Source organism: Rhinoderma darwinii, chromosome 3, assembly GCF_050947455.1.
Source record: "Rhinoderma darwinii isolate aRhiDar2 chromosome 3, aRhiDar2.hap1, whole genome shotgun sequence".
NCBI classification, from domain to species: Eukaryota; Metazoa; Chordata; class Amphibia; order Anura; family Rhinodermatidae; genus Rhinoderma; species Rhinoderma darwinii.
Genome location: NC_134689.1, coordinates 384,073,269 through 384,145,357, shown reverse-complemented (window position 1 = coordinate 384,145,357; position 72,089 = coordinate 384,073,269). Strand labels below are relative to the sequence as shown.

General features: G+C 43.7%; 2 protein-coding genes across 4 annotated transcripts in view; both read right to left on the bottom strand.

The window, feature by feature from the left end:
- PDLIM2 (PDZ and LIM domain 2) overlaps positions 1–4,892 on the bottom strand; it is a 6,948-nt gene extending 2,056 nt beyond the window's left edge. The window contains exons 1-3 of the mRNA XM_075855419.1: positions 4,717–4,892; positions 4,244–4,401; positions 2,048–2,177 (exon numbers count right to left, since the gene is read on the bottom strand). Of these exons, the coding sequence (XP_075711534.1) occupies positions 2,048–2,177; positions 4,244–4,370 (257 nt within the window). The 5' untranslated portion in view covers positions 4,371–4,401; positions 4,717–4,892. The remainder of the gene's footprint in view (positions 1–2,047; positions 2,178–4,243; positions 4,402–4,716) is intronic.
- Positions 4,893–28,625: 23,733 nt separating this feature from the next.
- Positions 28,626–66,105, bottom strand: SORBS3 (sorbin and SH3 domain containing 3). 3 transcript variants are annotated; one of them, XM_075855416.1, is made up of 16 exons: positions 65,735–66,105; positions 65,542–65,658; positions 64,065–64,223; positions 62,352–62,412; positions 60,086–60,170; positions 57,732–58,275; positions 56,359–56,457; positions 47,956–47,989; positions 45,232–45,293; positions 44,900–44,958; positions 43,336–43,450; positions 41,855–41,959; positions 31,704–31,883; positions 29,853–29,938; positions 29,280–29,386; positions 28,626–29,198 (listed from the first exon to the last, which is right to left on the bottom strand). In XM_075855416.1, the coding sequence occupies exons 1-16, from the start codon at positions 65,741–65,743 to the stop codon at positions 29,128–29,130; spliced, it is 1,893 nt and encodes a 630-aa protein (XP_075711531.1). In that variant the 5' UTR covers positions 65,744–66,105; the 3' UTR covers positions 28,626–29,127. The 3 variants fall into 3 exon arrangements, with proteins under 3 accessions (XP_075711531.1, XP_075711532.1, XP_075711533.1); XM_075855417.1 differs by having other exon boundaries at positions 45,232–45,290; XM_075855418.1 differs by lacking the exon at positions 31,704–31,883.
- Between the last annotated feature and the right edge of the window lie 5,984 nt (positions 66,106–72,089).

Sequence of the window (72,089 nt, the reverse complement as noted above, 5' to 3'; positions counted from 1 at the left end):
TCCGTGTGCACTCCTTTTCCATTTTACACGGACGTTGTGCTTCTGTTTGGCTTCCGTTTTTCCGTTTAAAAAACGGAAGGTAAACTACATTTGAACTTGTCACATGTCCCAGGAAACACCCATAGAAAGGTTGCAAGAAGTTTTTGGTGCTGTTTTCTGTAGCTTTCAGAGCATAGAGAACAGTTTGAGATTACTCTGCTTGGCTTGCTTTTGTTTTTTTGGTGTTTTGGAGTGAAATGTGTGCAGTTACTTACTTATTTTGTGACGCTGGGCACTAGTTCCCTGCTGTCATCTGTGCGTCAAAAGCTCCTTGGCAAGTTCCTCCCACACGGCGTCCTTTTTATAGCGGTCGTGGTAGCATTCTGCCCGCGTATCCCACAGTTCTGGGTGATCATGCACCAATGCTATGAGTCTCTCCACATCCATCTTCAGGAATGAATATGTACTGTAGTCTGTGAGTCTGTGAACTTTGGCTCACCAAGCCGTTGCTATGGCAACGGATCCATCAAAAAACTGACAGCACACGGAAGCCTTTTTGACTGACCCATTGACCTCTATGGGCCACACGGTCACTGAATCACTGACCAAAGTAGGCTTCATGCCCACTTCAGTCTTTTCCTTCAGGGCGCTTTCACTGATAGCACCCTGAACCCATTCATTTCAATGGGCCCATGCACACTTCAGTTATTTAAACGGATCCGTTGTTCCGTTCCGTAAAAAGTAGAGCATGTCCTACTTTGGTCAGTGATTCAGTGACCGTGTGGCCCATAAAGAGTCAATGGGTCAGTCAAAAAAACGGATGGCACACGGAAGGCTTCCGTGTGCCGTCAGTTTTTGATGGATCCGTTGCCATAGCAATGGCTGGGTGAGCCAAAGTTCACAGACTACAGTACATATTCATTCCTGAAGATGGATGTGGAGAGACTCATAGCATTGGTGCATGATCACCCAGAACTGTGGGATACGCGGGCAGAATGCTACCACGACCGCTATAAAAAGGACGCCGTGTGGGAGGAACTTGCCAAGGAGCTTTTGATGCACAGATGGCAGCAGGGAACTAGTGCCCAGCGTCACAAAATAAGTAAGTAAGTGCACACATTTCACTCCAAAAATCCAAAAAAAACAAAGCAAGCCAAGCAGAGTCATCTCAAACTGTTCTCTATGCTCTGAAAGCTACAGAAAACAGCACCAAAAACTTCTTGTAACCTTTCTATGGGTGTTTCCTGGGACATGTGACAAGTTCAAATGTAGTTTACCTTCCGTTTTTTAAACGGAAAAACGGAAGCACAACGTCCGTGTAAAGAGGAAACACGGAATGGAAACGGAGTGCACATGGAAACCACACGGAAACAAAAACGGACACACGGATGCGTCAAAAACGGTCGATAAAACGATGATGGAAATGTGCATGAGGCCTAAAAGTAGTGGTAGGAAATGTTGGTGCAGATGCATTCCCATCCACCGGTCAATGTAAGGCTGAGGGCATCATAAATATACTGTACATTTCACCATCAGCCCATACTACCATAATAAGAGGAATACAGATCAGTCATAGGTACGGCTTGTGGAATGCTATTAATGGTGACACATGCTACAGGTACACAGAGTACGGCGAGCCTGTCATTATGACCCATTATGGTATTAAATTCTCAGAGAAAAATGGGAGTGCCGTGCACAAGTGACATATGACGTACCCTCACGGTATGTATTGACCTTGCACACCCAAAACAGGTCAAAGTAATTCCTATACATTATCACTTTCACTGCAGTTATCTGGCACACTGTTACCTCTATTGTACACTGTTGTAAAAGTAAAGCCTGCCTTTTATGGCCATCAATTATCTCCCTGATCCCTCTGTAAATATTCATGTTCAGCTTAAAATTACTGCTAGACATCTCTGGTGCCACCTATCATGGGGGGAAACCAAAAAAAAATGTGGCCAAAAATATGGCTAATCCATTTCATCCCCAAAAAGTGAAAGCCCAATGGGGTCTGACATTCCCCCATTAGACCAGATATATAGATAGTATAGTTTTTCTCACTTACTGGATGCTTTTGTTGCACTTTTCGCACAACCGCAGTGGAGAAGTCACAGTATTACTAATAGGTTTCTGGATGCTGCTGACAGGTTTCTGAACATTAGGTGACAATCTGCTGGGCAGAGCTGTGGAAATACCTGTAAGAACAAAAAACATCTGAGTCCATGGCTAATTCTATGGATAATGTGTAGAGATAAGAAAATGTATTCATTGAATTTAAAGGGATTTTATGAGATAAGAAAAAAGGCTCTACATGTTTTCCAGAAACAGCGCCACTCTTGTCATGGACTATATCTAGTATTTCTGCTCAGACTCATTCACTTCAATGAGTCTGAGCTGCAATACTAGACACAACCCATAAACATGAATTACGTTGTTTCTGGTGAAACATGTAGACTTTTTTTTTACTTTTACAACTTAATTGGCTCTGTCTCCTGCAGTTTGCTTTTGGCAAAACAATTGGCATATAGATTTTCCCATTTTATTCTATATGTTGGCAAATCAAGCAGATCAATTTGCTGTAATCATACAACACTGCAGGTCAATCTGATAGAAAGGTTGTCGTTCTTCTACATGACGCTGGTTTGGAGCTAGGAACCCTGTTATTTTTAGGTTGGTCAACCAGTTCCAGCACGTGTCCGCACTAAATGCCTGTGTCTTATGTGTCAATGATAGTTAATCATAGTGTGACATCACAACCCAAAAATGAACTGGATTAACAGGGAAGCCCCAGGAGTGCGGTTGTGGATTTACTGCCTTGTATGTCTATTTTCATTCAACCCTGATCTAGAAATATCTCAGCAATTGTTCCAGTCCCAATATTAACATTGCCAATGCCAAGCTGTGTCTCCTGTCTGACCCCGAGCTGTCGGAGTCTGCAAATATGCAGCGATCCCAATGATTGAAGAGCACATGTGGTGATTTTACTAATACCAGCATGCTGTCCTACTTGCCGTCGGTGTCAATAACAGTATATCAACCACTGCCATGTATGGTTTTTGCGTCTGTGCCCAAATCAGAATTGGAAGACGCAGCTGATAATTGTGTCTAGGAGGAATTTTGGCGTAACATTGATCTGTTAACTCAGTGATCTCTTGACGTTAGTGTCTTTGCCAGTGGTTGTTCATTTAATGCCAGCGTTTAGGTTGGCTGGTGCCCTGTGCATTACCTTCTATTGACGTCCAAATAGTGCCCAAATAATACAATCATACATTGCATAAATAACTGCCTAATCAGCAAACTAGGGAATGTAGCTGAATCTTGTGCAGGTAACAAGGATACAAGCCCCAGGTGCCCAGACCATCAGAGCCAACTGGTGCCCCTTTCAGTAATGACAGGTGATGCGCCCATGGCGTATGCACATTTCACACACCCCAAAGGTTGGCCCTGTGTCTCTTCATGTCTTTTAACAGTCCTAGTGTTGGGGAGGATAGCTTGAGGAAATCTATATAGTGTCTACTGGCATCAGTTAATAGCAGTGCCACCCAAAACCCTAATAATGCAGTGTCTGTTGGAACCAAGGTCAGTGACTATTGGAATAATGATCATGTAGGAAGAAGTGTCTCTATAAGATGTGGCAGTGCCTGCTGGCATCTGTGTCAGGTGGTTGGCTATGTGGTGGCAGTGTCTGAGTAGCTTTTACGTAGCAAGCCTTGTGGTTATAGAGTCTCTATCGCTTACAGGTGGCATTGCCGGTCATGCTACATCTAGTGGTAGCAGTGCCAGTTAGTTAGAAATATTATTTAGCAGACCTAGTGGCGGCAGTGTCTGTCAGTATCAGTTACGTGTCTGTCTTTGTGGTGGTAGTGCCCAGAAGTATCAGTTGCATGGCTAGTTTTGTCGTGATTGTAGGTAGCAATTACGTGATTAGATGTGGTGGCGTTCTCTGCCAGTGGCTCTAGTGACTACGTTGCCTGGTACTAGCAGTTACATGATGGTTGGTTTTATAGGAGTAAATATGTGGTAGGACTAGTGGTGTTACTGGCTGTATCATTGTTAGTGATAGTCCAAGTAGTGGTGGAAATATCTGTAACATAGCTGACTGGTAGCAGTAGCTGGCATCAATGTCCGTTCAAGAAGAAAATGGGCGTCAATGTCAGAAATAGTCTGAGAAGTTAATATCTGGTCCTAGTAGCGTCAGCATCTAGATCTATAGTTTTCATGTCACAGTCCAGTCCATGTCACAGTCCAGTCCTAGAGGTACCATCAGGGTTGCTCTCCAGGGCCTCCTGCAGTAGTTTGAAGCTGCTGGATTGTCTTGGGGATGTCCTGGTCTCCTGGTTTCCATGCAGCATCTTGTAGACTTCGGAGTCTTCTTGTAGCCAGCTCATCTTGTACAACTTGTCTCTTTTCCTTCTTGTGCTAGAACAAGAGAAGCATTCAGAACTTTAGAGACACAAGACACAATTCTTCCTCTCTCTCTTCTTCGTCTGTTTCAGCATGTGCTTCCTCTTAGTCTATATGAGCCCTGGGTGCATGTTTCCGCGTGGTGCCTGGCTCACTCTTGTTCTTCTTGATCTGCACTTTATCTCTGCAGCTGCATCTATATATTCTCACCCGTCCCTCCACCCTCTGCACTTTATTTCGGTATTCTCTGTCTATCCCTTTTTTTCCCTCCTCTGTGCTGCTATGTCCCTCTCCCTGCCCTTAGGCTGTCTATATCAGAGACAGACTCACATGTTAACCAGACGTCTCTTCTGCCAGTGATGCCCCTTCCGTCTCTGCCAGTCCTCTTCTCTGCTGCTTCCTCTCTTGGCTCTTTGCCCTCAGGTCACCAAAACGCGTCTGCACCTCACGATTGTGGCTTCTTTTAGTCTTCTGTCACTTCTATCTGTTCTTCCTGACTTTAGGACACACCTGTCTCTCTGTCCCGCCTGTGTCTCTCTCCTCCTCTTATCACAGACACACCTCTGTCTCTTGACACTCACCCTTCCCCACCCCTCACTTTTTCACAGCACTCTCTTCTCTTCTTCCCTTTTTCTTTCTCACACTTTGTCTCTCTCCAGGCAATGAGGCACTCTGGAGACGGGTTACTGCCCCAACACCCACCTCTCCGTTTCTTGGTCCCCACATAGGAGCCTCTCACATCTGCTTTTGGTTAAATTACTAAGAACGTACAGGAGTCAGTCTGAACGACAGCCAGTATGAGATACTGAGACTACCAGGGAGGAGAAAGAGAGCTGCTAGGAGAATTTACCCAGAAAGGAAGACACTGGGGGGGTCATGTATGATCTAAGAGGACGGTGCAGGAGGTCCACACATGTTCTGGTCATGTCGAACATGGGAATATGCAGACGTCTTCTCCCTATGGGGATGGAAATAATTGTATATGGAGATTGAGCAAATTTTGGGTGGACCTGGGCTGTAAATGCTTAAATGGGGGCAAGGGCGGCTTTATGAATTATGCTCCCAATTTGCAAAAAAATTTACTTTATATATAAATCGGATCAGGACACTGCACATACTAAAACAACAGGGTGCTGGCAGGCTTATAGCCAAGAAGAAGAATTTGCTTGTGGGTACTTTAATTTTGATAAAATGTTTAGCAAGTTCCTTCCTCTGTTCAGTCTGTATGAACATGGCAATCATGAGTTTTCTGTTGCAGCCTCTGTGATCTGGACATAGCTCTGATCATCCTGAGCTTCCTGGTGCATGTGTACAATGCTACAATTACTGTGACACTAACAAGGTATGGGAGAGGGAGAACGGAGGGAGCGCCTCAGGCATGTTTATATTTACTTCATATTGAGATGCTCCTCGTGACTTTACTACAGAACCTTCATCTGGTGACAGGATTATTAATGTACTAATGTAAGGTATATACATATAATATAGAATGTACAAAGGTGTAAGGTTATATAGCCACCGGTCATAGATTTATGTAGCTAGGGATATAAGCCAGGCTAAATCAAAATTTGTTTTGGGGAAATGAAGAAAAACAGGAAAAAGTAATGATGGATGGATAGATAGATAGATAGATAGATAGATAGATAGATAGATAGATAGATAGATAGATAGATAGATAGATAGATAGATAGATAGATAGACATTAGTATATATATATATATATATATATATATATATTCCAGTACATACAGTGTGAGAGAGTATACATGTGCCCCTGGGATTAGCCACGCTGCTGCACAATATAATAGCTGTCACTGTGTGACTTTTCTGGCATCGACTGCTCCACAAACTATTCCTTACATTATCTTAGAAAAATGTGCAGAAACTTTGGCTAATATGTCAGCGTTCCCTCCCAAACCAAGCTCATAAGCCTCAGTCTTCAACCTATAAGCATTTCTTATGTTATGCCAGCCAGATATGTGCAGACGTTCCAGATATTTAGCATGAATGAAAAAAACTAAGTAGCATACTACTTACTTTTGAGGTTTCCACACAGCATAAGGCTTGATTCACACGACACGAGCGTGTGCGTTTTGCGCGCGCAAAAACCGCAGCGCTTTGCGTGCGCAAAAGGTCCATAACAGCTCCGTGTGTCAGCAGCATATAATGCGTTGCTGCATGATTTTCGCGCAGCCGCCATCATTATGACACTCTGTTTGTATGTTTGTAAACAGAAAAGCACGTGGTGTTTTTCTGTTTTCATTCATAGTTTTGACTACTGTATCGCGCATCGCTCGCGGCACACTGAAGTGCTTCCATGTGCCGTGCGCGGTTTTCACGCACCCATTGACTTCAATGGGTGCGTGATGCACGAAAAACGGGCAAATATAGGACATGGCGTGAGCTTTATGCAGCGGACATACGCTGCGTGAAAATCACGGACAGTCTGAATGGCCCCATTGACTAACATAGGTTCGTGCGAGGCGCGTGAAAATCATGCGCGTTGCACGGACGTATTATACGTTTGTCTGAATAAGCCCTTAAACTTATTTTAGCTGAGTCTTCACGGAATCCCTCCAATCACATTAGTCCCATTAAAGGGGGCCAATCCGAGTGTGGATCTGCGGCACTGCATACTGCACATCTACGGCATAAATCTGAATGTTAGCCTTGTATTACTGACGCGGATCCTCTAGTAAATACATGACGGATTTGCCATAGGGAAATCCAACACGTTTGAACATACCCTAATGGTTCCAAATTGAGCTGTATGGATCACACAGCCCTAATTAAAAAGTTATCAGAAACTCTGATGTGCAAAATTGAATAGAGGGTCAATCAGAGAAGACGTCACCTGTGAGTCACTGAATGTCATTGTCATTCTGCCTCTGACTGTGTCTGACCAGTGCTGTGTACACTTGTAAGGCCTGCACGTGTGTTAAACAGATATCTGACCAGTGCATGGTCTCTGTATAGCGAATTTATTCAGCTACAGTATGGTGGTAATATTTGGTCATAATATGATACTGTACGGTGGTATTATCGGTCGTGATATTGTGGTATTATTCAGTAGTAACTCTTCGGGAATATTATTCAGTTTCTAAATGGTGGTAATATTGGTCATGAAACGTAGCAGACACTGCCCCACAACTGACAAAACTATGTCTGTCACCTGACCATTGCTTTACCAGCATTTTAACCCATTTTTTAGTCTCATTGAGGATTCTGGTTTATCTGTCAGTGAAAACACATCTGGGACATATTACTAGGGCTTTATTTACATATCCTAAGGAATAATTTGCAAAGTTGCCGTGGGGAGGTGCTCCGCTAAGGGCTAAGGCAGGGTGCGGTATGAGGGACCGTTCAGATGCATCTCTGTTTTTTCTCTTTACTCTATGAGGCATCTGTATTGAGAAGGGTCGTCTAGCTGAAACCACGAATATTACTGTCAAAACTGAACATGTGATGTTATATGGCAGCATCCTTTGTAGATCCGATATATGCGATCTCTGGTACTGTGAAGTTATTTGGTTGTGTTCCCCGAAGACCCAACTTACGCTACCTCTGTTGAGTTAAACCAGGTCCACCCTCTGGTAGTATGTACAATCGATTAGTGCCTTCCTACTTATCCCGGTGATATGTTGTATCATTCACTGGGATTACCGGCATGTTTAATTTTATTTGATGGAGGTAAAAGTTATATTTTAATAGGATTTCCTTCAATAATTATTAGTCATGAAATGTTGGTATTAATATGTCAATATATAATAGTATTATTGGTCATGATATGGTAGTATTCTTTTGAGACAGTATTCTGGTATTATTCAGCCATCATATGTATTAAAAGGGGTTATGCGGGGACCAAAAATTATTAGCAGTATTTGAGTACACTCGCTAATATACATTCCGGTCCCCCGTCGTGCCGATTATGAGATTTTCATCGATTTTTATATCGCTGCTGGGGACCGGAAGTCTAGTTGCACAGTCCTCTTTGATGACGATACGACTCTTTGTCATGTGACCGAGCCCGCTGTATTCCATGTACTCGCTGTATTACTGCTACTGCTTGTACATGGAGTACAGCGGGGCCGGTCACATGATAAAGAGTCGTATCGTCATCAAAGAAGACTGTGCAACTAGACTTCCGGTCCCCCAGCGGCGCTATAAAAATCGATGAAAATCTCAGAGTTAGGCTTCATGCACATGACCGTGCCCGTAATTATGACCCGTAATTACGGGCACGGCCGGCCGGCCATTTTTACGAGCCATGCTCCCATTATAAAGTATATGAGCACGGTCTGTAAAATGAAAAAATAGGACATGTCCTATTTTTTTGGGCAGGTTTCTACGGCACGAACACCCTCCCGTAGACATAAGGTGTCCGTCGGCCATAGAAATGAATGGACACGTAAGGACAGGCGATTTTACGGCCGTATGCATCGGGCCTTAGCGTGTCGGGGACCGGAATGTATATTAGCGCGTGTACTCATATACTGCAGTGAGTACACTACTAATACTTTTTGGTCCCTGCATAATCTCTTTAATTAGCGTTATACTATTATATGTAGATTAGTGCTGGTGATTGTCTAATTATTTGTTGTTGGGCTAATGCGAGGGAAACATCACTGGATACAAATTCCCCAATACAGAACACAACCTTAACGGAATACAGTCCACTTTACTGAACACCAAAACTCACCAGACCTTGTTCTCCGCCACTCTTCCAAGATGAAAAGCGAAGGAGACTGTTTAGAATATCTTTTTGTTTAGTGTGAAAATTTTCGCTTGAGTCAGCAAAAGTGGCGTATGAAAGCTTTTTTTAAATGTAGTTACAAAACCTAGAGTATCTGCACTGATAAATTACCTCTTTTATCTAAATTGGGGTGTGTTTAGTGTCAATGCCTAGGGCAGCATGAGCGACATATACAGCCCTGCCTAGTGTATAGTGCGGAATTCGTTCTTTCACCTGTTGTGTGTTACAGGTCACAGCCGCCTGTTTGTGGACATTGTTGCTGTACAGAGTCCAGCTATGTTACTACCAATCAAACAAACACTTTATAAGTGCATTACTTGTCATAAACCAGGACTTTGAGACATTCCAGTATTTATATGCACCAGATTTTCCTCAGATAAGCTGAAGTTTATATTTAGACGTGACCAATCCTATTGATGGCCACCGTTACAAGTTTTCCCTAGAAATCCTCCTTGTGATACTGACCATATGTAAAGCTCGGTTTCTATTAGTCTGTTTCTAAAGCCTTTCACCCCTTCCCCCGCAGCCTTTTTTCGGTTTTTCTTTTTCGCTTTTTCCTCCCTACCTTCCAAAGGCCATAACTTTTTTTATTTTTCTGTCAATATAGCCATATGAGGGCTTGTTTTTTGCAGGATGGGTTGTAGTTTTTCATGGGACCATTTACTGTACCATATAATGTAGTGGGAAACAGGTAAAAAATTCTTTGTGGAGTGGAATGGTAAAAAAAAAAACAGATTTCTCCATTGTTTTTTGGGTTTTGTTTTTTTTTTGGTGGTAAAAAGGACGTTAACTTTATTGTGCGGGTCAATACGATTACGGTGATACCAAATTTATATATTTTTATTATATTTTACAAGGAAAAAACTAATTATCAAAATTGTTGGGGTAGACTTGACTGGAGGGATTCTAGACTCCTCAATCTTCCGTTATGGGAGCGCCTGAGATGGCCGAGTGCAGTGTTCGGCTATTTCCGGCGCTGCCATAGAGAATGAATGTAGCGGCAGTGCGCGTAAACGACCTGCCGCTCGGTTCAAACGAGGTGTTCGGGGTCCCCGTTCTCGTAAACGGTGGGGGTCCGAGACGGACACACCGATCAGCAAGTTACCCCTTACCCTATGCATAGGGGGTAACTTGTTGTAACCGGAATACCCCTTTAACTAAGATAGACAAGACCACTTGAGAATATTTTGTTCCCAATAAGGGCTTGTCCACACAGAATGGAATTGCTGCAGAAAATTACTGAAGCAATTCAGTTGAAAATAGCAGACATCGCTGCGGCAAAAACTCACCATTTCCTGCGGTTTTTACAGCAGAAAATGCTGAGTATTTGGGCTTATTCAGACGAACGTATAATATGTCCGCTGCGTAAAACTCACGACATGTTCTACATTTGCCCGTTTTTCGCGCATCACGCACCCATTGAAGTCAATGGGTGCGTGAAAACCGCGCACGGCACACGGACGCACTTCCGTGTGCCGCGCGTGATGCGCGCTACAGTAGTCAAAACTATGAATGAAAACAGAAAAGCACCACGTGCTTTTCGGTTTACAAACATAAAAACAATGTCATAATTATGGCGGCAGCGCGAAAATCACACAGCAACGGATCATATGCTGCTGACACACGGAGCGGTTATGGACCTTTTTACGGAATTTTCAGCCTGCAAAAAACTCTGTGTGAACATACCCTAAGGGCGAATTAACACGAACGTGTGTGTTTTGCGCGCGTAAAAAACGCAGCATTTTGCGTGCGCAAAAGGCACTTAACAGCTCCGTGTGTCATCACCATATGATGCGCGGCTGCGTGATTTCGCGCAGCCGCCATCATTATGACACTCTGTTTGTATGTTTGTAAACAGAAAAGCAGGTGGTGCTTTTCTGTTTTCAATCATACTTTTTACTGCTGTTGCGCGAATCACGCACCTCCCACGGAAGTGACTTGAATGGGTGCGTGATGTGCGAGAAACGCGTAAAAATCACGGACTGTCTGCACGGCCCCATAGACTAATATAGGTCCGTGCGAGGCGCGTGAAAATCATACGCGTGGCACGGACGTATATCACATTTGTGTAAATCCGCCCAAACACTCACTTCACTGATAATATCACATATAACGCCCACCATGCGGACACGTGTCAAGACCTTTTCTTGACCCTTTGCTTTATTGAACAGACCTGTTGCTGACCCCTCTATTCTGCACACACTTAAATAATAATAATAATAATCTTTATTTATATAGCGCCAACATATTACGCAGCACTTTACAATTTAGAGGGAACATGAAACAAACAATATCAGACATTACATAGTGACAAAGTTCATTTACAATTCAAACCTGGGGAGTAAGGACCCTGCTCGCAAGAGCTTACAATCTATGAGGACATAAGAGAGACACAAAGTGTAATAGTGTTTGTTCTGTACAATGGTCCGGCCATTTTTATACACATGCGGTGGTAACATAAAGCTGCATGAGCCGGTCACCAGCCAGTATCCGTGTATGACGGACATGAAGAGAAGGAGTGTGAGGGAATCTTATTCTGATGACTAATCTAAATGGAGGGCCATGGAAAGGAGTCAGATTAGGGAATGTTATAGGCCTGTCTAAATAGATGTGTTTTCAGGGCACGTTTAAAACTGTGAATATTGGGAATTAATCGGATTGTCTGGGGTAGTGCATTCCAGAGGACTGGTGCCGCACGAGAAAAATCTTGGAGACGGAAGTGGGAGGTTCGGATTATGGAGGATTTTAATCTAAGGTCGTTGGCAGAACGTAGAGCCCGAGTAGGGTGGTGGACAGATGAGGCAGGAGATGTAAGGAGGTGCAGCACTGTGGAGAGCTTTGTGGGTGAGAGTAATAAGTTTGAATTTTATTCTGAAGGGGATGGGCAACCAGTGCAGTGACTGGCACAGGGTAGAGGCGTTGGTGTAGCGGTTGGTCATAAATATGAGCCTGGCTGCTGCATTGAGGATGGATTGGAGAGGGGAGAGTTTGGTGAGGGGAAGACCGACTAGTAATGAGTTACAGTAGTCAAGACGAGAGTGAATCAGAGCAACAATGAGAGTTTTGGCGGTTTCCTCCGTAAGAAAAGGGCGGATTCTGGAGATGTTTTTGAGGTGAAAATGACAGGAGCGTGAAAGTGATTGAATGTGAGGAGTAAAGGAAAGATCTGAGTCAAAAATAACCCTGAGACAGCGGGCGTGCTGCTTAGGAATTATGATAGTGCCACACACAGAGATGGAGACATCAGGTTTAGGGAGGTTAGTAGACGGTAGGAACACAAGGAGCTCAGTTTTAGAAAGATTCCGTTTCAGATAGAGAGAGGACATGATGTTAGAGACAATGGACTGACAATCACTGGTGTTTTGTATTAGAGCAGGGGTGATGTCACGGGAAGAGGCATATAATTGGGTGTCATCAGCGTAGAGATGGTACTAGAAGTCAAATCTGCTGATGGTTTGTCCAATAGGGGCTGAGGACAAGAAGTAGAACCAGCAAATGACACACTGAACGAGCGGTCAGAGAAATAGGAGGAAAACCAAGAGAGAGCCGTGTCCTTGAGGCCAATAGAGTGGTGCATGTTAAGTAGGAGTTGGTGGTCTACAGTGTCAAAGGCTGTAGAGAGATCCAGAAGAATCAGGAGAGAGGATTTACCGTCCGATTTAGCCGCCAAGAGATCAGTTGAGACTTGTGGAACGTTGAGTGCGGAAACCAGATTGTAAGGGGTCTAGAATGGAGTTAGCCGAGAGATAGCAGATAAGGCAAGAGTAGACCAAGCGTTCCAGGAGTTTGGAGATGAAGGGGAGATTAGAGACTGGTCGGTAGTTAGCAGCGCTGGATGGGTCAAGAGTTGTTTTTTTCAGTAATGGGTTTATAATGGCATGTTTAAAAGAGGAGGGAAAGATACCAGAGGAAAGAGGGAGGTTAAATATTTTAGTCAGCTGACTAGTGACAGCTGGGGAGAGGGACTGGAGGAGGTGTGAGGGGATAGGGTCACTAGGGCAGGTAGTAGGACGAAAAGAAGAGAGGAGGCTCGAGACTTCTTCTGTTATTGGGTCAAATGCTGAAAGTGAAGAAGAAGAGGAGGAGCCTGGAGACTTCTTCTTCTGTTATTGGGTCAAATGCTGAAAGTGAAGAAGAGGGAGTGCGGGAGGGAAGGGGATTGATGTTACTAGGGGACTGGGAGACAATATCATGGCGGATGTTGTAAATTTTAACTTTAAAATAAGTGGCCAGGTCTTCAGCACTGAGATCTGTGATTGGCATCTGCACATTAGGACTATAGAATTTATGTTAATAATTTTTTTTTACATTGTATTTGGGGAAAAATGAATAAAGGTTTTTTTAACTTTGAATATTTCTTTTTTTATACATTAAATTTTTTTCTTTTACTTGAACCAGTCATCATTAGATCGGTTGCATGACATCGTGTAATGTAATGTATTGGAGTATATCGTGATTTTGACTGGCTCCTGCTTCTGCCTCTTTTATTCCTGCTCACTCAAATGCCATGGACCTCTATGTGTCAGGGGGTTATCCATCCAATAACAGTCCATGCTAACTCATTAGACGTCATACATAAAAACTGTTCTTAAAAAAAAAAAGTTTCAGTGTTGCTTATAACAACCAATCACATTTTAAAAAGTGGAGTATTCCTTTCAATTTTGAGGACACATAACTCGTACTACAGTGAAGATTATTCTAAGAAGTTATCACACCCCATACGTTCTAAATAACATTACAGATTAGAAGTGTATTTGCAGATCCTGATCAATAATTGCTATTCTATTTTTTTCTACAGCACCCCTGTAGGTGAAAAACAGTATAACAGCTCACCGGAGGCTGAAAAGTTCACCAATGCAGAACTAAAATGTTGTAAATTATATATACATACTATAGGGGAAAATGAAGATAACAGAATGAGCAAATTATTTTTTTTAATAACACTTTTTTTTCCCAAGGAATTAATATTATTCTTTTTGGTATATAATAAAGGGTTCAAGTTGTTTTTCACATTGCACAGCCCCTTGTCATAGCTCAAGTCCCCTTGCGACTAGCTGATTGGCTATGCTGAGACATGGACATCTGGTGAAGTTTCCGATCTTGATTTTGATGTCTGGTCCTCCCTCCACAGCAGCGGTCTCCAACCTGTTGCTTTCCAGCTGCTGCAAAACTATTACAGGCCAGCATGTCAGAACATGCTGGGAGTTGTAGTTTCAAAACTGCTGCAGTGACATAAATTGGAGACCACTGCTCCACAATACAGTACAGAAACCTTGGCACCCTTGTTCGAACTGGCACACGAGGGTGGCCTGAACTTTAGGGGTGTGGTGAGGTGGAGATGGTGTGCAGCGTTTATGCTACTGTGTGACAAACTAGACTAATGTTCTTCTCCTGTTGCAATCCATCAAACCACAATCACAGTTGTAATATTATTTCACCCAGGGACAGCACCTTTCAATGTATTTTTTCATTATCACATTTATGAGGATCCTTTGACTGGCATTGTTATGAGGGTCCCCTGGCTGGCACTGTATTTGAGGAGTCCTCTTACTGTCACCGTTACGGCAGTCCTATTGCTATCACTCTTATGGGAATCCTTTGGTTGACACTGTGATGGGGTCAAGTGGCGATCATTGTTATGGGGGTCCTGTGGTGCTTCATGTTTTCATTTTTTGTTCATATTTAGTCGATGTGGAGACAGACAATCATAGTATATCACTGTAAGATCATAGAAAAGTTGTGATGCAATTTTTGCAAATAGTGATTTACTTAAATTTACCGTCGTCGTGCAGTCTCAGCCTTATTGGTACCTTGGCAGTGAAGAAAATTTTCTAGAGAAATAGCATACTCTCAGATATACAGAAGCAGACAAGTCTTACTTACCTGCGCTAAGAGTTTAGATACTTATCATTGCAACCTGTTATATAAAAATGTTCAGCTATTAATTTTAGTGCAGCAGGTTGATCCGGTGACTGCCTCGTCCAGATATCTGAGAGAACCTGATCCATATTGTGTGGATGTGGAATGTCAGCCGGCATCTTCATAACTGCCACCTCGCCCTGCAACTTTGCCTAAGGCAATGGGCACAGTGACAGGTAGAGGTAGGGCAGTTACGTAAGGGATTTAAAGGAAGCCACACCCAGGGTGGGCAGATCTCAGCAATACAGAGACAATATGACAATATATAAGACGTGCAAGCGACAGGGATGTGAGAAGAGAATGGGAACTAAAGGTCCTTTTACACAAGCCAATGATCGGGCAAACGAGTGTTCAAATGTAGACAGGGCAACGATCAGCCGATGAACGGGGAAACGATCATTCACCGGCTGATCGCCATTTCATCGTTGTTGACAGCAATCGCTTGTCCCCATACAAAACCAATCATTGTCAGCAGCGATCGCTGATCCCCATACATAACCAATAATTTCTCCTTGTGAGAGGAGAAAACAAGCACCAATCAACGAGCTGTCTCATTGATCGGCGCTCGTTTTCAGATAAATTATTGGCCGGTATGAAAGGACCTTGAGAGGTGTATGATGCAGACACAGGAAAATAAAGCAAAAGGCGGAATATTCCAGAATGTCAACATTGGTGAAAATAGAAAAGGATATTACAGTTCAATTGGCTGTCAGCATAACTCCGAGACAAAGGAATCGTAGATTCAAGGAATCAAGGGATTGCATGAGATTAGTAAAATATGGCTGCTTTCATCCAGAAACAGTGCCACTCTTGTCAACGACTGTGAACTGGTATCGCAACTTAGATACAGTGACTCGAGGTCTGATACATTTTCTGATTTCCATTGGTCTAAGTCTAACATTATAGGCATAATGATAATTGTAAACATCTCTGTTATCAGTCATATCCGTTAAAAATTATGTATTGGTCATAAACAGGCGTGGATTATGGGAAGGCGACATGCGTCACGTGCCTTGAGCCACCATTCACTCTCACCATCCACCATGGTGGCCATATAGTTATCCTATCCTGCTCAGAGGAGGTAAGGAGGTGGCCATGCACATTTGTGGCTCTCTCTTATAGTCTAAGTGAGTCGATGGCTCAACTGTCTCCATAACTACTATACTTCAGTGGAGAAGGCCACGCTCATGTGCACCCATCTCTCCTATATTTGGCTGATATAGAGGGTTAGGTGGGGTGGTTGCTCTAGAGGTCCCACATAGCCAGTCAAACATAGCATCAGACATATCCAGGAAAGAGTCAATGAATATAAGCTGGAGTGGTGAGTCTTGGTGCCTGGGACTTTTTCTTGTCCAGTTGGGCACTAGATTGTACTCCAAGGGGAACAACGGGACTAGATGTAGGCTTTATGGAAGCACAATAACTTATTATGCCTAGTGCACAATTGGAAAAAAAAGATCTCCCTGTCAAACAGAAAACCTGCACCGGCTCGGAGATGTTCCGTTGTGGTGATTAGCCAAATTGGATATTGGCCCGGAAATCCAGGACCATAAAAAAAAACTTGGGTCTCTACCTGAATGCTGAATTGACACTAACCTGAATGGAGAGAAGGAACAAGACTTTTCTAAAAGTAAATGTGGGTGGACTCGCAAAATAATTATAATCCCTTTGGAGCCAAGGATTGCACCAATCTAGTTGGTCACCTGGTTACAGTGTGGGTAGCATCTACCATCAAGTATCTTCCCCAGTATTGAATGAAGAACATGGAGTAACAGAAGAGCTGGTCCCTCATTGTGCTCTGTTTTTGTGACCTTATCGCAGCCTACTTGTAGCTTGAAGTGAAGGGATAAAAGCATCCACATATAGGCTCTTCAGAATTTGAAATTACCCCCCCCCCCCCCATATTTCTTTGACAAATACTCAACTAGAGATCATTGTTCCATAATGTGAGAAGGATATACACGAAACATGGACATCAGAAAGAATGGGGAGAAGGAAAGAAATGTTCCATTTTATCTTAATTTTTACCTGACATTTTTGGTCAGCAGTACCGATGTGCTTAGTGACTGGGTGTATGCCATTCCATGACACAGGACATCGTGACATTAAATTCTTAGTATATTATATTGTATTCTGCGACGAATATGATGGCTTCGTCAACCCAAAATAATGGACAAGCCAACCCACTAATGTTACACAAGTTGCTGAAAATGATGCCACTGGATCTGTAGACAAATTTACATATTGCATTGAAATGGAGATATAGATCTCAGAAATGCATACTTAAAGTAAATGCCCCCTCCTTTTATTTTAAATCTAAAAAGGTTCAAAATTCTGAACTGATAAATTTCTTAACATATTATAGCAGTCAGAGCTCCAAATCCCCTGTATAGTCAAAGAGTTAAATTATACAATTCAGGCTACCTGCAGTCACCACTAGAGGGAGCTTACTTCATGTGACTTGTACATTGAACTCCATAAAACGGTATGCAGTAGGCTCTCCCTAGTGGTGGCAGTAGTCAGACCGAATGGTGTCAAATAACTTTCTGGCTCTGCAGGAGATTTGGAGCTCTGTATTAGAAAAATAGAGCCCTGACCCCTATAAACTCAATCTGCACAGGATTGGGGAATGTTAGGTATAAAAACAATATGGCGTTAAATGGTGGACATATTACTTTGGGGGGGTTGTAAGGGTGCCTAGCTGTGGCCAAACACTAAATTTCATATTTTACTGTGGTTTCCTTTTGAAAACCCATAGGTATGACTGACAGCACCCCCTGTGGACAAACCTAATAACAATGTACATTTGTTGAAGAATTTACTAATAATGGCATTTCTATGACCTGTACACCTATGCCCCGGTCAGTAGCCCATTTCATCTACAGGTCACATAAAACAAATCATACACGCACCTTCCTAGTTCTTCATCCACATCAATTAACCATTTAACTATCATATTCCTAAGACACATTTTCTCTGTGATTCTCATCTATCCTGGCTACTAAACCTAGTTCTTGCTGCGGTCGGTCGATTTCTATTACTTTGCCAGAAGTTTGAGAAGATACAGGGCTGTGACTTATGTCTGGTGCAAATTCCTCATCTGCTACAAAATTTTTCTCCTAACCTCCTGAGCCCTAGATTTCCTTCTCATGTCAAATGTCTATATTTATGCTGCACACCCCACCGAAGTCCGATTCCTTTCCTCCAAAACAGCACCAGGAGTATTGATATTTTACAGAATAGCAGCCATACACTGCAAAATTAACTCTACATTCCGGTGGAACCTATTGAGCCTCCGTCTATAATGATATAAACATATACACATGTGATATAGTACGGAGGTCCTCAACCTTTTATAGGTCACGAGCCACTTTCATATACGACAGATGCGGTTGAGCCACATTGAATATTAAAAGGGAAACCCCTATTAAAGATATGACCAATTGAAATGAATTTTGCCCTAGTGTTATCTACTGGCAATATGGTTTGACCCTAGTACCAAGTTCTAGTAATGCTGTGATATCACTGGTACCGCTTGTGCACAACATATATTGCATCTGCTATCAGCTGGAGGAGCCACGTGCAAGAAGTCAGAGCGCCATACGTGGCTGCCGAGCCACTGATATAATAATACACATGTAAATTATTTGCATTATATAAGAATATATACACATTTATACCCCCCCCCCCCCCATTGCATTTAATGAAAGCATAGGGGCTAGAGATACACGGCAACTTTTACCCCAAATCTGGAACTATCAAATGGAGTAGGTGTCGCAGCAAACTCAGTCCAAGGTCACCTCAGAAATATAAAGAAGAACCCAGGAGCTTCATCACGTGCCCTACAGACCGCTGAAACGCACATACAATGTTTAGGTTCATAACAATACAGATAGAAGAAGACTGACAAGCATGGCTTTCATGACGGGTGGCCACGAAAAATCACCTTCTCTCCAAAAATAACATGGCAGCATGACTTAGATTTGTAAAATTACATCTGAACCAAATCGCAAAAGTTCTGGAACAATATCCTGTGGACTGATGAAATCTTGCAGTCATTGAGACAACGCTGAACTCTACTTTGTATTGGAATATTTTTGAGACAAATGCGAGGCCTAAAATGTATCTCTCTAGCAGTTTAAGCTGGGCCAAATTTGGGTCATGCAACAAGACAATGACTTCTAGTACACCAACAAAAAAAATCGACATCTGAATGGCTAAAGAAGAAAAAATAAATAAATCAAGGTGTTGGAATGGCCAAGTCCAGGTCTCAAGCCCATTGAGATGCTGCGGTGGGATCTTGAGAGCGGAGCGTAAACAAATACCCTAAAAAAAAATCAATGAATGGGAGCAAAGATTGTTGTTAAAGGTAGTTCCGCATGATACTGAACTATGGGGTGTACCGATCTTCTTTCCCAACTGGTTTCTAAATACTATTTGGAAAAAAGCTTGAAATCTGTTCTTAGTTATCACCAGGGGTGATTTGTTTGCTTATAGAAGTTAGTGAGAGCACACAATTGTTATTTAGGCCACGATAAATAAAAACATCAAATAAACGACATCCCCTTTAATGTCCCATGACTGTCTTTACGTTAAAATGAATTTTTGCCTAGTTCCAGCACCTTCTGACTGTGGGTCTGGAGGTCTCACAACTGGGAGCTCTATGATATTCGGTCATGTGGCAGGTATATGGTGGTTCTGGTACTACAAGGTAAATAAAGCAGTTCAGGTCGATTATTACTGCTGCGGGCAGAAGTCAGTGGATACGGCTCTTGGCTTTAGCTTAATAGCGGGAGCTCATGATTGAAGGGCCACACCGTTAAAACTTTTAGATTTGTTGCTACAAAGATAAATCGGCAAGTGGCACTTAAAGGGGTTATGTGGGGAGTGAAAATTATTAGCAGTGTGCTCCCTGCAGTACGTGAGTGCACTCGCTAATATACATTCCAGTCCCCATCACGCTGATTGAGATTTTGATAGATTTTTATAGTGCTGGGGGGCGACCGGAAGTCTAGCTGCACAGTTTTCCTTCATGATGACACGACTCTTCATCATGTGACCAACCCCGCTGTACTCTATGTACTAGCAGTAGTGCAGCGAGTAAATGAAGTACAGCGGGGCCGGTCACATGGCGAAGAGTCATGTCATCATCAAGGAAGACTGTGCAACTAGACTTCCGGTCACCCTCCAGCGCTATAAAAGTCTTAGGGTATGTTCACACAACAGCACAAAATACGTCTGAAATTACAGAGCTGTTTTCAGGCGAAAACAGCCCCTGAATTTCAGGCGTAATTGCTCGTACTCGTGTTTTTCGCGGCATGCATTACGGACATAATTGGAGCGGTTTTTCAATGGAGTCAATGAAAAATGGCTCCAATTATGTCCCAAGAAGTGTCCTGCACTTCTTTTGACGAGCCGTCTTTTTTACGCGCCGTCTTTTGACAGGGACGCGTAAAATGACAGGTCGTCGGCACAGTACATCGTAAAACCCATTGAAAGTAATGGGCAGAGGTTTGTCGGCGTAATGGAGCATTTTTTTCAGGCGTAATTCGGGGCGTAAAACGCCCGAATTACGTCTGAAACTTGGTCATGTGAACATACCCTTATAATCAGCGCGACGGATGTATAGTAGTGAGTGTACTCTATGTTCACACTGAGTTTTTTGCAGGCGGAATTTCTGCCTCAAAATTCAGTTTGGAAGTATGAGGCAGATTTTCGCAGCTTTTTTCGCCGGCGACCATTGAGAGCCGCGGGCATAAAACGCCGCAAAATACGCTTTTTCTGCCTCCCATTGAAATCAATGGGAGGCATTTTCGGGCCATTTTTGACGAGTTTTTCGGCACAGTTTCCGCATCAAAAAAGATTACTTACCGGTAATCGGTTTTTCAAGAACCTATGACAGCACCCCTGGAGAGACATCCCATCCGCTGGATATAAAAATGAACACACCTCTCCACACACCCAGTCTTTAGGAGGAACTCAGGATGAGAAGTAGTTTATATGTTTTGTTTTTTTTATTTTTTTTGGGTGAAATTCCCTCACACCTTTAAAGATATATACAATATTTACAGAAATGCTTAAATTTAAGGTTAGCGATCCAACTTATGAGGATCATTTGCTAGAACCATGGGAGGGTAACAGCGGGGTGCTGTCATAGGTTCTTGAAAAACCGATTACCGTAAGTAATCAATCTTTTACCCTTTCACCTATGACAGCACCCCTGGAGATGTAAAATAGAAATCAGTATTTTTAGGGTGGGACCACAGCTTGTAGCACCTTTCTACCAAAGGCCAAGTCAGAGGCTGTATGCAGTTGTAATAGGTAGTGTTTAAAGAAGGTGTGAGGAGAACTCCATGTGGCAGCCTTACATATTTGGTCTAGGGATGCTTCTGCTCTCTCTGCCCATGAAGAGGATACGGCCCTGGTGGAGTGAGCTCCGAAAAAATCTGGGGGCTTGAGCTTCTGATTTATGTAAGCTAATTGTATGGCCTGCTTGATCCACCTCGCTATAGTGGCTTTACCGGCTGCCGAACCTTTGTTGTGACCCTGAAACTGGACAAACAAGTTTTCTGAGGATGTCAGATCCTGGGTAATCTTTAGGTACTGGACTAGGCATCTTCTTACATCTAGGCAGTTAAACTGTTGTTCCCTCTGATTTTTTGGAGAATCACAAAAAGAGGGAAGGACAATATCTTGGTCTAAGTGAAAAGGAGAGACCACTTTAGGAAGGAATTCTGGTAAGGTTTTTAGGAGGACTCCATCATCTAGCAGTAGGGTATGTGGAGGGAAGGCAGAGAGGGCCTGAATCTCACTCACTCTACGGGCTGATGTAATGGCTAACAAAAATGTCATTTTGAGTGTCAGCATTTTGAAGATGATCGAGTCTATTGGTTCAAAAGGTGGATTTATCATAGCCTGGAGAACAAGGTTTAAGTCCCAGGGAGGAACTGGGGATCTTAATCTCGAGTTTAAAGAGGCTCTGTCACCAGATTTTGCAACCCCTATCTCGTATTGCAGCAGATCGGCGCTGCAATGTAGATTACAGTAACGTTTTTGTTTTTTTTTAAAAACGAGCATTTTTGGCCAAGTTATGACCATTTTTATATTTATGCAAATGAGGCTTTCTAAAGTACAACTGGGCGTGTTTAAAGTGAAGTACAAGTGGGCGTGTATTATGTGTTTTACATCTGGGCGTTTTTACTTCTTTTACTAGCTGGGCGTTGTGAATAGAAGTATCATCCACTTCTCTTCACAACGCCCAGCTTCTGGCAGTGCACAGACACAGCGTGTTCTCGAGAGATCACGCTGTGACGTCACTCACTTCCTGCCCCAGGTCCTGCATCGTGTCGGACGAGCGAGGACACATCGGCACCAGAGGCTACAGTTGATTCTGCAGCAGCATCGGCGTTTGCAGGTAAGTCGATGTAGCTACTTACCTGCAAACGCTGATGCTGCTGCAGAATCAACTGTAGCCTCTGGTGCCGATGTGTCCTCGCTCGTCCGACACGATGCAGGACCTGGGGAAGTGACGTCACAGCGTGATCTCTCGTGAACACGCTGTGTGTCTGTGCACTGCCAGAAGCTGGGTGTTAACGAAGAGAAGTGGATGATGCTGATTCGTCAGCATCATTCACTTCTAGTCACAACGCCCAGCTAGTAAAAGAAGTAAAAACGCCCAGATGTACGCACATAATACACGCCCACTTGTACATAACTTTAAACACGCCCAGTTGTACTTTAGAAAGCCTCATTTGCATAAATATAAAAATGGTCATAACTTGGCCAAAAATGCTCGTTTTAAAAAAAACAAAAAAACGTTACTCTTATCTACATTGCAGCGCCGATCTGCTGCAATAGGAGATAGGGGTTGCAAAATCTGGTGACAGAGCCTCTAAGTCTGCAGGCGGCAGTTAGGAATCTCTTGATCCAGGGGTGTTCTGCTAATTTGAAATTAAAGAAGGAACTTAAAGCAGAAATCTGAACCTTTAACATAGTAGGCCTAAGGTTTTTATTTAATCCTGCCTGGAGGAAATCCAATATTAAGGGAATATCTGGTTCGGTTAAAGGATTAATATCCCTGCCTGCAAAATTCAAGAATGCCTTCCATGACCTCAGATATATTTTTGAGGTAATCGGTTTTCTACTGGCTAGTAGGGTGGAAATTACAGATTCTGAGAATCCTCTTTGCCTAAGGATTATCCTTTCAGTTTCAAGGCTGTCAGATGGAGTTTCTGAATGTCGGGGTGTATTACTGGGCCCTGATATAGAAGGTCTGACATGTTTGGTAGAACCCATGGTTGGTGTGAAGACATTTTTCTTAACCACGTGAACCATGGTCTCTTTGGCCAGAAGGGGGCTATTAGTATCACACTGGCCCTGTCTTCTCTGACCTTTTTTATTACTCTTGGGAGTAGATTCAGGGGGGGGGGGGGAAAGAGGCGTATCCTCTCTCTTGACTCCAACACTGGGAGAATGCGTCTATTGCTGTTGGGTGGTCTGAAGGGTTTAGGGAGAAGAATCTCTGGGTTTTTCTGTTTTCCTTGGATGCAAATAGGTCTATTGATGGGGTTCCCCATTTGAGGATGATTCCCTGAAATACTGTTGTATTCAGGCACCACTCTGATTGGTGAAGCCTTTCTCGTCTTAGGAAGTCTGCCACCTGGTTGTCCTTTCCCTTCAGAGGAACAGCTGATGGAGTCAATAGGTGTTGTTCTGCCAGAGAAAATATCTGTGAGGATAAGTCCATCAGCGAGGCCGATCTCGTACCCTCCTGCCGATTTATATAAGATACTGTGGTCGTGTTGTCTGAATATATTTTCAAGTGCTGACCTGAGATTGCATGTATGGATCTCTTTAAGGCCTGAAGAAGCTTTGCCAGTTCCCTGAAGTTAGAGGATCTTTGAGCGGTCTGCTGATCCCACTGACCCTGAAGAAGAGAGGAGTTGTAATGAGCTCCACACCCCCAAGGACTCGCATCTGTGGTCATGTTGAGAGTAGGGGTTAACTTCCATGGAATACCCCTCATGAGGTTCTCCCTGTTCAACCACCATCTGAGGGACAGCCTTGCTGCGGAAGAGATGTGTAAGGGCTGGTCCAAGGAGAGACTGCTCCTGTCCCATTGATTTAAAATGTCCCACTGTAGTGGCCTGGATCTGAAGTGAGCCCATAGTACGGCTGGGATGCATGAGGGCATGAGGTCATGAGGCCCAGGACTGACATAGCTTCCCTGAAAGATGTCGTGTGGCTCAGGTAGATCTCTGATATCCTGCTTCTCAGGGGACCGATTTTTTCTTCTGGAACGAAGGACATCTGCTTGGAGGAGTCCAGCAGGGTTCCTAAGAATACACATCTTTTTGATGGGTTTAAATTAGATTTTTTAAAATTTATGTTCCATCCTAATTTTGTTAATATATCTCGGACTATTTGTACCTGTAGGGTCAAGGTTTGAGATGTTTCTGCAACCAACAGGAAATCGTCCAGATATGGTATCAGGAGAATGTCGTTCATGCTGATGTAAGAGGTCAGTTCCACTATCAGTTTTGAAAATACCCTTGGGGCTTGTGAGATGCCAAAGGGGAGGGCTCTGTATTGTAGGTGAAATACAGACCCGTTGAGTGTCACTGCTACCCTTAGATATCTTTGATGATGAAGACATATGGTTACGTCATAGTAAGCATCCTCTAGGTCTATTGAGGCCATCACACAATCCCTGGAGAGGAGATTTATAGTTGATGAAATGCTCTCCATGCGGAATTTTTTGTAGGTCAGATAAAGGTTTAATTTTATTAGATTTATAAGAACCCTGTGTTTGTCTCCTGGTTTGTTCACAAGAAGAGAGGGGAATAAAAGCCCTGACCTGTCTCTATGCTTGGAACTTGGATTAGGACTACTTTTTTTTTTATGAGTGACAGAACTTCTATTTCTAGGATCTTTTGTTGGTCCGGGCTCCTTAGAGCCCTTGTGGGAAAAAAATCTGTCTGGGGGAAGAGATCTGAACTCTAGTACGTACCCAGTTTTTATAATTCCTAGAATCCAAGGATTTGCTGATATCTTTTGCCAATCCTTGAAAAATAGGGAAAGATGACCCCCCCCACTGTAGGTCCTGTGGCGTCATTGTTGGTCCCTATTTTTAGGGTCCTGCTGGGGAATGAAGAGAAAGGACTTATTCTTCCTAGTAAATCTTGAAGGTCTAAAGTCCAGTCCCCTAGGGTTAGGTCTTTTGTTATTAGGCCCTTTGGGACGAAAGGAATCTCTTGTTGGCCTCGTTTTGTGCAGGGAACCCTTTCTTACTATCTGATGCTTTTTCCAGCAGGTCATCAAGTGGGGGCCCAAAAAGGTAATCTCCTGAGCAGGGAATAGCACACAGCTTCCCTTTGGATCCGGTGTCCCCTTTCCAGGTTTTTAGCCAGATAGCTCGTCTAGCAGAATTTGACAGGGCCGCTGATCTGGCGGAAAGGCGTACAGCATCTACTGAGGCGTCTGCCAAGAAATCTGCGGCTTTGGAAAGTGTTGGAAGGGAGGCTAGGATCTGATCCCGAGGGGTCTTGTCTTTTAAATGTAAATCCAATTGTGCAAGCCAGATTTTCAGGGATCTAGCCACACAAGTGGCTGCAATGCCTGGTTTCAAAAGCCCCCGTAGAGGCTTCCCAGGTCTTTTTAAAGGTAGAAGTCGACCTTCCTATCCATAGGGTCAGACAAGGAGCCTAGATCTTCAAAGGGAAGGGAGTGTTTCCTTGATATCTTGGCTACTGGAGCGTCAAGTCTAGGGATGTTGTCCCAGTCCTTGCATGCCTCGTCCTCAAAAGGATACTTCCTTTTGAGAAATTTGGGAATACTTGTTTTCCTATCAGGATTTTTCCATTCTTTTTTAATGAGGTTAGATAGGTTTCTATGGATAGGAAAGGTTCTATTCTTCTTAGGTCCTAGGCCTTGAAACATTATGTCCTGGACGGACCGAGGTTCTTTAGGATCATCTATATTCATAGTCGCCCTAACAGTCTTTAGGAGTAGGTCTATGTCCTTAGTTGGGAACAGATTCCTTTCTTCCTCATCCTCACCCGAGGAATCAAAGGAGCTGTACTCCCCTTCTTCACCTAGTTGAGGATCCTCTTCAGCTGAGGAATCAGAATCCATCCGGCTAGAAGAGGCAAACAGAGGATCTCTTTTCCGCTTAAGGGACTTTAGTGAGTTCCTAACTTCAGCCCTTACAATATCCTTGATACTTGTGGCTAATGTTGTAGACTCTTCTGAGATGATGTCTAAACATTTCTGACAGAGCCTTTTGTTATAGGATGATGCGAGTTTATTTTTACATATCACACATTCCTTGTTATGAGCCTTATCCTGTTTTTTCCTAGGACAATCCCTGGCCTAAAACATATGTACAAGAGAAAGGGAACAGTATTAGGTAAGGAAGAGGGTTTTTTATCTTACCCCATATTCCTGGCGTCCTCAAGTACCGGACTGGAGGACTTGGCATCCGAGCGGTCAGTGCGTCCTGTCGCTTCTCCTGGCGTTTCCATAATGGAGGAAGAAGACTGGAGACCGAAGCTCCTGCTGTTTCTGGCCTAAATAGGCCATGGATTGGCTGGGGGGCCCTCGGCTCTGGACGCTGGAGCCCCTCCTCCCCACGTGGGTCACCGGAACACCGCCCCCTGGAGTGTTGGACGCATCACCGCCCGGAAGTGACGCGTCGCGGCCACCGGAAGTGCCAGTGAGAGCGCCGGAAAGCCGCCAACACTGGGCATGGTCCGGCAGAGCCGAACGGGACCCCGGGAATCCGCTCCCCGCCAGAGGAAGGCCCACAGTGTGGGCCTTAAACCACCTCCTTTTGCTGCAGCAGGAGGGAGGCGATGGACCGGGAGAGGAGGGAGTACCTGTACTAGACTCAAGGTTGCTCCCTCCAAAGGAGACTTATACCTTCCAGAGCACCTCTAGTGGAATAAGGTGAGACCTTGCTAGGGGGTCTGCAACCCCGGGAGAAGTGCTTTTCCTCAGGACAATCCTTGCATCCGGAGGACAGGATACCTGACTGGGTGTGTGGAGAGGTGTGTCCATTTTTATATAATCAGGTTTCCGGTCTAGCGGATGGGATGTCTCTCTAGGGGTGCTGTCATAGCTGAAAGGGTAAAACTCTGAGTGAAAATTAGGGTATGTTCACACACTGAACAAAAAACATCTGAAAATACGGGGCAGATTTCAGAGAAAACAGCCTCTGATTTTCAGGCGTTTTGGTATCTGAAAATGAAATTTGGAGCTTCTTTTGAGGCGTTTTTCATAGTGTTCAATCGAAAATCAGCTCCAAAAAACGCCTCAAGAAGTGACATGCTACTTCTTTTTACGGAGCGTCTTTTTAATCTCCGTTTTTTGAAACAGAGGCGTAAAAAGACGCCCCGTATGAACTAAATGCTGTTTTTCCCATTGATTTCAATGGGCAGATGTTTGTAGGCGTTCAGCTTCCGTTTTTTCAGGCGTTTTTCGAGGCGTAAACGCCCCAAAATACGCCTGAAAACACTGCATGTGAACATACCCTTATTAGCAGTGTACTCGCTGCATTATGTTTCAGTCCCCACATAAACCCTTTGGTTACTTGCGAATTATCTTTTTAGGAGGAGGAGAGAAGTAGGGGAGGTTTTTTTTTTGGGGGAGGGTACACCAGGTGGATGTATTTTCCGGTCAACGTGGTCTAGACTAATTTGAAGGAGGATTTGTCAAAAGGACTGATGTGGTTGTAGAATATTAAAATCGTAATAATTCCCCAGGCTGGCAGCACACTGCCAATCCGGCTTTGAGCCGGAGTCATTTGAGACGGACTGGTTGCTAGGGAAATGCTGCCTGACAATCCCATATAAAAAGCTGTTTCTGTCAAGCAGAACGGGGATGCCATACATGCACATTAGGGGAAGGTATTATCAGGAAAGTACATATTAATTCGATCAGGTTTTTAGTATAAACATTTAAAAAAAATAAAATTGGTGGTGTTTTTGTAATGTGAGAATCCATTAAACAAAAAAAAATGGAAACATTCCAGTCTTCACACTGGCCATTAGAGCAGATATAATAGGTTGACACTTCCTGTATTCAACACCTCACATGTCAGCTTTGCTGTATAGGCTGGGACTGAATGTGCAGAATCAGCTCATTATTATTAGAGAACGGTGGAGGTAGTGACCGCTATCTTGTACTGAAAGGGGTTGTCCAGGACTAGAAAAACATGGTTGTTTTCTTTCAAAAATTGTGCCACATCTGTCCACAGGTTGTATGTGGTATAGCAGCTCAACCCCATCGACTTCAATTGAGCTTAGCTGAAACATCAGACAGCCCATGGACAGGTGTAGTGCTGTTTGTGGAACAAAGCAGCCATGTTTTTCTAATTTTCCTGGACAACCTATTTAACTCTCATTCATTGCAGCTGCCATGAAGTGCACACACCCTGCTGTACTGTATATACAGTAAGGAAGTGTGTGTCTCCACTATGGTCGCCCCAGAAAAGTTTTTTTTTTAAATAAATAGCCACAACATTAAAAAGAAACTGAACAAACACATTATTTATCGTCTATATACTTACATTTAATTAATGACACTAAATTTACATACATGAGACATTTCCTTTAACTCACATAGGACGCAAAGTGGGAACTCGAGAAGTCATGTTACTCTCAATCATAGTCTGACACTGAATGAGTGAGAAAAACAACAAATATATATATTGCTAGTTTGTACTTGAAGTAGGTGGCGATCATGGGCACCAGCCTTGGTAGTGTAGAGTCTTCCCGGGAAGGAATGAAGACGGGTAGGAGATTACATGCATTCTGATTTACATATCAGATGTAAGTAGTAGAACAAGACTAAAGAAACTAGTAGATCAGGAAGAATAAGATAAACAAGACAGGACTCAGGGTTGTTGCCAGATTACCGTTCAGTACCACACGTTGGCATTGATGAGACTATAGGGATGGCATAAAGATAAGTCAAGGAGTTTAATTCTCAATATCTGGTGGTGATCACAAGGTCCGTCCATTACTGTCCACGGCACACCACCCTGAAGTGTTCATGGGTGAAAATACAGTCTACGACGTCTCATATGGGGCAACAAAATTTCCAGGGAAAGTTCCAAAGTTTTGTGTCCTCCAGCAAACACCTGTGAGACACAAAGAAGGGATGACTTGGATCCTACAGCAGAGATACCCAATACCATAGTTTACAGTACAGGGTAACTTACCTACATACCATCCGTCATCACAATGCTGTGTCACTGTCACCATGTCCCCAGCACTCAGCTGCAGCTCATCTTGGTTTTTCGGGAAGTAATTAAATAACACTCGGTATCTAGAAGAAAGAAAATATCCTAATGGAGTAGCCATACTTTATCCATTTTTAATGCTGCATCATTTAGTTTGGCAAACATTCATCCCTTTTAATGTTGGAGATGGGATGCCATAGCAGTTCTGGGTGTCCCAGGTGGTTTAGCCCCTTGGCCATTACTTAGGGAAGGTGGAGGGGGGGGGGGACAACGGGCAGAGAGGAAAACAACTACACTGCGGTTATGAAACTGAAGGGGAGGTAACATTCAGATTCACAATCATCACCATTATGCGGCAGTTGTAAAATTTACACTGGGTGGGAATTTTCTTTACGTCAGAGCTAGGCTTTTCTTCACCCAAGGCAAAGGTTCAATTTGCTGTCCTAGCCCCGTATCTAAATACCCTGGTCAAGACAAAGTGTGTTGTTGGCATCCCCTGGTAGTTGACCGTTACATTCATGCTTCATAACCACAATTCCGCACAGAACTTACAAGGTCCCTTTCAGCTGCTGAAGCCGGTTGAATGCAGGGGCCTTCACAGTACATGGTTTTTCTTTGAGTGTTAGAGCACTTGAGTTCTGCAAATAAAGTGAATATAAAAGGACTTGTAGTGAAAATAACAGAAAGGAAGTAGAGAGTAAAAAAAAAAAAAAAAAAAACACAGGACAAAAGTCACACATCAGCTTATAAACAGTGTGAGTGAGCAAGGGACAGAGCATGCAGGGCAGAGTCAGTGGGCAAAGCATGTAGGGCAGGGACCGGGACCAGAGCAGAGACGAAACAGAGCACGTAAGGCAGAGACGGGCAGTGTAGGGCTGAGACCAGGACCAGAGCATGCAGGGCAGAGACAGGGGACAGACAGACAGGGTTGGAGCACGTAGATCAGAGACAGGGGGCGGAGAACGTAGAGCAGAGAGAGGGGGCGGAGAACGTAGAGCAGAGACAAGGGGGCGGAGAACGTAGCGCAGAGACAAGGGGGCGGAGAACGTAGAGCAGAGACAAGGCAGCGGAGAACGTAGAGCAGAGACAAGGGGGCGGAGAACGTAGAGCAGAGACAAGGGGGCGGAGAACGTAGAGCAGAGACAAGGGGGCGGAGAACGTAGAGCAGAGACAAGGGGGCGGAGAACGTAGAGCAGAGACAAGGGGGCAGAGAACGTAGAGCAGAGACAAGGGGGCAGAGAACGTAGCGCAGAGACAAGGGGCAGAGCATAGAACAGAAAAAGGGGGCAGTCAAGTAATAGAGTGTGTAAAGAAGAGACAGCAGGTAGGGAAAAGTTAAGAGACAGATTGCTATAAATCCTCTATCCCTTGATTGATTTACATAGAGCAGGACAGAGCATGTAGGCCAGTCGAGGGACAGATTAGGTAAAACAGAATGTAGAAAAAAATAAATAAAGGGACAGAGCATGTTGGGCAGAGACAGGGGAGAGAGCATGTAGAGCAGAGATAATACAACAGAATATGTGGGGCAGATTCAGAGGACAGACCATGTAGAACATATTTGGGACAATGTAGAACAATGTATACTAGAACCTGAGAGTGCACCATGTACAGCAGATGGAGCAAGAAAAACATGGACTTGCAAGAAAAAGTTAATTTTTCACTGAATAAGTTTGTAGTGTCCTCTTCTGAAATGTTGGGAGGTATGATCATGCAGAACAGAGTCAGGAAAAATACCATGTACAGCAGACTCAGGCAGCAGAGCATGTAGGAGTAAGGCCCCATGCACACGAACGTGCTTTTGCGGCTGGAATTCCCTCAAAAATACATGGGAGAATTGCAGCCCCATTCAAGCATATGGGCCCATGCACACGACCGTATTTTTCACGGTCCGTGCATGGCCCAGGAGCCTGGACCGCAGAAAGAACGGACATGTCTTATTACGGCCGTGTTCTGCGGTCCAGGCTCATAGGAAATAATGCACGCGGGCATGTGCACGGCCCGCGATTTACAGGCGGCTCACGATTATCACTTTGCGGCCGGCCGACCCGAAAATCACGGCCGTTCACATGGCTACGGTTGTGTGCATGAGGCCTTAGGCCCCATGCACACGACCATGCATTTGAGCCCACATACCATCCACATGCGGAGATGCAATTGCGGATAGCAGAGGGCACATTATATCCTATGGGTCAATGCACATGAACGTGTGTGTGCACGTTCTTTAACTGTGGACGGCCCGTGGATTATACGCCTCGGGCCGTCCGTGCCGTAAACACGGACCATGCACATGAAGCCTAAGTGTTGTACTGCTTGAGTGGTGTTGGTTTTCATCATGATAAATAGCAATAACCAGCGACCAGTATATAGCAAGAAATCGTGTTATACATTGTTAGTACTGACCTGCTCTACAGAGTTAGTATCTAGTGTTCGCTTATTTATGGCGTCCACCTTCCTGGCCTGCACAAGACCATCTGTGACCTGCACATAACTTGCAGGGAACAGGCCAAGTCGACTTGAGTCTTTAACTCGCCCTTCAAACCAATTGCCACCAACCCTCCGGTTAATAAGAACACGCTGGCCCTGAGGCAGAGACAATGACAATGACACACCGGCTGACACATGTACACAAAGTTATAGCAAAACTGACAATACACACGTTAAATGTTCACATGCTAGAAAATAAGTTAATAAACAGCACAAAAGTTAATAAAGCAATATCCGAAATATAATAGATTTACCGACTATAGATTCAATGTTAGTGAATGGTAAGCTTGGCGGGCTTACAGGGTCTGTCCACCTTTGAGCACCATTTTACAGATCATATACTGTATTTGTTTATACATTACTTATCTTGTGGTGATCCGAAGTTACAATTTGTATTATAGTTTAGAGCTGCGTCCCTTATTCTGCTATTCGACATTGGAAACTGTAAAGACGCTTGTAGTCAGTCAATCATATCTGCACACTTCAAAGCCGCTGGTCACATCGCGCGATTAGGTCACTATCATTGTGTCATTTGAATCCACAATGCAAAATCGGTAATAGGGCCCCTCAGTCTATCGAGTGACCATTTTGGTTCTATTAAGGCTCCAAGGCCCATGCGCAACCATAATCTCTGCACCCTCTTTAGTTTAGTTGGTGCAAATGGTGCAAGGCAAATCTGGTGGATCCAGAAGAAGAACTATAACTGCTGCAGAATTGAAAAACACATTGACACGACTGCTATGGATTCATTTATGGAAGGACATACAGTACATAATAAACAATTCAGTACCAGCCATCATCTTTCACTAGTCACTATGATGAATAATCTGCACGGTGTCATTCATGAAAAACATTAATGCAATATCAATTCATTATGCCATAAATCTGTTCATTGGAGGACTGATCATTAATCTGAGTAATATTGGACTGCACGATCATACCACGCAGGTTTGTTTGAAGTCTGTAACCATGGAGACACATCGGTCTCAATAGGAGCTGTATACACAAAACAGTAGGAGATTTTAAAAGCATAACCTTAAATACCTAAATGTATTTAATGAGAAACCCCAGAAACATTATTCAGTCGTTTTAGTTCTATCTGTTTCTAGGTGCCAACCATCGTGGTTTTCCTGAAGTTCTGTACAATAATGCAGTGAAGAGTGAGGCCATTAGTTGCGGATAGACAACTTCTGTCCTATGTAGCTTTATATTACTGGTGCTGATGGACGGCTTTCTTTCTATTAACGTGCAGAGAATACAACTGGATTAGATTGGACTCGGACCATGCATTGATCCAAAACATTCCTGATTCAGGCAGATCATAACTATACTGCTGGCACTGGCCGCTGCAAGTTGTGACCAGTTAGGTCCAAAACATCCTAATTCTCTAGTATAGTCACAGCATGTATGAGACGCTACATATAATTAGGCTTTACAGGGGCGTGGAGAGTGAAGGTGAATCCTGCTGTATCGCTGGAATGGGATTGGAAATTAAATTCTGTGTGAAATGTCAACAATATCACATAGATGGAACAGCCTGGTATATATGATGTTATCAGGAGTACAATGTTCAGATTGTGATGAGACCCAGTAAACAAAGGAGTTTCACGTGAGATAACAGAAGTATCTCTCATAGCTCTCATCTAAATACATCACGTCCGTCACTGCCCACCCGTAACAGAGACTGGGAGCGAAACTCACAAAAATACAGTCCGCATACAAAGTATGATATGATAAGCCAAGTCCATAAAAAGCTTTAAACTATGTAAGGTTGAGTATTGGTAAGGCCTCGCAGGGTTCGTCGCATAGACACCATGTAGAAAGGACTTCTTGCCACACTTATACATTTATATTAAAGCACATTTCTGCTATTGCGACTACTGCTAGTCATGGTACATATCATGTAGGATTGCACAGGCCCAAGCGGCAGTTTCTTTAAAGATACTGTCCAGAAGAAAACGACCCCTTAGTGTACATGAGAAGTGTAAAAAAAAAAGTTTTTTAGTATCTTACTCCTATGCTGAGATATAATTGCAGGAAGTTACAGGACTGGAGGAAGCCTAAGGCAACACTACTGAGAGATTCTAATAGCCACATGGCCTGTTCTTTCAGGTGTAGAGTTTAAGATCTTGGACATCTATGGCTTTAGATCACTAAATACGAGATCTACTTTTTATCTCGCTTGAATATAAAATTAAAGGGAGTTTTCCCATCTTGGACATTCATGGCATTTCCACAGAATATGCCATAAATGTCTGATAAATGTGGGTCCCATCTCTTTGACCTGCACTTATCTCTAGAATGGGGCCCCCTGACCACCATCCTACCTCTTCTGGTTCCCGTTGCACCCGGCCACTGACTAATGAGGTGGTTGGGAGTTACAGAAACAGCGTAGCACGGCAAGCTCAGTGCTGGGCTCTACTGCCCCTTTAAACAACTGATCGGCAGGGGTGCCAAGAGTCGGACCTTCACTGATCAGCTATTGATAGACTATCCTAAGGAGTGTTGTTACTGACTGTGGCTTCTGGCCATAGGGCCTGGGCACTGCCCTAATGCCCAAAAGGTCAGTCTGCTCCTGCCTGTGAGTATGGGGAGGAGTGGAATATTCTTCATTATTAAGTTTTGGTTGGAGGTGAAAACTTTATGGGGGCAAAAATGGTCTCTAAAGGGGTCGTCACTCCCACAAATCTATGGGAGAGCCCGGCATAAAGCTAGGAAGAAGTCTTCCTTGGGTAAGGGACAGCCCCACAGAGGACACAAAATGATGCTTATAGCGATCGTCCCTCTTAGTAGTCAATGAGCTCCTGGTCAAAAGTCCCAGAAAGAAAAGGGCCAGAGCAGCAGAGCTTTAGTGTAGGCCCAGACATGACTGGGTTTGTAGAAAAGGAGATAATAGAAGGGGTTAATGGTCAGCAGGGATAGGGTAAAAAAGTTAGGAGCGGGTCAAGAGTACCTTTACCAGGAGTAGTCATCAGGAGGATAAGTGTTTTCCAATTTCTGCACCAGACAACAGCCCGCCCGCCCTTTTTGATCACTTTGGTGTGTGGCTTTTCTAATTTTTGTTTTCTGTTCTCCTTTCTTTGTCAGAGCAGTTGGCGGTGAGGTGGCCTTGGATGGCACTGTGGCAATTGAAGGAGTTGGGGCCTATCAGAGGTATGGGACCCATGTCATAGAGAATGGTGGTTCCTGCTGGGAGTGGTCCCACTTTCAATAGAACCAGTGGTTGCAGTATCATTACATATTTGCCAGCCCCTAGTCGGCAAGGTCAACTGGGGAGGTTAGCTTGTACTGAAAACAAGGCCTTTCCACAACCTCCATGTTTAGGGCAGCTCATCAAGGTTTAGGAAGGTTAATGTTATATATGGAGTTTAGAACTGTATGTTATAATTGATTTGGTTAATAAAGAGGCTTCTGTGGCCAGCAAAACTCCAATGTCACGCAGTGTCCGAACCTTTATTCCTGGTGGGTAAGTGTTATAGGGTGAACTGAAGTAGTTCTAGACATATGCAATATCCTAGTCATGTCAAATTCAGCCAAACGCAACCATTAAAAATAACTGGTGCTAATTGTTTCTATATTTATATTATACCCATATATAAAAACTTTGAAAGGGGAAATAATCCACCATATGCAAAATTCATACTGCAAATACTGGAGGTACGAGACCCACATTGCAGCAAGAGGCCCCAGAGAAGGGTAGAAGAGGGACAACTGGTGTTCGGACCCAAAAAATGGGTTTGGAGCCACAAACAAAAAGTGGTAAACTCCATAGTTTATACGCAGTATTTTAAGGGAATGTGTCGGTAGAAAATTATAATTTTTTTTTTTTCAGTTAAACAATGTGATTACACATTGTTTTAATTTTTCACAAGTCAGGAAATATTATAAAATTAGATTCTAATTTAGAAAATTTCCATGTGCTGGGCACTAGAGGGAGCCGTTCCCAAAATTGCAGCATGGTCAATGTGGTAAAGCAACCTCATTGATTTATGCTGCAAATTTGGGGTAGACACACTCTCTCTAGTGTCCTCACCAGTGGCGGATCCCCATATGGGCGTTTCGGGCGGTCGCCCGGGGCCCAAGGCTGGCAGGGGGCCCATAGCTTCCCACACCGCACACAAGTGGAAAAAAAACTCTCCAGGGCTGCTGCCGGCCGCATTCTAGTGATCATCGGTCCCACGTGCTGATGAAGAGGCGGGGGGAATGTGCAGGGGGAGTCAATTGCGGCCAGGGAACAGGGGCACAGCACATCAGCTGTAGAGAGCAGACTGTCAGAGATTGTGATGGGCAGGTGCTGGAGTCTCCCTGACAGTCTGCTCGTCTGTGTAGCTGTGCACTGTCCCTCCTGTCTAAACCTCCAGCAGCTGCCTGATAACGGCAAAACTGAAACTAGAGGGTGAAGGACCTGTGGTGACGTCACAGTCACATGATTAAGGTCCTGGAGGCTGCCAGAGACAAGCACTGGTAAGTGTGTGTGTGTGTGTGTGTGTGTGTGTGTGTGTATGTAAGTCTATATAGTGTGTGCTGTGTATATAGTGTCTATAATGTAAGTCTATGTAGTGTGTGTGTGTGTCATAATGTAAGTCTATATAGTGTGTGCTGTGTATATAGTGTGTGCTGTGTATATAGTGTATATAGTGTGTGCTGTGTATATAGTGTGTGCTGTGTATATAGTGTGTGCTGTGTTTATAGTGTATAATGTAAGTCTATATAGTGTGTGTGTGGTTTGAATATATAGTGTTTGGTGTTAGTGTGAATTGTATATAGGGTGTTTAATCTCACATTTTTTGTGTGCAAAATAATTTACCACCCATAGAGCCCTCTGCAGTAAGTCAGATGCTCTGGTCCCCCCCTGCAGTATAATTTCCCCCATAGAGCCCTCAGTAGTTATTATACTGCAGGGGGGGTGGGGGGGGGGTCAGAGCGTTTGACTGTTCAGGGTTCTATAGGGGAATAACTCCTTCCCCCCCCAGAGCCATAAGGGCAGATTTACACAAACGTGTAATACGTCCGTGCAACGCGCGTGCTTTTCACGCGCGTCGCACGGACCTATGCAAGTATAAGGGGCAGTGCAGACTGTCAGTGATTTTTGCGCAGCGTGAGTCCGCTGTGTAAAACTGACGACGTCCTATATTTCTGCGTTTTTTGCGCATCACGCACCCATTGAAGTCAATGGGTGCGTGAAAATCACGCATGCCACACGGAGGCATCTCCGTGGGACGTGCGTGATTTGCTCAACAGCAGTAAAACTATGATTGCAAAAAGAAAAGCACCAGGTGCTTTTCTGTTTACAAATATACAAACAGAGTGTCATAATGATGGCGGGTGCGCGAAAGGCACGCAGCCGCGCATCATATGGTGATGACACACGGAGCTGTTAAGTGCCTTTTGCGCGGGAAAAACGCCGCAACGCTCGTGTAAATCCGCCCTAAGTGTCAGACACTTAGACCCTCCCATAGGGCACTCAGCAGTCAGTCAGATGCACTGGGGAGGGGTGTCTGACTGCTTAAAGGGTAACTAACTAAACTTTTTTTTAAAAATTACATGTCATAGTGACATGTCAAATGTTCTAATCGGTGGGGGTCCGGGCACTGAGACCCCACCAATCGCTGAAACAAAGTGGCAGAAGCGCTCAGGTGAGTGCTTTGCCACTTTGTTTCTGATCGTCTTTCCTCTGATAGCCGAGCATGCGGTGTATGGGCACAACAGAAAGTCTATGAGTCCGTACACCGCGCCGAGAAAAGACAGTCAGAAATTAAGTGGAACAGCGCTCACCCGGGCACTCCTGCTGCTTTGTTTTAGTGATCGGTGGTGGTCTCAATGCTCGGACCCCCATCGATCAAAACTTCTGACATATCACTCTCACTATGACGCGCCAAATGTTTTTTAAAAGTTTAGTTACCTCTTGGGGACTGAATTTATTGGTTTGAGTTAATGTATGGGCCTGGGGTCTTAATTTGCTTAGTGGTCTGGGGTATAAGACAATTTATGGTGTTTATTTCTGAATTTTTATGTTGCTATAGACGCTGAAAATGGCTACAGAATCAAGGGGAAAAGATTTCTCATCAGGAAACTCTGCAGTCATCAGGAGAAGTCGCCATAACGGTCTGTGTCAGATGGAGAAGAAAAGAGAACGACCCATCAGTGAAGACATCACCTGTGAGTCATTGCATTTATAGATCTGTCACCTCTCCTGACGTGTCAGTTATCGGAAATCCTTGTATTCCACATAAAGTCTTTGTGTACCCAGGACTAATAGACAAATGCGTGTTACCATTCCCCTTGTCAGAAGAATGTGTCCCTACACAGTGTGATACTGTCAGCAATGGTTTGAGACTGTCAGTATGTAGGGACACAGCCCTTTGACAAGGGGAATCGTAGCACTCATTTGTCAATGCTCACACAGAAAGGTGGTGTTTAATATAGACATGACGTGGCAGGGCGGTGGTGGAGAAGGGGGCCCAAGCTTGTGGAACAGCCCAGGGACCATGGTTTACTTAATCCGCCACTGGTCCTCACACAATCCCCCCTCCCTTCTTCTGGCTAGTGCCAGGAGAAGGAAGGCTTTGAATCTTCAAACCTCCTACACTGTGTGCCGCCATTTTCTGAGCGACTGCACAGTGGTAGGAGGATTTTATACAGTGCTAAGCAGACAGTATCACACGAACATAATACACACATCACATATACGAACATAAATTACCTTCTCCTGCCGCCTCCGCTCCTATTCCTTGCGCCTTCACTTCCTTGAACATATGGCCAGAAGCCGCGGTCGAAAGTCGTCATCTGACTGTCCGGCCGCAGCTTCCGGTCCACATGAAAATGGCGCCGGATTTCGCTCTGCGAACGAGCTTCGTTTTGGTCTGTGTGGGAGCGGCGCATGCGCCATTCCCACACAGACGGCGTACGCTTCAGAGAACGGAACGGCTCCCGTTTGCATTCTCTATGGGGATGTATGTGCCGTATTCCATCTCTGTATGTGTCGACACATACAGAGATGAAAAAAAAAATGGCAGAGATTTGTTTCTCCGGACTCATGGAAAGCTGGATAAGTGACAGCCCCTGTGGGATCATATTCGTCGTCACCAGGCTGAGAAAAGGTTGAATAGAATTTTTAGCATCTTGATATTTTAAAGAGAACCATCAAGGTCTTGAAGCCTCAGCGTTGGGAATAAATATATAATTTTCTATTTTTCGCTGCTGGATTTGTGATAAACGTCTCAGTTAAGATAATGCAGTACGTTTACCCTCAGTACTATGCAAAAGCAGATATAACATCCTAAAGTCTGCTTCATCTGTGTGTATGGTTGTAGTGATACACAGCATAGTGGAGACCAGGTCCAATGACAGGTGATTAGGTAGTGGGGTCCAAGCGCCATGTGATAGTCTCCCCTTTTTGCTAGGGGGGTGTACAGTCAAAGACGTGCATCAAGCTGTAAAGTGAATATCGTCAAAGTGACTCATGTACAAGGAATGAACCGCGCTGTAATACAGTATACAGGTAGCGGACGTCATCCCTGATCTCCATTGCCTGTATAATAGCACTCAGTATCCGGAATGAAATTCCTCAAGGACTTCCTCATATTACATAGCAGGGACAGATTGCCAATATTTATGTCCCTCAGGTAGTGATGCAAACACATACACAGCATAATCGTCTTCCTCTTCTGTCAACATGTTCATATTGCATTCAGATGTTCTTGGGAAAGCTGGGAGACAACCAATATGGCCACTATTATAGTTCCCATAAGCATTGTATTACAGCTTTCCCAGTCTGTAGCATAGGAAATCTGCCTAATTATGCATTGTTATGTCCCGTAATTCTACTTTGCTGTATATAAAGGCAGGTTTGCCATTCAGGAGACCGGGAAAGCTGGGATAGAAGCAGCCATATTGGCAATATGAGTTTAGTAGAAATTCTCCATGTCACGTTTCGGAATTTTGAGCTCATTTTGCGTCACTACCATTCTAAGTCTTGCACAAAATCGCCAGCACCTCTCCCTCTCATTGTCCTACGTTCCACCTCAGGCTCAGGAATGTTCCAGTAAGGTTTAGTTGACGTGTCAGGTTTTGTCTGTCATCCTCCTAGTGATGAACCCACTGTTTTATTCATGTTTACATGCCTATGGCAACAGCACTTATGTCAATTTTATGCCAAACTCATAAGATGAGTAAGTATCCGGCTATTTCTCAGTGATACACACAGAATTTATTTGCTGCTTACATTATACGGTTTCATATTAAAGTGAATATGTCACATAGAAAAGGTTTCAGGCGTTATAGAAGGTTGGCTGATCATCATGGGGAAACCTTTGGTTTCTCCTCCTGGCACTAGCACTGACAGGAGTGGACACTGAGGGTCCTCATACAAGAACAATTTAGGAGAGCCCCTTGTTTTCATAGAACAGCTCCTTTAGGTCTCGAGAATCTCTCGAATATAGGCCAATTTCCCTCATAGATTGTAATCCAACAATAATTGTGAGCTATTAAAGGGGTTGTCCAGCCATAAGAAATTGATGGCCCATCCTCAGGATAAGCCATCAATATCTGATCAGTGGGGGTTTGACTTCCGGCAACCCCGCCAATCAGCTACTTTGAAGGGGCCGCTGAGCTCATACGACCGCTGCTTCATTCCTGCCACTGCTTGTATTATAAATCGCCAACACACTTGTAGCGGTGGTTCATAGTATTACACCCCTCTCTCATTTACTTCAATGGGAGAAGGCTGTAATACTGTGAACCGCCGCTAAAAGTGTGTCAGCAATTCACAGTACGAGCAGGTAAGGAATGAAGGGGAAGCAGCGCTCGCACAAGCACTGCGGCACCTTCAAAACAGCTGATCGGCCGGGATGCCGGAACACGTACCCCACCGATTAGATATCGTGAGGATAGGCCATAATTTTTTTATGACTGGACAACCCCCTTAAATTCATAAGGTTAGCCCATAAATGTAGTCTCATGAGCATAGTTGTATTAAGGATCAGTGTTGTGCAGATCTGTAATCCGGCACCCATATAGGCTTATACTGTACCTCCATGTGCCCAGATTTTTGTACGTATCCGTAAAAATAGTATAATCTTCAATTGCTCCAGGAGAAGGGTGGCTGTCAGAGAAGTGTAGGGCGCTACACACGTCATGCTGCACTGAACAGTCCACGCGATTGCGTAGCAAGAGAACCTGCAAACTGCCACTGGGGTGTCAGGGTTAGCAGTGAGGGGGGGGGGGGATATGGAGAGCGGAGCCTGAATGGAGTCCAAGTATGAGGGAAGCCATGTTGGTATACTGTGCTGCATAAGAATGAGGGGGAGCTAGGGGACTAGTAATGAGAGAGGGCCATGCTGGGGACTAGAAATGAGGGGGGAGCCATGCTAGGGATTAGCAATGAGAGAGGAGTCATGCTTGGGAGGAGGAATGAGAGGAAAGCCATGCTAGGAACCAGAAATGAGAGGGGGGGGGGGTCATGCTGGGGACTAATAATGAGAGGGCTGTTTAGGTTTTCTGTATGTTTTTGGGTGGTCGGCTCAAAGAGGTTTCACTGTAAGCCACAGCACTCCCATAACAGTGACAGCAAAACCTGCCGTATAATAGTGACAGCCAAAGTGCCCAAGTGTTCCCAAGTTACTACATCCTGCGTCTTGGAGATATCCACAACTTTGAATCTTTAACACAGAGTTGGACCGGGAAAGATATTGCATGGAATTTCCAATGTAACGGAGTTACTGAAATATGCGAGAAGATGATTTATCTATGTGAATGTCCCAGGAAATGCAGCAATTATGAATTTTTACTAATAAAGTAGCATTCTCTTTTATAGACAATGAATTCTTTATAATCCAGAGTTTGTCAAATTAAGAAGACAAAGCATTTTAGAGCGCTCTCATAATATAACAAAGTTATGGAAATATTCTAAATATAATACAAAAAAAAAAAGTCACCACATTAGTCAAGCCCAATGGGTTTATGATAGATGTAGTTTAGGATTAAAACCTAGTTGCTATGGTTTTTTATTTGTTTGCACTTGGATTGACAGGTAGAGGAGTTACATTCACACAGGGACATTATCTTACTTTACGTAGAGGTAGCTCTGCATCAGAGTCCGCCTTGAAGTCATAAAGGGCAATTCCTGAGAGTTGGGGTGCGTCCAACGGATCTGCCTGACCGGGGGACAGGACCTGTAGAGACAAGCAAACAAGAACTGATATATAATGTATTTAGTTCTGGATATTCAACTACATGTAACAGTGATACCTACAACCAGTGCAATACATAGAAGATAGTGAGCCCATTACAGAGACCAACATTTACGCCCCCCCTCATTATGGTGCTGGATTTTGCCTTAATGGACAGAAGGGTCTGGTATTGGTTCCCCCACTGCCCCTTCTCTTGGACCAATTTACCAAACTTTTGCTTGCTAACAACGCAGTTCCTATGTAGAGAGGACTCCTGCAGAGGTACTAACCATCCAATAGCAAAATAGCTGGTCCCCTTTTTTTTGAAGGGCCCCATAGCAACCGTGCCTATAACAACAAAAACACCTGGCAACATTTAAAACCTGCCTGTGAAGAACACTATACCGACAAGAAGATATGTCATTTTCAGTTGATCAAAGAAAGCGATCATTAGACGTTGATCAGTCATTATCAGTTGATCAGAGGAGACTATCACTATCAGAGTTGATAAGGAAAAATGAGTTGATGTCAGGACATAATCATTATGAGTCATTGGCAGTTGATCAGAGAGGATGATCAACTTATAATGACTGATCAATTCTTAATGATCAGCGGAGATGATCGTTATGAGTCGATCAGTCATAAATGGATTACAGAAAACGATCATTAGGAGATTTGTGTATATTTTAGCATTGGTATGTAACAAAAAGGATTTATATACACTGTACAAAAAGTAATAGCAAAATTGTATGAAGGTGCCACACACATAGCTATGTAGACCCCAAAAAATTGTAAACCTTTATTCAAATCTTAACGAAGTAATGAGCCGATAATAGTCAGGAGGAATATATGGGGTTCACTGTAAATATTATTTTTTTTTTAAAAAAGAGACTTTGGGCAGTTTGAGACATTTTATTACAAAAATAAATAAATGGTCACCGATTCCGCTCTGCTACATTTATCCAGATGTCTTAGCAAACTAGTGACTTTCTCTAAATTACTTGGTGCTCAGTTAGGGCTTATTCAGACGAACGGGATATACGTCCGTGCAACGCTCGCGTCGCACGGACCTATATTAGTCTAAGGGGCCGTGCAGACATGTGCGTGATTCGCGCAACAGCTGTCAAAAGGATGAATGAAAACGGAAAAGCACCACGTGCTCTTCGGTTTACAAACATCCAAATGGAGTGTCATAATGATGGCGGCTGCGCGAAAACCACGCAGCCGCGCATCATACGATGCTGCCACATGGAGCTGTCAAGTGCCTTTTGCGCAGGCAAAACGCCGCGTTTTTTGCGTGCGCAAAAGGCACACGCTCGTGTGAATCCAGCCTTAGAGACAGACAACCAATTGGAGGAGATGTGTACATAACTACTGACACGGACATAGCTCTCTGGGAAAAGTCCTCTCCGTCCATCTTGTTCTCCCAGCAGCCAGTGCTGATCTACTTTCTTCAGGATGTTGACCATGGTCCCACGCTGCAGGGAAATCTCTCTATAAATGGATAAATATACAGGAATAAGTCCATTACTTCCTATTTTGCCAGATGCAATATCATATCGTTCGGATATTCTGAAAAGTAATTGCTGGATTTTAGGAATGGCTATTGTTTGGTGCTAGATTAAAAGGATTTCCACCATCTCCTACTTTTAATTATTCATTTATAGAATTTAATTCAATGATCCCTGAGATTTCAAAGGCTCCAGTCCCCTTCACATCACTACGCTTGACGTATACGACAGGAAAGGCTCCCAAGCGCATAGGTTTAACGTATGCTGTGTCGGATGACTAACGGTGGCATTCATCACCATAGACTATATTGTATCCATTAAACATTTACGTTATGAACTCTACGTCATGAAAACCTATTAAAAAGTCCAAGTTAAACGCATAACGGTGACGTATTCCATACAGTGAGATTTACCTCTTTGCATACATTATGTAACAAGACTTGACAATTGACCTGTTATCAGGTCAGTTCTTTTTTCCCGTTTTTTTCTGTATAAACGTCTGTATCTTACCCATATGTCTGCCTGAGGAAGGAGCCAGTACGGCCCCGAAACGCGTCGCCTGTATCTATATCACCACGATCACTAAAGGAACTTTCAACTTGAACCTCCCAGTGTCAACTTTGACTATGCATCAATAGAAGCAAGCTAAGCACAATGTTTCAAGGGACCAACGCCGATCCAAGGGCTGTTTTTTCAGAGAATCCCACCCGACAGAGTGAGAGTATTGCAATATCGCTAGTATTCCATACAGTGGCATATGTCACCAATAGGCTCTCATGTTATTGAAATGTATACCGTGCAGTTTTATTTTTCGGTATAGCGCGGGATGGAAGCGTATAGTCTACTACACTATGTTCAGGAATGGTTTCAGAAACATGACAAAGGGTTCAAGATGTTGACTTGGCCACATCTGTGGGATGTGCTGGAAAAACAAGTCCAATCCATGGAGGCCGCACCTCACAACTTGCAGGACTTAAAAGGAAACCTATCAGTTTTGAGGTCACTGAGAAAATGGTGTTTAATTCCCTGGCACACTGATCGCAAGTGCCACTTAGGTGGGACTTGATTTGCAAGTCCCTCCTCTCTACTCTAGCAGCCAATCAGGAGACCGCTAGATCCGTCACTCCGAGGAATTAAACGTTGGTTTCTCAGTCATGCAAAAAGTAAGTTTAAAATGCCCTTCCCCTCCTCTATATCAACCTTTCAGCAGTTTTAAGGCCTCAATACTGCTGACAGGTTCCCTTTAAAGGATCTGCTGCGAACGCCTTGTGAAGTCCATGCGTTGACCGTTCAGAGCTGTTTTGACGGCATGAGGTGGTTTCATAATGTTATGGCTGATCAGTGTATATACTTTATATAATTCACATACAAATATTTTTGTAAAAAAATGAACACAAATGAACGAAAAGTAATGAAATCAGTACTCACTCACTTTTCTGACTCAGCCATAAAGTCAAACTTTACCACAGCTTTTGAAATTGGTGAGAGATCCTGCAAATAAGATTATAAGTGAGAGAGGCCATAGATAAATATAATAAATCACAAAAGTCCCTAGTACACAAATCATCGTGGCACTTTACAAATGGTTCATGTTATTTGCACATTTGAGTCAATTTCCAATTTGTGCCATTTTAATGCGATTGTCATGGTTTTACGTATCGGCAGCATTGTTTTCTTATCACGTTTGTGATCATGGCAAAAAAAGCTGCATGTGTGAATACACCCTAAATTTCTAAACACATCATTCATACCTGTATCACTCACCTGCTGCTCCTCTATGAGCGGTCTTCTGGATTTGTTTACTTTTGGCTCAGGGCTGCCACCTGCTGGACACAATGTGAGAATACTATAAAATAGTTAAAGACAGCATTCAAACTATATTTTATGTATGCAGATTAATATTAAAAGGGTATTCCAATTATAGACGTTGAGGGCATCGCCATGGGTGGGGTTCCAACCACTGGGAAACCTACAGTTCCCTTCGGCTTTCCTTTTACTTAGCACCGCTCCAGGCCAGGAACTGTGGCATTGAAATCAATTGGGCAGTCTTGCAGTTCCTACACCGCACCAATAGGACTGCTGTGCTTAATATTGTGTTTCAGCCCCTTTCTTCTAGGGATCGGCAATGTTCCCAGTAATCAGAACCCCACCAATGAAACAGTGACATTCTCGCCCATTTTTTCACCCACTTCCTATTTTCAGCTCTTTCGGAGATGTAGGTCTCTGTTGACACGCAATCTTTAAATCATGTTATAGTCCTAGTGTGAACTGACAGCAGCACATGTCATAGGGATGAGTAATCTTGCTGACAGCTGCATTTTATAGATTAATCCTGATTAAATCCCATCATCTTCTGTGTTGATGGCTAATCCATGAGAAATGTATCTAAGTGGAATTTCACACCTCATTCTTATTACAGGAGATTGCATTTTCCCAGCATTTATCCTTATACATTTTTAAGTACTACTATAGTCATGTGCAAATGTTATCTGGAATTGCTACTTTAAGTAAATAAAGCATTCAAACTCACATACTTGGGAATTGCATTAGAAGCAATTCTCTAATATACTGTACATCCAATACCAAATCAATCCCTTTACAAGTGGGAAGAGATTCGGTCACTAGGGGGCGCTCCCTGCCTAGCAATTATAGCGTTTTAATTGTATCTATTATTTCAGGTGACTTTTCAGGATATTTTCCAGAATAAGCAGTCAATGTGTGCACATTACAAATAACACTATTTCTGGCAATTTAGTGACTCGTATTTTGCATTATTTAGCCGTTTTCCTATCTTTAATTCTCAGTTTTCCCTAAACTAGTGAGCGGAGCCTAACTACTATCATGAGTTAGTTAGTACAGCAAAAAAGGTGAGGGAATGGCGGCGCTCCTCCACCACCTCACAATAGTCTCGAAGTGTAGATCGCCGGCTGCCACCCACTGCAGTCCCTTGGTACTAAATCCTTAGTACCTGGGACAAGGTATGAGTCAGAAGGTAAGAAGAAAAATGCAGTCTAATTACGGGCATCCGCATCAGGCTGAAGAGAATCAGGACTCCGTTCCCGATTCTCTTCAGCCTGGCACCGATGACCATAATTAGACTGCATTTTTCTTCTTACCTTCTAACTGCTATCATGTCTTCTATACACATAGAAGAGAAGAACCCTGCTCTCCTATCTCTATCTTTTACATATAAATAGAAGCTGCATCAGCATGGAGAAGATTATACAGCAGTAATAAGCAGTGTAGCTGAGAATCCAGCACTGGAGGGAGATACAACTCTTACAGGGATGCTGCTGCAGCTTATAGTATGTCTCTCTGCTTCCTGCTCCCTCCTCCCCTTTCCATAGACTATGGGCAGCTGTTACGTGATCCCTCAGTGAGCTTATGGTCCATCTTATCTTGAGTAGACGAAAAAAGCAGTAAATTCAGAATGATTGAATAGTTAGGAGGGGGAGGAAAGGGGCCGCATAAGTGGAGGAAGAAGCATTTTTCTTTAATAAGATGGAGTACAAAGTTTGCTATATTCGATTGTACTATTGATTTTTTTAAAGTTTGTTCAAAGTGAAGTGTCTATTTAATATGAGCTGTATAAATCCATGTGCAGTGAGCTCCATCTAGTGGATGATGCAGGTATTCAGAATTTTATCATGCAACTCTGGCTGTGTGAAGGGAAGCAGCAAAGATTAGATAAAACTCAATTCTAGGTAGCCTTTCTTGCCCTAGAGCACCACCCAGAAGCCCTTCCCTATGCTAAACCATGAAATAACAACCACAATATAATAATCATTTTCAAACTATATACAGTTTTACACAGATACTAGGTATTAAGCGCTACACCACCATGGATTTTACAGGAATACCATCACTAATTCATAAACCACCCTATGCAAAAATGTGACATAGTACATGTAGAACAAGAGAAAACCGAGGGTAGAGGTGGAAAATGTTGCAGTCTCGGTCTTAGCTACCAACACATGTGGGAAACCCCCTTTAAAAACAGTCCAAAATCAGTCCAATGCCATGGATCCCTAGTCACTATAATTCTGGTGGATATGAATTTCCCCTTAACACTATAATTAGGCTTCGTTGACATCTGCGTCAGGGTTCCGTTCTGACGTTCCGTCTGAACGGAAACCTGACTGAAACAAGTGGAAACCATAGGTTTCCGTTTGCATCACCATTGATTTTAATGGTGACGGATTTGGTGCAAATGGTTTCAGTTTGTCACAGTTGCGCAAGTATTCCGTCGTTTTGACCGAATCAACACTGTAGTCTTTCCTCAAAACGACGGATCCCCTGCATAACTCTGACAAACGGAAACCATTTGCACCGGAGTGATTCCACTCCGGATTTGCCGTCACAGTGCAGACGTTGGATTCCTGTTACACTATAGCACATTCATTCTGTAAAACTTGTATTGAATTCAAGTGAAAAGATGAATATTGGTTTACCCACAAATACCACAGTCTTTACCAATACCCGTCTCACCTGTTCGGTATGAATATCTCCGCAATATAACTTCCTGCAAAGAGACAGATTAGACGGAGTGAGATCTGAGCAATCACAGTTATAAATGAGAGATTTACAAATTCCGGGCTGTAAAAGACACAGGTGCACAATGAAGAACAAGGAAGAAACTAAACGTGAGAATTTATATGTAATTATACCACTTCTGCAATATTCCGCCATACCACTACAGGTTAATAAACCATTACTATTTTATGATTTGCAGTGCTATTAACTTTTTTGCTGAAATTTTCACACTTTTGACATACACAAATAAAAGAAATAAATTATATTATACCCATAGTAGAAATTTTGGTTTGTTTATTTCTATGCAGAAATTCTGGGAAGAAAGCCACGCCCATTAGCAACACCCACCACATAAGCCACACCCCATAAGACACACCCAGCAATCCGTCACCATTACCCTGGGAAAAAAAAAATTTAAAAATGTTGGCAACTAGGTTACAGCTGGCTCTAACCGCCAGGATCAGAGAGAACTCCGATCTCAGCTGTTGAACCACTTAAGATGCCACGGTCAATAGTGACTGTATAGTCGGTAGAAAGAAGGGGTGGCCCCCTCCGACAGCCCATCGCCTCCTGGGACGCAATCGCTGGGTGGGGCGATGGTTGTCATGGCAGCCCCTGAGGCCTAATGAAGGCCCCCAAGTTTGCCATCTTTGTGCTACTATTAAGCCCTGCCAGAGGAAGGGCTTAATAGGAGCTTGTAAAAAGAAAAAACAAAATATACTGCAATACATAAGTATTGCATTTTATTGTGCAAGCAATTCAACAAAAGCTAATTCAAGTCCCCTAGGTCAACCAATAAAAAAAAAAAAAAAAAAAGGAAAAACATTTAAAGTTTTTTTATATACCAAAAAATTTAAAAGAAACAAAACCTATTTTTCCCGAAAAGCAATGTAACCATAACAGGTATCGTCACGTCTGTAAAAGTTCATATTATTAATATATGGCATTATTTAGCCCACATGATGAATGCCTCAAAAAATGTAAATAGAAAAACGTCTGAAATCTTTTCGATCACCTAGTCGCCCACAAAAAAAAAATTTAATAAAAAAAGGCAATTAAAAAAAAAAGGAAGAAGTCCTATGTACTCCTAAATAGTACCCATAAAAACTACAGCTCGCCTGGAAAAAAAAAACCCAAAAAACGCAAGCCTTCACACAGCTCCATCGGCAGCAAAAAAAATTAATTTGTCTCAGAATATGGTGACACGTTTTTTTTTGTTTTTTTTTTTTACAAAAAAATTTTTTATTCTGTAAAAGCAGTAAAACATAATAAATTTGATATTGCCATAATTGTATAGACTGGCAGAATAAAGTTAACATGTCATTCGTACTGCTGGGTGAACACCGTCAAAATAAAACAATGGGGGAAGTTCCATTCCACCCAACAAAATATTTTTTCAAAGTTTTCCACTACATTTTATGGTGCCGTTAAGGACTACAACTTGTCTCATACAACCAGGTCAATGGAAAAATAAAAAAAGGTTATGGCTCTTGGAAGACTAGAAAGGAAAACCAAAAAGAGACATAGAAGGTAAAGTTGGGTAGAATGTGGATAAGAATGAGATTCAAATGGGTAAAAGGAAGTGGTGGACATACTATATGTGTAACTGTGCAGCTGCACAGGGGCCCTACAGGCATAGGAACCACTACTAATAGTGCTCCTGACAGTCTGAGGCTAGGGCTACACGGCAACTTTGGCAGGTTCCCGTCACTGCGACATGACAGTCGCAAGATAAGTTAGAGAGATTGTGGCAACCTGTGGATCACAACACGGCCACGTTCACTTTTTTATTGAGATGCAGGCAGCGCAAAACAGCGATCACACAAAGATCTTTGGCCGTGCGAACTACGTCATACCATGAGGTGGTAATCTGTGGCTAGCAACCCGCTGTTATCGATTAGCAGTTGGAAATTAAGGGCCCTATTTATTGTTCTTAGTCATAGACCTTCTGTTACCAGTGTCCACTCCTAAGCAAAGGATATGGGTTGGAAATGGGTTTATTTCTATACCGTCAAAGTTCTAAATGATGAGGAATATATAGTCTATATGTGAAAAGCATTACACGTAGCAGAGTCATATCAGCCTGTATATCACAAAAATGTCCCTGGAGCGCAATTTATCTGTTAAATGCCGGCAGCTATGGAAGTATGATGTCAAAGTCCACTGCGGGCAAATGTCAGGAAACAGTTATTAGGCCCAAAGTTCTGCACAGCAATCCAGAGCTACGTAGAGTATATATATATATATATATATATATATATATGTATATATATATTTATTTATTTTAAAGTGTATAAGTGAAGTGAATAACATTGATTATCCGGTTACAATGGCGCCTGTCTAGGAGTGGGATAATTTAGGCAGCAAGTGAACAGTCAGTTCTTGAAGTTGACGTGTTGGAAGCACGAAAAATGGACAAGAGTAAGAATCTGAGGGACTGTGACAAGGACCAAATTGTGATGAATAGACGACTGGGTCAGATCATCTCCGAAACAGCAGATCTTTGTGGGGTGTTCCCGGTATACAGTGGTTAGTACCTACCAAAAGTGTCCAAGTAAGGAGAACTGGTGAACCAGTGACAAGGTCATGGGTGGCAGAGGCCCATTGATGCGTGTGGGGAATGAAGGCAAGTCCGTTTGGTCCAACCTCAAAGAAGAGCTGCTGCAGCACAAATTACTGTATAAAGATCATGCAGGCTATGAAAGAAATGTGTCAGAACACGCAGAGCATCGCACCTTGCAGCATATGGGACACATAGCTGCAGACCGCGTGCCCATGCTGACCCCTGTCCAGCGCCAAAAGCGCCTACAATGAGCATCAGTACTAGAACGTGGAGCAATGGAAAAACGTGACCTGGTCTGATGAATATGGTTTTATTTTACATCATGTGGACGGCTGGGTGCATGTGCATTGTTTACCTGGGGAAGAGTTGGCACCAGATTCCCTATGAGAAGAAGACAAGCTGGCAAAGGCAATGTGATGCCTTGGGCAAGGTTATGCTGAGAAACCTTGGTCCTGGCATTCATGTGGATGGGACACGTACCACCTACCTAAACATTGCTACAGACCAAGTACACCCCTTCATGGCAACTGTATTCCCTAATAATGGCCTCTCTCAGCAGGATAATGCTCCTGCCACACTGCAAACATTGTTCAGGAATGGTCTGAGGAACATGACAAAGAGCTCAAGGTGTTGACTATGAATTCTCCAGATCTCCAATCAAGTCTGATCCAATCCATGGAGGCCGCACATCACAACTTACAGGACTTAAAGTATTTGCTGCTAATGTCCCATCACAGGAACCTTCAGAGATCTTGTGGAGTCCATGCCTAGATGCATCAGAGCTTCTTTGTAGGCAGAAGGGGGATACACACACTTTATAGAAAGAGAAAGACATCCGCCAAAAATTCTGAGGTCCAAAACTACTCCCCTACATTAATACACACATGATTTTTCACTTGACCCTTTTTGAGTGCCTCCGCAATGCCCATATAAGATTGACAGATACAGTGCCCCCAGAAGTGTCAGGCACATTATCCCCATAAATCCCCTTAAAGACAGAACTTTACTAAATTCTTCTTTGATGTGATGACACCTGAAGCTCAGAGATGATAGGCTGAATTAAAGAAAGTGATAAAACCAATACAATGTGAATCGTAGAGGATATGTAGATATATATATATATATATATATATATACACACACATATACACACACACACACACACACACACATTCTTTCCTATAAATGTAATACTTTCTCCCCTATAATGCCAGAACATTACTGCCACCAGTGGCGTAACTACCGCGGTAGCAGCAGTAGCGGCTGCTACGGGGCCCGGGGCTTGAGGGGGCCCGGTGGCGCCGCTAGCAGCCGTTATGGCTACTACAGCGGTAGCGTCGCTACTGTGGGGCCCGCGACGCCGAGCCTTACACAGGCCATCTCATGCCTGTAGGTGTCGCTAGCACCGGAGGGGGCCCCAGTGCTAGCGGCAGCCAAATACATGAATGGCCGGGCATGTTCCGTGCCTGACCATCCAGTGCCTTACAATGACACTGATTGGCTAGCGGCGCGATGACATCATCGCGCCGCTTCCATGCTTGGAAGGTGCTGATTGGCGGGGCAAGTCATTCTGCCCCGCCAATCAGCGTCATTGGAGGACGCTCGTTCAACTCCTGCAGACATGCTCAGAAGAGAGCATGTCTGCATCGCCAGTGAACAGCGTGGGAACCGGAGAATGTGAGTATGTCAAGTTTTTGTTTTTTTTCCCCTCATAAAAATGTGAATGGCATTATCTATGGGGGGGGGGGGGTCATCTTTATGTGGGCTATTATATATAGGGGGTCTATATGTGGGGCAGTAGCTACAGGGGGGGTCTATATGTGGGGGTGTGGGCCATTATATACAGGGGGCTCTATATGTGGGCCATTATATACAGGGGGGTCTATATGTGGGGGTGTGGGCCACTATATACAGGGGGCTCTATATGTGGGCCATTATATACAGGGGGCTCTATATGTGGGCCACTATATACAGGGGGGGTCCATATGTGGGCCACTATATACAGGGGGGTCTATATGTGGGCCACTATATACAGGGGGGTCTATATGTGGGACACTATATACAGGGGTGGGTTACCTGTGGGGCACTAGCAACAGGGTGGCTATATGTAGTGCACAGTCTACAGGGGTGGGCTATATGTGGGACACTATATACAGGGGGAGCTATATGTGAGACACTATATACAGAGGTGGGCTATACGTGGAGCACTAACTATAGGGGAAGCTATATGTAGGGCAGCCCGGTGGCTCAGTGGTTAGCACTATTGCCTTGCAGCTCTGGAGTCCATATGTGGGCACTATCTACAGGGGCTTCTATGTAGGTCACTATCTACAGGGGACATGTTGTGTGTTTGTGACAGTTATATTTAGATGTGTTGAGAATTTTAACTTCGTTTTATAGGTGCAGAAATGTTTTAAAAGTGAGAAGCTGAAGACATCTAAACGGAAAACTGCAGAAATGGGTCATGGCCGGGAGAAATCCATCATAGATGTCTGAACCGGAGGGAGAAGAAAAGAACTAGAATCTGAGACGTCACCGGTGAGTCACTTAATGTAAATGTTTATTCTGCCTCTAATCAGTATTGTAGTCACTGTATGATCTGCAGCGAGATGATGGTGATAGGATTTTTTTTGTGAAACCGCATCTCCCAGCATATCCTTACCATTGTTCCGGCCATGCTGGGAGCTGTAGTTTTACGCCGTACAAACTTATACGCAGTGGCGTAACTACCGCTATAGCAGCCGTAGCGACTTCTACAGGGCCTGCAGCATGAGGGGGCCCGTGCCACCCGCCGGCACGGCCCCCTCCCATGGCCGCAGGCTCCGCTAGCAGCCGCTATGGCTGCTACAGCGCGACGCCACTGAAGGGGTTGTTCCTACATAAGACATGTATCCCCTATCCACAGGATAGGGGATACATGTGTGATCGCTGGCAGCGATGAGGAGAACGGGGGACCGAAAGTCCCCCCTAAGTTCTCCATGACAAACCTCGGACTTCCGGGGTCTGTGTCGGCAGCTCCGTAGAAATGAATGGAGCGCCGGTCGCGCTTGTGCGCATGCGTGACCAGCGCTCCTTTCATTTTTATTGAACTGCGCAGACGCCGGAAGTCCGAGGTTAGTCATGGAGAACTTAGGGGGGACTTTCGGTCCCCCGTTCTCCTTATCGCTGCCAGTGATCACACATGTATCCCCTATCCTGTGGATAGGGGATGCATGTCTTTTGTAGGACAAACTATAGGACGTTTTTTTTTGGGGGGGGGGCTATATAGCGTTATCTACAGGGGGGGCTGTATGGCGTTATCTACAGGGGGGCTGTATGGCGTTATCTACAGGGGGGCTGTATGGCGTTATCTACAGAGGGAGTCTGTATGGCGTTATCTACAGGGGGGCTGTATGGCGTTATCTGCAGGGGCTGTGTATGGTGCTATCTATAGGGGGGCGCTGTGTGGTGGAATCTATAGGGAGGCACTATCTACAAGGGGGGGGGGGGGTTGTGTGATACCCAGCAGAGGGGGGGCCCCAGTCAAAAGTTTGCTATGGGGCCCAGTCTTTCCTAGTTACGCCCCTGACTGCCACATGACATGTAACTGGCCACAGGGTTAATATTTAGTCATATCTATAAACTCAGGACTTCATACAATGGGAACTGGGCAAAGGTTTTGCTCCAGAACCAAAAAAAACAAAAAGTCAGTGAGTCAGTTAAAAAACCCGTCATTTTATCCATTCTCATGTGTTTTTATGTCAAAATACACAGACTGCGAGAGGAGTACAGCCCATCCCCCATTCCAGTGCAAACAGAGATTATGGATTTGGCACCTACATTAATGGAGAGTAATGCAGATGTCTCGAGAGCAAAGATCCAAAATACAATGTACAGGAATGGAGGCTAAGAAAAGCTAGTTACATACTGCAGCTAATGTACAGGGCGCCAGCTATATAGATCCAGGGGCAGTTGAATCCAATGCTGAAGCAAGGAACGGTCAGCTCCCTGTTTTAGCATTCACTGTGTGAAGCGGCAGTGAGCCGCTCAGTACAGACAGACGTGAGGCGGTGACATCATCGTACCTGTCTGCACAGAGCCACTCAGGGGCGTAGCTAAAGGCTCATGGGCCCTGATGCAAAAGTTCTTATTGGGCCTCAGGATAGGTCATCAATAGCTGATGTGTCGGGGTCCGTCTCCCGGGACCCGCCAATCAGCTGTTTTGAAGGGGCCGCAGCACTCATACGAGAGCTGCTTCCCCTTCATTTCACTACTCGCTCACACTGTGAATTGCCGACACCGATTCAGAGTGTGACCGGAATGAAGGGGAAGCAGCTCTCGTACGAGTGCTGCGGCCCCTTCAAAACAGCTGATTGGCGGGTCCCGGGAGTCGGACCCCGCCAGTCAGGGCTACTAATCTTACCTTCCTCTTCAGCCGCGGCGGAAGTTCTGTATTCTCGATGTTGTGCGCGGCGCACAGTGCTTGACGTCAGGACCTCCGCTGCGATCCGGAACCAGGAAGGTAAGTACAGTCTGTTACTATAGTAACAGGGGCCCGCGGCCTGAGTTACTATAGTAACTTTTCATTGATGTGGTGCGGGGGGCTGTGGGCCCCCCTGGCTTCGGGGCCCGGTCGCAATTGCGACCGCTGCGACCCCTATAGCTACGCCAGTGGAGACACTCATAGTACAGCGCGGTGGAGCAGAGGGATCTCCTCCACTCATCATGGGAACGGGGCACGGTAAGTACTTATTTTATTAGACACTATGGGGCATTATACTGTATAGTGGCAGGTAAGACTGCATTATACTGTATGGGGGCAGCAAAGGCGGCATTATACTGTATGGGGGCAGAAAAGGCAGCATTATACTGTATGGGGGCAGCAAAGGTGGCATTATAATGTATGGGGCAGCTATGGGGCATTATAATGTATGGGGCAGCTATGGGGCATTATAATGTGTGGGGGTAGCTATGGGGCATTATAATGTATGGGGGAATTTGTGTGGGCAATAAACTGTATGGGGGCATGTGTGGGTAATATACTGTATGGGGCAGTTGTAGGGGGAATATACTGTATGGGGGCATCTGTGTGGGAATTATACTGTATGGGGTCAGATATGGGGCATTATACTCTATGGGACAATTTGTATGCGCATTAAACCGTATTGGGCATCTATGGGGCATTATACTGTATGCGGGCAGCTATGAGGGCATTATATTGTGTGGGGGCAGTTATTTGGCATTACACTGTGTGTGTGTTTCCATGGCGGCATTATACTGTAGTGAGGCACTATGGGAGCATGATACTGTGTGGGCTGAACTGGGTGTGTATAGGCGGGGATTGGGTGGGGTAAGAGGCGTGGCTTAACAGGGCCACATTGGTTGTCCCTCTTTACGATACTTGAAAGTCGGGAGATATGATAGCTTGAATTGTATATTTTGCTATAAGAAACCGCCACGCTTGTTTCTTGCACTAGTTTTATATGTATATAAGTTTTGCATATACAGATGTAGACGAGCGGAGTTTGTCCAGTTGTAATGCCCATAGAAAAATACAATTTAATATGGTAGTTTACATGCTAAAGTTCACAATAATGACCATCTATAGAGAACACATTTTTAACTTGCCTACTAAACTAGATTTTCATTGGCTGGAATCAGTCATTTTGCTGCCACAGATGATCAGTAAAAACGTTGGATTATGTATTACTTGCAACAGCCGAACATCCCAGCGTCTATGTCGCCACTTAGTAGGGTTCCACCTTGTGCATTTGGCAGTAGAGGCTTATAGCTATGGCGGGTATGACGTTTCTTACCTCACAGTGCTCTAGTGTCGCTTCAGACCGCTGTGATTGCGCCTCCAGATCTTTGTCCAGTTCCTCTGTGAAATGACGCAAATCGGTCTCCAGCTTCTCCTGTAAGATATTGAGAAGTAGATGTATATGGTAGTGTATGTATAAGGAGTGATACATCTACAGTGCAGGTTTGTTAGAAGGCGCCTGATCACAATGAACTAATTACACAGTGTCCTGCTGCTGAACCTCCAGCGATCAGCTATAAAAACTGAGAAAACCAAGCTGCAAGTGTTCAATTTCCCTGCAGCGCCACCCGAGGAGAAATTAAGCATTACATCATTCCCATTGAGACATGGACATGCTGAGTCCTCCAGAGCACGAGACAATTTGTAATCACCCTCCACTCTGGCTAATAGAGGAGGATCCGGAATTACCTAATAGGAGTATTTTAAAATTGGTTTTCTGAACCAAACAATCCCTTTAACTAGCAGGAAAAACTGTACAACAGATCTGACCTATTAGATACGTCACAATTGAAACTTTTTCCATTTTTATGGTAAAAAAAAAAAAAGGAGGGGGGGGGGCTTGACGTAATATGTTGCTAAATATGACATTTGCTTTAACATTTCCAGTAACTTGTGGCACCTTGAATAAGAAGGTATTTTCTACCCTATTAGGTCTCTTCATCCTACTGAAAGGATTACCTTTATTATTGGGTCTATTAGTTCAGCCCACAAGAACTCTTCTATTTAAAGAGGATTTCCAATGAAAATGTAAAACTGGCCGTATCGATTATTATTTTTCAGTCACTTACATTTTTACAAAAGTGGAAACAGGAAGTGCAGCCATATTGGTTGTCACCTTTGAACGAGCTACAGCATTTGATGGACAGACCCGCGAACCAGACTGAAAAAGGTTTTTGTTTTATGCTAAGGCCTCGTTCACATCTGCGTCAGTCTTTCCGTGGTTCTGCTGTTAGAGGAGCAGAAAAATGGATATACCGGAAGCGCCGTTTCTGTTGTACAATGGACGCCATCGGTGTCCGACGGAACCCATTGACTTTAATAGATTCCGTCGGGTTTCTGCTAGGGTGTCCGTGGTTGTACTGGAAACAAAAGCGTCTCATGCTGTGCTATTGTTTACAGTATTTTCTCCCGGATCTGTGCGGAGGCCCCTAACAGAGCCTCCAAAACAGGTGTAAATAGGCCCTAATTTGTATTGAAAAATTATTGTCCCCAGTTGGAAAGTGGTGGGGCTTTAATACCCCACAATTTGGGATTCAAATGTTGGTAAGTAACAATCATACGAGTATATGCCAACTTTGTATGTCTAGAAAAAATACTTTTACAAAGGCATAATCAAGTGTTTTTGCCAGAATTCCAATCTTTACTTACTAGGACCTTGGAGGTGGATCGCCTGGGCTCCCTGGAGGTGGGACTTGAGATGCGTGCGTCGGCAGTGGTACTTGCGGATGTAGAATTAATATACTTTTGTTTGAGACTTTGAAGCGAGGACGTTTCCTTATTATTTGGTGAACTGTGGGACGAATGATCAGGATAAAAATGACGTGTGCCAGGCTCGGATGTTTGTTGCTTGTTGCTGGAACTGGTCAACACTTGGGGAGACTGTTTAGTGTCGTGGTTCGGTGAGGAGTGCATGGTATTGGCATTAATGATAAACTGTGACACTTTAGAGGAGAAGTGTGGAGATGATGTCTGTGATGGTTGCCGAGATGAAGAACGCGGCAGTGTAGTGGCACGTGATTTAGAGGAATCTGTAGAGGTTTCAATTTTTAGGGTGCTGCGTGACTTGCTTGGCGATTCTCGAATGTTAAACTTTACATCCCCCATTCCCACATGTAAATTGGAATTTTCTTGACTACTTCTTTTAGGAGGATTCTTCAGCTCGGACTGACCATTATTCTGATCTGTCAAAAACCTATGATCAGAAAGGAAAAGTATTTAATATATTTAAAACACCAATGACCAATGGAATAATTGTTGACACAGTAAGAGACTTCATAAATTTCTACCCTAATTTAGTAGTTGATAGACTCCTCACGGTTGAGGCCAGGCATACAATCTGTGATTGGCTCACATTTCTGAACAATATCTATACCCATATTAACATGGATTTGCCTATAGGCACAGAAGGCATATGCCTATAAGTGGCAAGGCTGCCCTTTAGTGGGTTGGTCCCTATGCAGTACCTTCCATTTACTTACCCCGTCTTATAATGCACCATATAACACTAACCCCCCCAAAAAATCTCTTACAGTATACAAATAGCACTACCTAATATTTAAACTATGTAGTGTAACTATTTTCTATGCAGCTGCACTTCCAAAGGTTCGGGTACCAAGTTTTGGACCTGGGATGGAAGCTCTAGGTGCCCCAGCCACCAGTGGCACCCTCTTCAGTTGTGAGAAGCGATGCACTCTGTGATACTGCACTGGGGGCTGGACTTTTGGGTGTGCAGTGACAGGTGGCCCTGGGGGGAGGGTACTTGGTAGAAGGAAATTTGCATATGAAAACACCCAATGAGGGACAAGGAAAAGGCCGCACAGGGTGCTAGATGATACTTCTAGGCAAACATTAAAGAGGCTCTGTCACCAGATTTTGCAACCCCTATCTGCTATTGCAGCAGATCGGCGCCGCAATGTAGATTACAGTAACGTTTTTATTTTTAAAAAACGAGCATTTTTGGCCAAGTTATGACCATTTTCGTATTTATGCAAATGAGGCTTGCAAAAGTACAACTGGGCGTGTTGAAAAGTAAAAGTACAACTGGGCGTGTATTATGTGCGTACATCGGGGCGTGTTTACTACTTTTACTAGCTGGGCGTTCTGATGAGAAGTATCATCCACTTCTCTTCAGAACGCCCAGCTTCTGGCAGTGCAGATCTGTGACGTCACTCACAGGTCCTGCATCGTGTCAGACGAGCGAGGACACATCGGCACCAGACGCTACAGATGATTCTGCAGCAGCATCGGCGTTTGCAGGTAAGTCGATGTAGCTACTTACCTGCAAATGCTGATGCTGCTGCAGAATCAACTGTAGCCTCTGGTGCCGACACGATGCAGGACCTGTGAGTGACGTCACAGATCTGCACTGCCAGAAGCTGGGCGTTCTGAAGAGAAGTGGATGATACTTCTCATCAGAACGCCCAGCTAGTAAAAGTAGTAAACACGCCCCGATGTACGCACATAATACACGCCCACTTGGACTTTTACTTTAAACACGCCCACTTGGACTTTTGCAAGCCTCATTTGCATAAATACGAAAATGGTCATAACTTGGCCAAAAATGCTCGTTTTTTAAAAATAAAAACGTTACTGTAATCTACATTGCAGCGCCGATCTGCTGCAATAGCAGATAGGGGTTGCAAAATCTGGTGACAGAGCCTCTTTAAAGCCATGCAGGACTTAAAGGGGTTGTCCGGGAGTCAATTGATGGCCAATCCTTAGGATAGACCACCAATGTATGATTAAACAAAGCAGATAAGGTGCCACAGCCCCCAACGATCATATACTGATGGCCTATGCTAAGGATAAGCTAAAAATTAAAAGCCCCAGACAACCCCTTACGTAGTGCAGACTTTTTTTCATGGTAGAAGATATTGCTAAGGGACTACTAATTTAAGTTTTGCTTTACATGTTTTTTTTATTTTAGATCACAATTAATTTTTTTTATGCCTAGCAAACAGTAAAGACAAACCTATGAACAGAGACATGGAAAGGTGACTTACTTGGATTTATTTGATAGAGCAAAAGCCTCTTTATGGTGATCTTCTGGTTTTGGCCAATTATTGTCACCATCACTGTCCTCAGAATCTGGAGGAACAAAAAACAGTTCCCTAAAAGTTCAGCTTTCCATTGATATGGTCATATAGGATGAAAAAATAAAAAATAGAGTCCAACCTCTCCGAGGTCAAGACAAAACAAAAATTCCCCAGCAAATTCAACCAATGCTTTACAGGATAAAAACAAAACTCCTTCCTTACCCCAAAACGGCAGTCGAATATAATTTCCAGCCTATGTATGTTCTCAAGATAAAAAAAAGTATGTAACCCGCTTCATCCATGGATGCGGATATGTGAAGCACAGGAGATTCATGAATTGCAAGATATGCTCTTAACCCCTTAATGACGAGACCTTTGATCATGCCACATTCATGGACCGAGGCGATCAAAGGGTTAAAAGGACGGAATCTGAGATTCCTCCAATCCCAGCCACACTCAGGAGACTGCTCGAAGTACAGAAACGGTTAGTAACAGCTGCTGCTTAGAGCATAAGCACTTACTGGAGCGCTCATCAGCCTTTTCTACAGCAACGTCAAAAGACGTTGCTGTAGACTTGGGACCTGCACTGCCCGCCGTCAAAAGACAATGGATGGTTGGAAAAGGGGCCAAGCTGGCCATACAGTGAAGACTCCACCATAAATAAGGAGAGGGGAATAAGCTGCTGCCAGACCTGTCATAAGACGACCCCATACACATTAGATAGTAGTAAGATCTCGCCAGAATCAGCAGGTTCGACTATTGTTCATGTATGGCCACCTTTGGAAAAAAAGTTTAGAGGGCAACCTAGAGGAAACTTAGGCCCTTGGGTTGTTAAAGGAGAATCTCTCCTGAAATTGTTCTTACTATATAATGTATTATAGCCTTTTCTTTATTTTAGATAAATTTTACATTAGCATGTTTTTTTAACTGTGTCACAACCAGATTTTTTGGGTCCATATTGTGGAGCATTGTTAACCTGTGGTCAGATAAAATACGTCTGCATGTGAAATAAGCAGCATCTGCTACTTCAATCCGTTTTGCGATCACAAAATGCCCATTGAAGTCTTCATAGAGTACTCAAAATATAGATGCATCTGTTTTAAGAAGCCTTTGTTAACTAAAGCTTGCAAACAACTTTTGGTCCCTGACAGTTAATTGCGCTAAATCAATGGACGTGGACGTACCTACAGCCGTAGCAGCTGCTATGGGATCCAGAGCCTGACAAAGTCCAGGAAAATGGTTCAAATTTTAGGGGAAATAAAATAGTGGCTTTGGCCTTTCTGACTCCACTATTCAAAAATATAATAATTTCCACCTTGAGTCTCTGAACAATTGGTCCCATATGAGGACAAGGCTGTGTTACCCTTCAACTGGTTATTCATTTTCTCTCCCTTCTTTCTTTCCATCATACCATAATCCACACAATCCATCTGTAGTTTAAGTTGTATATATTAGTAAATTGGATGTTATCCTTTTAGCCTTCTCCCCTCCATTTGCAACGAATCCCATCATTGTGCAGAAGCCCTCAATGTGAATAGAAGATGAATATACTGACAAATATCTAATGAGAACTATAATAGAATGTCCTATAGTTGGCAGAAAATTATATGTGCATCTATACGTGGCACCAACAAAACATGATAAATTACATATAGTGCAAATTATATAAAGATCCATATGAGAGTACAAAAAAAATAATTGGAAAATCTGAATTTAGTGACACTACCCTCCCCGTAGTCCTAAACAGAGTAGGTTATGTAGATTCAACACGGTCATCCAATTTCAGACTTCGTACAGTGGCGTAACTAAATGGGGTGCAGAGGAAACAGTCACACCTAGGCCCTGGTGCCTGAGGGAGCCCAAAAGTTCCTCTACAACATAAGACACCAGTAATATCAATGGTACATAGTAATTGGGGGGGGGGGGGGGTCATCACCTATTTTGTCTTTTGACCCAGGAGTTTTAAGCTATGCCTCAGTCTTAGAATCTTCATGGCCTGGGACAATGACCGGTTTATTGATGAAGTGTTCATGGCTCTATTGACTGTCCACAAAGAAGATCTATGAAACATTTTGGATTTTCACAAGATCTAATGTTTTTGAACAATTGTTCGGTTATTATTGAGACAATATTCATTTTAATTTTCTGATTGGGAAAACGTTTTGCATCTATGCAGAACATTAGAGGCCGATGGAAATTCTACCACTATCATACTAGCATGGTTACCACTGACCTGACATCTGGTGCAGAACCTTGAACATGTTCTTGTACCATTCCCGGGGTTTGTCAACACTCTAGAAGACAACAAAGAGAGTTAAGAAAACAGACACTCAATATACCCAAGGCCCAGTTCATAGTGTGATATTGACAGCTTTGACCGGCATAAACGTTAGCCAGATTCTTTGATTCGCTATAATTGGTCGTGTATACCAATATTGGATTCAGCCTAGAATTTCAAGCTTTTTCAATATTTATTTTTGGTAGAATTAGGACAGGAACCAGTTGTGGTATGAGATATTTTGGACACACATAACAATAGATGCAATTATAGTGAGGGTGACTAGAAAGGTGTAAGTGTAAGGCTATGTTCACACGGAGTATTTTGCAGTAGGAATATCTGCCTCAAAATTCCGTTTGGAAGTTTGAGGCAGATTTTCCTCTCCCTGCATGCCGATTTTCGCGACGCTTTTCGCCCGCGGCCAGGCATAAAACACCGCGAAATACGCTTTCTCTGCCTCCCATTGAAGTCAATGGGAGGTCAGAGGCGTAAACGCCCGAAGATCGGGCATGTCGCTTCTTTTTCCCGCGAGGCAGTTTTACTGCTCGCGAGAAAAAGACGCCGACGCCTCCCATTGAAATCAATGGGAGGCATTTTAGGGCCGTTTTTGCCGAGTTTTGCGACGCGGTTTCCGCGTCAAAAAACTCGGCAAAATACTCCATGTGAACATAGCCTTATTCTCCAGAAATGTATTTAATTAAAGCGAGAGTCACATTTTACATGGAAAAAGAAGGGATATTAAAGTATCGATATCTATGGAACTAACAGAGATGGCGGAGTACAGTGCTTGGCTGATTCAGCCAATCCCATAGACATTGAATTGAGCGTTAGTCATCGGCACATTGATATCAGATGGTCAGTCATTACGGTTATATAGTCAATGTTATAAAGGAGTCATGTGCATCATCCAGAAAAATATCTACTATACCTAGTAGTACCAGTCAGGGGGGGGGGGGGGCTTGAAAATGTTTTACCATTACCTCATTGTCCATTTCTTGGTCAGTGCGATGACATTTATGGTTACTCAATGCCATTCGGGAGCATACAACAGTATTTTTTTTCAGATGTAAGCTCTAACCCTAGCCCCAATGTTTATTGCCCTCACCACAAGTGAAAAACTAACCTATCTTGTAATCTCAAGGCAATAGTGTGTGCCATGAGTGTTCTGGGCTAGTGACCTCGATGTCACCCTGAATTGTTCCAAATTGTAGCGCCCACAGGGAACTCTAGTGATTTTCACACTAGGGCCACATAGTACCGACACAGTGGTGCCACTTTGCAGGTACTTCAAACTGCAGTGCCCACCGAGTAGTTGAGGTCAAATAGCAGTGAAGGCATAGTAATAAGCTTCACACAGAATTGCCCTAATTAACCATAAAATCATGCCAACCACACAACAGCGACCAGAAAATAATCACATAGAAGTGCCCATAGATTACTACAAAAATTCTGGTCTGGTTTGTCATTGGGGATAGGGAGTCACATACAAGAGACACACAAGTCCCATGTGGCCACCCTAGATATATATTACATATCTCAAGGTGTCAGGGTATGCTGAGAGTTGTAGTTTTGCAAACAGCTGGAGAGATATCGGTTGAAGACTACTGCGTTATACTGGAGCATATAAACTATGAACGTTTTCAGACTTATGTGAACATGCAGACTTACGGATCTGGAGGCATAGGGCATCCCATCTTCATCTATTGGTCCAATGCCTTCATAGCGAATCCACCGCCTCTCTATATGTGGGCTTGGACTGTCCCGGCCATCATTATCAGTCAATACCAATGTGGCCTTGTAGAAGAGATCGCCCTCATCAGAGCAGTCCTGCAGAGTAATATCATGGCATAGCAAAAGTGATAGAAGGTAGGAAAACACTATGAAGGGTCCAGGTGTTATTCAACGACAACATGAAATCTGTGGAACTTTCTTTTAATGGACAGAGGGGGAGGAGATGTATTAGGACTGCGCCAGTCTTAATAAAAAAAAGATAGAGTAAGTTGCGACAAAGTAAGAGGCACGCGCCTCTTAATAAATTTGTCGCATCTTCGGCTGTTCGCGTGACACTATATTAATTCTATGGTGTAGATTTCCGCTACAATTTACGCCAGCGTCTATCGTAAATTATAGTTAACATGTCAGGCTGTGGGTGGAGACGGCCCGAAGGTCTCAACTTTTGTGACTTTTTTGCATTTTGCGACATTTCTACAACAGAAAACTGGCGTTAGAATGTTTTTGACTTCCCCCAGAATCTATTTGAAGCATCAGATAAAAAAAATAAGGATTATCAAATGGATCTCGGATTTAATCCAGATAACACGGCGGGGAACGATTTTTGTTCTGCATTGTTTTGAACCCCACAAAACACCCTGCGGTCCAATCACTTGAGGTATTTCAGGGGATACGAAGTCACAGACGCTATTGATAATAATTTTCGATCCTATTCATTGATCATTATTCAGATATTCTTGCGGACTGTGGTCATTCTCAGATCAAATAGGGCCCAGCGTAAAAATAACCATAACATATACTGCCTTATTACCATTTGGCCCAATAATAGTGCCATACAGTGCCCAAACAACATCGCCACACAGCCTAAATAACGGTTACCTATCACTAAACTAGAAAACACAGGTGCGTCCTATGGGATTAGGAACCAAATGTGGTATTAGGTGTGCAAGCTCCTGTTGCCCATGTAATCAGGGCCAGCAGGTATGGGCAACCACAGAAGTGGCTTAAGGCTGGCGCATGGCTTTCTGTACGGATATGATTGTTAGGTAGCGAGCGTACCGATTTTTAGTGTGTCTGGTGACCATAGTTTCTCACCGATTTGTATAAATAGATCAGATCTGATTCTGTTACTTATGGCATAAAGATCATAGTAAAATACGTGCGCTGTAAATTCTAAGGTCAAACGTTCCTATAATAAATACATACTGGAATGTTAATCTGATTGGCACTAAAGCTTTGTATCTATGGCCAAATCCAGCGACATATTACAATCCTGACTTAACACATTCCAGAACGAACATGACGCATTCAATTTCCCCCATTTAATAGGTTCGGTAGGTATCTAATCCTTCATAGAAGAATTGGATGAATCATGATGGAGGAGGATTGGGGTTTTTGTCCAATGCCGTCTTACCGTGTTTGCATTGTGGGTCTGTGAAGCCCCCCGGTTGTGTTTCTTCTGCAGGTGAGGGGGGATGAAGTCATCCAATGATAAAGGCAGATCAGTGTCCATCCTTTGCAGCGCCTCCTGCTGGTGGGGTGCCGTAATAAATAAATTAGTGTTTTGTCATTTCATAGAGCACTAAGTGCTACTGTAGATGTCTCACCTGTCTCATACAAGCCACTTGTTACACATACAGCCCTATACGTGTATGTCTGATGAAGCTTCAATGCTGTGACTCCTGTTTGTCATTCTCCAATGCAGACTCCTAGCATATCCAGAGTCCTGTGTTCTTAGTCCACTGTCCTGAAAGGCTGGCACTCCATTCCTCTAAACAATTGCACAAGATCTCCTGACCCACACACTTCTGGATCTGAATACACTACAGATGTCTATTCTGCAAGGCTAAAGCACGCACACACCCTGCACTATCCAGCTTCAGCACGCCCCTACTGCTTTTTCCATAGTAATGTACACACACCCTCCTCCTGCCCGGCTAGTGCCACACAACACACCCACCCCCTGAACTCTGCCCTAAGAGCCCAGATAACTAATTAACAGCAGGCAAACTTCTCTAGCAATTGATCTTCGCTGAGGAAGGGGTAGAAGGAGAGCTCTGCAATACAAGGTGAAGGCAGGGGAGACAGGCAGGGGAGACAGAGGATGCAGTGAAGAGGTACCACTATAGAGGGAAGCAGGGAGTGAAACATATAGAGACATAGAGGGAAGATGTGAGTGATAGAGGGAGGCAGAGAATGATGGAAAGTGGGAGAAGGAGAATGTGCTGAAGAATGTGACAGGGAGGAGAAGAACACAATGACTCAGACACCAGTGGAGGAAAAAGTTCAGAAACCCACAGAGGCAAAAGCCTGGCAGAGGGAAAAAATGACTAGAGATCCAGATATATTGCAAATCGAGATACTAGAGGGCAATAGAGCATGGGTTATATATACTATATGCAATACCCTTACTGCCTGCAGTGGACTCTATAGGGGTGGCCACATCCTCAGCACATAGCACAGGGCTGCCAAACCTTGAACATACAATTGTATCTATGTAGACAGCTGTCATTTTATTCCCAATGACAATTTTTTTTTTTTTTTTACCTTTGGAGCCACTTTGAAGATTATTTAGCCAATTGAAAGAATAGCAATCCACACAGAAGGTTCCCATAGTAACGAACAGAGGTGATTCACATTCCCCAGCGGCTGCCCTGCAGACTACAGACTATCATACAGGCAGTATGTACTCTTTCAGTAGACTAGAAATGAAAGCCTGATGTATAAGAGGCTGTGCTGGCTTGTGGGGTTTAGGAAGTTTGACTGCCCCTTCATAATTAGTAAGGCACCATATTTAGGGCTGGGATTATATACAATGGGGCCCTGGAAAACAAGTAAAGCAGTGTCACCCAACTCGCCATTTTTATACCAAGTGCCACTCGGGCAGTTTTTCACGACATCAGTGGCACCCGATAGTTTTCACAGACCCATTCACTTTAGCGGGTGAATCTAGTCCATGAAAACTGATCCGATTCTCTGATCCGTGGAAAAATAGGACATGTCCCATCTTTCCACTGATCACTGATGGGATCCGGTCGGCATACACGGTCATGTGCATGAGGCATTAGGCCATGCCTCTGGCACGACCTAGTAGGCATATAGCCAGGGCAGGCCTGGGGGCCTTTGTTAGGCCCCTGGATAGCATGGCAACCCATCCATGGCTGGCGATCGTGGGCCGCCGATGGGTGACAGATGGAGTCCCCTCCTATCAAAAGATTAATTATAATTTATATATACCATTACCATACAATGTCTAAATGACACCGCCACACAGTATCTAAATAATACTACCATATAGTGCCCTGGTAACACTGCTTTATATTGCCCACACAATAGTGACCGAATAAAACTTATATTCAGTGTCCATAAAATGCCTAAATAATACGCCCATAAAGTGCATAATACTTCATAGACAGTCCAATAATACCACTATAAAGTGACAAATAATACTGCCATATAGTGCCCAAATAATACCCAGTATCCAAATAATACTTCTGAATGGACCCACTAAAACTGTCCCGGACTCTATTACGGCGATATTCTCGTCTATAAGCAATATAATACGACATCCGATGGAACAGGCCATGATTTGTTTTCATATGATGTCCCTTAGATACAGTCTGTTTGCCTCCATATGAAATCATACAGAAGTACGGTAGGGACCTATAGACTTCTATGGATACTGCCAAGTAGGGGAAATTTACTACATGGAGGAAATGTATGTATAAAAAAAAAAAAAATTGTGCAAATAAAATGCAATAAATTTCTCGTAGCAATTACAGATGGGTTGGAAAATTAAAGCAGCAACAATTTCAACTCAACTAAAATTCCAGTTTTCCTATAAATTTTAGAGATGCTAGTGACAAATCACAAACGACTGCCATAGTAGTGCCCATAGGTGTTGTCACCCAGCAGCTCAGACATTGGATGGCATATAAAGCTGCATTGTTATACATAGTTACATTCAGCTCTACCAGTATATGTGCCAGTCATCACTGTAGTTCTGGCATTCTATTCATGAACCAGGAGGCTCAAGATGTACAGTGCATATGGCCCAGACCATATAGCAGAGTGTAGGAAACTGCTATAGTGGATGAATTTGTGGGGGAAGAGATAAGAGAAGGGAGTATACAATAGAATAAATCCTACATCTGTAACTGTAATCTAGGGGGCCATTCAAATGTAGGATCCAGCTGCAAAACTATGGGAGCTAAGTGAAGGAATTATTATGTGGAACACTACGAGTTTAGCTTATGTGGGTGCGGTAACAGGCATTCAGTGTCAACGGTCTTATAATTATGGGCAATAAACACAGGACCTGGCACATAAGAAACATGACACATTATTACTGGAACGCACCGGTGGAAGGAATGTGGACGTAAAAGAAATACAGATACCAGACCGGTGAAAAAAACCTCATAATACACAATATGGGGTAATCATGACAACAGCGCAGCATCCTTGAGGAACACCCTCTATAAACTCCGTATACCATGATAGGGCAACATGAGTCATCCTAATGGGACAAATCCTTCAGTTAAAGAACTATTTTATGATTAAAATATCATTTATACAGGAAAGGATTATAAAGTAAACTTTTTATAAAATAATGTAGAAAGTTTCTTACCTTTTTTTTCTTTTGCCACTGCAAACTGCATTGCTGAACCACAGTGGGGAAAAAAGGGTGGAGTCTGTTGATGGAGGAGAGATCAACTTCTTCCATCTACCACATCACTCATAAATTACAACACCCTGTGTTCTTAGGCAGTGAATAGACTCCAGTATGACTGACAGGTCTGCAGAGATAATATAATAGAGGGGAACATTAGAAATATTTTTTTTTCTTTTTATGGTGAAAACCCCATCTATATAGACACAAGATTAAATCTAGTTGCAAATGGCTGCATCTGGTTTTATTTCCAAAATTCAACAACATGAAGCATCTTTTTTCAACATTTTTACTCATTTGATTGGCGCAGTTTTAATATATCTCCACAAATTTGTTACTTGCGCAGTATCTAAAGTAGCTGGAATTTGACACTTCCTTAAAGGGTCCTCCCTCTGGTACCCCAACCTATCTCGAGTAGCGGGATCATAGGGGAGGCATCTGCTAACTACCGCATAATGATGGTGATGGAGGTGGCTGCACATGTAATAAACGTCTATGGTGGGAAAAGCGCTTTAATTGGGTTTTACCACCATTTACATAGATGTTATATGGATTAAGTATGCCATTTATGTCTGAGTAAGTGGGGGGGGGGGGGCAGCTGCTGGGATACCTACGGTAACTACAACAAGTGGGGCACAGCACTTGGTAAAACATAGTGGCTCTAACATTGATGGCACATCTGTAAGATTTGCCAAATGTCCTTATTGCAGCCTCAAACTGGTCATACTTATGCTTCATCTCTCCACATATTTTAGCTTTTCAGCACAATCTCAAACACTCGAATATCTGGATGGACCATAGTGTAGTTCATCCTAAACCAGTGGTGCACATAGGGGTGTTTCCAGTTGCCCGGAAACATCCCGGTGACCAGGGCCGGGAGACCCTCACACACAATTGCACCCAATTGCATCTGTAGATACAATTGACAGAGCAGGCAAAGCAAGGGAACCATCAGTTCCCTTTCCTGTCATTCAGGGCTTTATGGAGACGCGGGCAGTGCAGTGACATCATCACACCTCCTGCGTCGTTCCACTGGAGCAGGAGTGGTCAGAAGAGACCAGGCCTGCATCGCTGGAGGACGGTGTGGGAACAGCGACAGGTGAGTGTGGTACTATCTACAGTGGGCAGTGTGTGTGGCACTATCTATATGGCACTGTAGCCCTATCTACAGGGGGCACTGTGTGTGGCACTATTCCCAATGGGCACTGTGGCAATATCTACATTGGCACTATCTACAGGTGTTATTGTACCACCATCTACAAGGGTTAATGTGTGTGGCACTATTTACAGGGGGCACTGTGTGCCACCGTCTACAGGATGTACTGTGGCACTATTTACATGGGCACTGTGGTATTATCTACAGGGGAATTTACAGCACTTTCTACAGGGGGCAATTTGTGGCACTATCTACGCTGGTTTTTATGCTAAGAGTAGTGGTCAGCACATATCTACTAGCCTAGCCCTTTACATTAGAGCTTGTAATACAAGTGGCTAGGCTGGTGGATACGTGCACAACAATACTCTTAGCAAACAAAACAAGAGGGTAGCGGGAGCATTTTGACAATCACTTGGTTTAAAAAGTATGCGTGTCAAAATCCTGCACTTGTCCTGTAATCCTCCTGTTTCCTGAAAAAAAAAAAATACAAGAACAACAGTGAAGACTGACATTAAGATAAAGATCAGTTGGGGAGAAGGATTAAGAGAACACAGTTATCCGAGACTCAGGCTCCATGCGCACGATCGTGCCCATAATCAGTCCGTGATTTCGGGCACGGCCAGCAAAAGACACCTGCATTTGCGGGCCATGCTCCAATATAAAGTATGGGAGCACGGTCCGTAAAGCAAAAAAATAGGACATGTCCTATCTTTTGCGGAGCCTTTCTACAGCACGGACACCTTCCCGTAAATATACAGGAAGGAGTCCGTCAGCCTATAGAAATAAATGGGTTCGTAATTACGGACTAAATGTACGATCGTGTGCATGGGGCCTCAGTGGGAAGGTTAGGTTCGAACCTAGTGGGCATTATAATGGTGACTATTAGTGTCTTTCACCCAGTAATTGTTCTAAGCCTTAAAAGATAGCCGAGCTCTAAATCTGAAAATAACACAAAAGGGACGTAGGATAAACCATACAGGATCGCTAGTAACTTGTGTAGGATTGTACAGTTGTGAATATTTTATCCATGCCCTATATAGTACTGGGATTAATGCCACTTTTGTCAGAGAAGATTATATAAGACTGCAGTGGGGCTGATACGTATAAGCGAGAGAGAGAGCGCGAGAGAGTAAAAAAAAAACAAAAAAAAAACACAACAAATGGAAAAACTGTAGAAGGGAAGCCAGGCCGCCCAACAGCAACACACATGCTCCACACAATACCTACAGCCCAGGACACGAACGCTAAAAGAGCCCCAACTAATATAAAGCTGCCTAGTTATGCAGTGATACCCACACTGTTCTTAGATCTATGCATACCTGGGCAGATTTGCCATTCAGGATTCTAGGAAAAATGGACGATACCTCTCTGTATTGGCGACCATTTCCTGTCACTCAGAATTCCCAGATTCAAACATAGCGTTTATGCGGCTCACTTGAATTTTTTGACAATTTGTCAGAGACAACAACTACAAAATGTATTTATTAGTGATTTTTAATTTGCTTGAGTGTATGTATTTTTGATTTCAGAAAGGTGTAAGGTATACGGTTCTCTTCACCAGTACGGACGTGGGAATGCCCACTCGACAGCCCACATGAACTCATGCAAACTAATACTACTCTTAAGGCCACTTTCACACGGCAGTATTTGTCAGACTTTTTGCATCAGTGTTTGGAAGCCAAAATCAGTAGTGGACTCTCCCAGAGAAAAAGTATAATGGGAAGATTTGTACGTCATTCATCTTTTGGTCCCACTCCTGGTTTGGCTGATGCAAAACACTGACCATATACCCCCATGTGAAAGTTGCCTTATGCATGCCTCCCAACCATTCAGCGGGGCAGTCCAGGATTCTGAACAGAGTCTCGCTGCACCGGTTTCAACACTATATCTGCGTCCTCAGGACACAGATACATTTAAAGCCAATGATGGAGCAGGGAGCCGTCAGTTCCCTTCTCCACCATTCACTCCGACGCCTGCCGTGAACGGCTTGGTGCAGATAGGCATGATGCTGTGAAGTTGTCACGCCTGTCTGCGCCAAGTTACACAGAGCACAGACCATGGAAGACCTGCAGAGCAATCTCTTCCACTCGTCGGCGAAATTGGGCTAGGTGAGCATTTATTTAAAGGGGTTTTCCCA

Excerpts from the sequence above, each read along its gene's own strand:
- SORBS3 (XM_075855416.1), bottom strand. Across the intron at positions 60,171-62,351 it reads GGTTCTGCACCAGATGTCAG|ATTCTGAGGACAGTGATGGT; the intron begins GTCAGTGGTAAC and ends TTGTTCCTCCAG. Across the intron at positions 29,387-29,852 it reads CAGCAGCTGAAAGGGACCTT|ATACCGAGTGTTATTTAATT; the intron begins GTAAGTTCTGTG and ends TCTTTCTTCTAG.